Raw genomic sequence first — 60948 nt, 5'->3', positions numbered from 1 at the left:
ATGTTAACCCTGCTTCTGTCTCCGCAGATACTGCCAGACCTGCTGAGTATTTCCAGAATTTTTTGTTTTTGTTTCAGATTTCCAGCATCTGCATTATTTTGCTTTTATTTTGGTGTTTATCCTACTTGCTTTTTTAACATTTCAGTGAAAGTCTCCAGGCACTCTCTGGATATGATGTGACATGAGGAGGTGCTTCAAGGCACCTGCATCAAGAATCCAGAGAGTAAGACTGAACAAAATCCATCAGAGACAGAAAGGTTAATTACAACATTCTAGACAATGCAAATGGATAGAATTCCTAATTTAAATGCTGTACTAGATGAAGACTAATGGGATTAAATTAGACAACTCTTTCAAAGAGCTGGCACAACCTCCTTCTGTGCTGTAAGATTCTATGATTGTAAGAAAGTTAATTATTTTGAGTGTTTCAGAAAATATCAAACAGGTTGTTTTGCAATGGTTTTTAATATTTAATGCTGGACTAAATTGTTACAATCACAACAAATACAGTGACTCTACCACTTCAAGGCAATTCAATGCAATTAATCCATTCTTCTGAAGGGCACATGAAGTATCATTACATGTTTTTTGACTTTAGACAAGCTTGTAGGTACAAACAAAAGGTAGTAGCTCCATACAGTTTGTATCACTCCATCCACCTCCAACACCTGGGAAAAATGCTACAGTTTAGTTAAAATAATCTTTTACAAATTATATTGATCAGTGAATCATACTGCTGTGTGTGAAATGGTTTGATTTATTTTTCTCTTTCAATGTAAATATTTGTTTCATATTTTACACAAACATTAGTTTAGACTTTACATTTAAATTGAAGATTCCTATTTTCCTGCTTTTCCCAGAAGCATCTCCCCAACATAACTGAACGCTTTCCTTTATCACAGGACAAGCTTAATACTAATGAAGGCAAGTCGATGATTTAAAGGACAGTTTAGACCCAGAGAAAATTAGCACTCTCTGTAGAAAGGGAGGAAGGATGATTGGTCTGACAAAAAAGCATGGTCAGTGCAGAATCTTTTCAACATTTTGAAACAGCACTGCATGTCCTTTGTATAAACTGGAGTCTTTTCTACTGAAGGATTAACTCCAGTTGTGGACATGAGATGACTATTCAAAACAAAAAATTGGTGCAGTTATCGGATATTTGATTGCTACTGAGCCAAAGCAATGGAAATTCGGCTCAGGTCAATAATCTATTATAACTTGTCTAACTGCTAACAGGAAAACGGCTTTGTCTGGTTGCCGACAGATTAAAATAGAGAAAAACTACACAGAAAGTACAGGGTACTAAGGGCCGGTAGGGATAAAACACAAGACAACCAAAGTAATGCTGATTTAAGATTCTACTGTAATTCAGCTGTGTTTTAGTTTGGTGGTATTTTGAGCCTCTACCAGACATGTTTATTGCCTTCATCCATATTGGGTCAAAATTTGCAAATTAACCAAAACTTGGACATATTGTGAACTGAGAGGGGATAGTGATAGATTTCAAAAGGACATAGACAGATTGGTGGAATGGGGGGATATGTGGCTGATGAAATTTAGTGCAGGGAAGTGTGAAGTGATACATTTTGGTAAGAAGAATGAGGAGAGGCAATATAAAATAAAGGGTATAATTGAAAAGGTGGCACAGGAACAGATAGACCTGGGGGACATGTGTCAACCCATGCAACATAGCTACTTCTCAGTGTCACTCTATAGTCACACAAAGAAACTTGGCCTCATAGCTTTTCTATAGCAGTCAGTCCCTCATTGTATCTGGAATTTGTTTGCATCAAGGTCCATTTGAAATTCAGTCTAAAAGGCGAACATACCTCCAGAATTAATGTGCACACAGTTCTCATTTTCTTCCACACTGTCAGGTTGGCCCTTCTCCCATTTTGCAAAATCTGCTGGTGATCCATCACTCCATAGAAAAAGGCCCTCCTGTGTGAAAAGTTATCTCATTATTTTAATGTCTACATTTCTGTGAAAAAGCAAACAACCTGTAGTGATTATTTTAAATGGGTGAAAGCCTCTTTTAAAAAAGCAGATTGGTGTGAACTTTTTAAATTGTCCTATGATAGCATTGCTTACAGAAATGTTTCGGCTACAAGAAATAAGGCAACTTTACCTCATAACAATCACTAAGACCAATCCAAGTGTCAGGTTGTGATGAGTCCTCTGTCTTAATCAGATTCTGAATAAACTGATTGTGTTCATTCCAGTGTATGGAGGCAAGGTGACCATGTGGCACATATTGTCGGCATAGCAGCTTCAACAGAAAAGAAAATAGTTTCAGATCTTTGGTTTGTTTTTTTCTCAATTATCATGCTCAGTTCTGATGCTCTTGTTATATGATTAACCCTTGGAGTGAAGAAGGTTTCAGAGAATGCCAGTCTAACTGTGCTAGACATTTCAACAAAAAATTCATGGAATATGACACCAATGCAACACTAATAACACAGTAAAAATGCAACTCAAATTATTAACCATTAACAACAAAAATAAATATGAAAACACTAACACTTTACATCTGCTTACCTGTTCCCTCGCTCTCCATTCTCTATTCATTCTCTTCTTTTACTTTATTTTTACTTTTATTTGCAACATTTCTACTTTTTTAAGTATAATATCAGTCTAAGTATTTTATTACCTTCTTGCTGAGACAACTTTGTACCTTCTGCTGAGACTATAGCCTAACTTTCTATCTCGGAGACTGGACATATTTCAAACATTTTGGGCCTCTGATTAAAGAAATTATCTCCAAGGGCTGGTTATTTAGCCAGTTGGTTTCAAGGTCTTAAGACAAATACAAATGAGGAAGGCCTCTCTGCCCATTTAAAGAAACTTATATTTTCCCATCACAGCAACCAACCATCTCGTAAATGCTTCTAGAATTTTTGCCCATAGTGCCCTACCTGATATTCATTCCAAAATGTTGGCCACTCATTGTATAAGAATTTCCTATCTTCTGTCCTACTTAGACAAGTTTGATTCTTTGCACCCTTATCCTACTGTTTAAGTTTGCCTTGAGACAGTACCTTGAACTTATCTTTTTCATGCTAGTTTAATGTCTTTGATTCTCGCCATGGTCCCCATTCATAGTGGAGAAATGCCAGTTTCTCCAGTCTTTTCAAATATCTCAATCTACCAATGTGAGAGACCAACTGGTTGCTTGTTTCTGCACCATCTCCAGGGCTTAAATATTTTCTTTCAGTCTAAGTGGCCAGAACTGGATACAATTGATTTTCAGAATGATATCCTCCAGTCTACTGATCAGCACTGAAACTTCAAGGTTTCTACCGCACTGCAGTAAAGTAGCTGCTGCCCAACATTAGAAATTACAAGGAAATTCAGGACCATGCTTTCAGAGCTTATAACCATTGTCAACTTCAATGCTGAGTGTTCCCCATTCTCTAATTTATCTCCTTTGGTATGTTTTAGGTCATTCTCAGCTATAAATGCAGCATTGTGATTGTGAGAGTGATCACCCTTGGCATAAAGCAACATTTGACCAAGTGTGGCATCAAGGAACCCGAGCAAAATTGAAGTCAATGGGAATCAGGGGAAAGCTCTGCACTGGTTGAAGTCATACCTAGCACAAAGGAAGATGGTTGTGGTTGTTGGTGGCCAATCATCTCAGCCTCAGGACATCATTGCAGAGTTCCTCAGGATATTGTCCTAAGCCCAACCATCTTCAGCTGCTTCATCAATGCCATTCCCTCCAACATAAGAAGTAATGATTGCACAGTGTTTAATACCATTTGCAACTCCTCAGATACTGAAGCAGTCCGTGTCTGCTTGCAGCAAGACCTGGGCAATATTCAGGCTTGGGCTGATAAGTAGCAAGTAACATTCGCGTCACATAAGTGCCAGGCAATGACCATCTCCAAAAAGAGCAAATCTAACCAGCTCCCCTTGATATTCAATGGCACTACCATTGCTGAATCACCCACCAAGAATATCCTTGGGGCTACTATTGACCAGAAACTTAACTGGACCAGCCATATAAATACTGTGGCTACAAGAGCAGGTCAGAGGCTGGGAATTGTGCAGTGAATAACTCACCTTGTGACTCCCCAAAGCCTGTCCACCATCTACAAGGCACAAGTCAGGAGTGTGATGGAATACTCTCCACTTGCCTGGATGAGTACAGTTCCAACAACACTCAAGAGGCTCGACACCATCCAATACAAAGCAGCCCGCTTGATCGGCACCCCATCCACCACCTTAAGACATTCACTCCCTCCACCACCAATGCACTGTGGCAGCAGTGTGTACCAAGATGCACTGTAGCAACTCACCAATACCCCTTCAACAGCACCTTCCAAACCTGTGACCCCTACCACCTAGAAGAACAACTGGTGCAGACACAAGGGAACACCACCACCTGCAATTTCCCCTCCAAGTCGCATACCATCCTGACTTGGAACTATATCGCTGTTCCTTCACTGTCACTGGGTCAAAAACCTGAAACTTCCTTCCTAACAGCACTGTGGGTGTACCTAAACCACATGGACAGCAGTGATTCAAGAAGGCGACTCACCACTACCTTCTCAAAGGCAGTTAGGGATGGACAACAAATGCTAGCCTTGCTACTGATGCCCACATCCTAAGAACGAATAAAAAAAATTGTTCAGTGAGCAGACTGGCACTTCCACCTCTTCAACCATGATACTTGCCTCACTTGCACCATCTTAGTTCCTTACTTGAGAACCTGCTCAGATACGAAGGAAGATGTTCTTAGTGAGTTAGAGGGAATACCATAGGGTGATGCACACAACACCAGTGAGCAGGAGAGGGAATTGAAAAATAAAAGGACATGTGGAGTGGGGGATGGTGATGACAAACAATTGCCATCAGCTGAGTAGCTTAGGAACCTAGCTTTTTACACCTTGTAACTTCCTGAACTCAGGGAGCACCACATTGGTGCAAAAAGCTAGGATCACAAGTAAGCAAAGTTTAGGTACAAGAGGTAGACTCAGTAGTAAGAAGTAGAAGGGGTAGTTCTGAGACCTTAACGTAAATAAACTAGAAAATGATCTGAGTGCTAATGCATTTTGTATTGGAGTATCTGAACTCTTCTCTTTATGGTTATCATGTGAGGTATGTACCTTTCCCTAAAAGGGTCAAAGATTTCTTGATTTGAGGAATATTAGACAACCAGGAGGCATGAACAGGGGAAAATAAATTTAGCTGGATGTCTTGAGTCCAATTTACTGAAAGCAGTTATTGATTATCTTGAGCTGCTGGCAATAGGTTCTCCTAAAAAACCTCATCAACCACTGCATGATCAAATGATGGAGGGCCCTTTCCTTCCTCCCTGTCCACACCTAGAAGGACAAACCCATTCTGGATGGCATTGTTGCAAAACAAGCGCGATAATTTGTGAAACCCTAAGTGGAATTTACTGTAGGGCTCCCCAAGACCTATTGACGCATTTGAAAAGGGACCTTAAAATTCAGATTTTCTGCTCGATTTGAATGCAAATAGTTATAAGGTCTCCTTTGCCAATCTTGGAGAGGTGGTGTCAGTCAGGATTACAGGAGGCATCCTTCAATCAGCATTGCTCTGGCTCAACAACAAAGGTTTTGCTGATTACTGAAGTACAAATGAATCATGGTAGATTCCAGGGTAGCACACATTCACATGTAAAATTATGGAATCAGCATCACATACTAGCTGTACATTAATGGAATCATACCCCTTAATGTTGGTGAAATTGAAGGGGTTTCCATTCAGTGCATACAATGCCATATGGAGTTTTAAAATTTATTCTATCATGGGATGTGGGTACCGCTGGCTAGGCCAGCATTTATTACCCATCCGTAATTGCCCTTGAGAAGGTGGTACTGAGCTGCCTTCTTGAACCGCTACAGTCCTTGGGGTGTAGGTACACCAACAGTGCTGTGAGGAAGGGAGTTCCAGGGTTTTGACCCAACGACATTGAAGATTTTGACTCAACGACATGCTGGTGTTCCCATGCATCTGCTACCCTTGTCCTTCCAGGTGGTAGAGGTTGTGGGTTTGGAAGGTGCTGTAGAAGGAGCCTTGGTGAGTTGCTGAAGTGCATCTTGTAGATGGCACACACTGCTGCCACTGTGCGTTGGTGGTAGAGGGAGTGAACGTTGAAGGTGGTGGATGGGGTGCCAATCAAGCGGGCTGCTTTGTCCTGAATGGTGTCGAGCCTCTTGAGTGTTGTTGGAGCTGCACCCATCCAGGCAAATGGAAAGTATTCCATCAGACTCCTGACTTGTGCCTTGTAAATGGTGGACAGATATTGGGGAGACAGGAGGTGAGTTACTAGCCGCAGAATTCCCAGCCTCTGACTTGCTCTTGTAGCCACAGCATTTACGTGGCTGGTCCAGTTCTGTTTCTGGTCAATGGTAACCCCCCAGGATGTTGATAGTGGGTGGATTCAGTGATGGTAATGCTATTGAACAAGGGGAGCTGGTTAGATTCTCTCTCGTTTGAGATGGTCATTGCCTGGCACTTGTGTGGAGTGAATGATACCATCAATGACATCTGTACCTCGGTTAATTTTGCTAGTCTACAAAAGATGACTGATCACTCTCTCTACAGGGCTGGGCCTATTTAGAAGATTATACATTTGGATGCCTGATACAACAGGACATCTGCGGCCTTCTTTATACAATAGCATCCAATGGATTGCTTGATGTGGCTGAGATCACCTGAGGCTGGCTGAAAGGAATCAATGGTGTTAAAATTCAGAGTTTTATCAGCCACTGATAATTAGTGCCCTATGTTAATCTGAACAGCAAGTCTATAGTCAGTAGTTGGCATAACTCCACAAATGCTACTGGGGGAAGCAGAGCATTCTCATATTTTTTTTAATTTATTCATGGGATGTGGGCATCACTGGCTATGCCAGCATCAGAGTCAGGAGGTGAATTACTCACCGCATATACTCTCCTGGTTACTCGCCGCATATACAGCTTTGTGAAAACTCATTGTTTGATCTGGGCCTTTATATCCTGTGGAGTGGGTATCAATGGATGCCTCATTCTCCTTGCTACCATTCTTTCTCTTAATAACTTCATAATTCTGATCCTAAATACACAGGGATGAGGGAATTCCCAAAGGAAAACTATTACCTTCCCCAAACCGTTGATATATTTAAGTATATCTGCTCTGGATTGGATGGATTATTAGATGCCTACAGGTCAAACTTTCTCCAAAACTTTCAGTTCTGCTCAGAGCACTGAAGGGGCAGTAGGACTCAGTGTACGCATTTTTCAGCTTTCTCCACCATGATGACACCCAATCTCAGGCAGGATTGTGGATGGGAATCCTGATCTCGGAAACCAAGACATTGATATCAGTTAGAAAGGGTAAAGGCCCCACCAACAGTCCTTGGTGCACATCACTCAGCACTTCCCTGTGACCCAGATTTTCCTTGCCAACTAGTACCCATTGCTTTCTTTACTTCAGTCAATTTTTAAATCTATTCGGAGTTCCGAAGAAGGGTCACTGACCCGAAACGTTAACTCTGCTTCTCTTTCCACAGATGCTGCCAGACCTGCTGAGTGATTCCAGCATTTCTTGTTTTTGTTTTAAATCTATTTCCAGGCTTCACTTTAAATTCAAATTGTTTTCAGCTTATTTAGCAGTCATCTGTACATCATTTTATCAAAGGCTTTTCAGCTTTGTTAAAGGCTTGATAATATGAAGGCTGAAATGGTCACTGTCTAATGAATCCAGGGCAATGCTGACTAAGTGGAGTCAATTTAGACCTTTGGTTGACTGACATGTGTTGGTCGACTGCCCTCCTGTTCCTCCTGGCCCACAAGGACTGCCCTAAAAAGCACCTACCTGCTGGAGCCAGTTGCGTCCATCTCCATTTCACTGCCAGGTTTCTAAACCCTGGGAAATCCAGTCGGTAACAGCTATATTTACATTGGGCCCCCCAACTGCACGGGGGAGGCTGGTTTAAATATTATAGTGAGGTGTCCTGCCTTGCCAAAACAGGACACACGCATGCTGCACAGCTAGCCATCATAAGAATTGGCAGTAGACATGTACATGGCATGTTAGCGGTGCTATCCCTGATATTTTCTTTTTAACCCTCCCCCCCCACCCATCGTTTTAATCTATATTAGGTAGATGTTATCTAAGATTGTTCCATAGGATTTTAATTTAGTAGAATAGGGTTAACATTACAGGAATAACAATATTTAATAAATTCATTCCCATTGTTGGATAGAGACATACAGATCAGAAAGGTTTTAGAAGGAACCAGATGTTATAATGCATGAATCTTTGAAGTTCCACAGCTAATGTCACTAGGTACAGAGGAACATTCAAATTGGAATAAGCCATTCAGCTCCTTGAATATGTTCCACCATACAATTAGATCAAGTATCTTAATTCCATTTACCCACCTTGGTTCCATAAAGACTAATACCCTTACCAATAAAAAATCCATCAGTCTCAGTTTTGAAATTTTCATTTGGTCCCTAGACTCAACAGATTTTTGGGAGATTCAGTTCCAGATTTCCACTACTCTTTGTGTGAAGAAGTGCTTTCTGATATCACCCATGAATGGCCTAACTCTAATTTTAAAGTTATGCTGCCTAGTTCTGGACTTCCACCAGAAGAAATTGTTACCCTCCATTTACCCTTCTGATTAGATCGCCCTTGAAGTTTTCTATATTCAAGAGAATACAAGCCTAGTCTATGCAATCTAGTTTCATAATTTAACCCTTTTAGACTCAGGATCATTTGGACACGCAACTGCAAAAGCAAATAGAATGCTAGGGTAGATTGCTAAAACAAATACAAGACTATCTCTGTACAAAACCTTGGCCAGGCCTGATCTGGAATATTAGGGCTGATATTAACTCCCAGTTGGGTGCCAGTGGGAGGAGGCAGTAATATTACATTCTGTCTTTCTCAGAGGCCTGGCAGATTTTAACTGGGAGGGGGCTGTTGTGAGGGTCTTGCAATGGGGAGTGGGGAGAAAGGCGGAAATGTGTATAGCCCAGGCAGTAGAGTCCTGGTCGTTTATTTTGGCCCAAAGGTGAAAACAGCCGGTAACTAGGTGCTGTGCTAAACAACGCCTGTTTGAAAATCCTGATGTAGCACGCAGTTTTCAGGCTAATTGATAATTGCCAAGATTTGAATGTGCTTGCAGGCACTGACCAGAAACCTGCAAGTTTAGCACTCAAGTGCTGATCAGACACAATTTTTGTGGAGCAGTATATGTGGACTCCTTGCAAGCACTTGCACTGAAGGTGTGGAGTGCACTGGCTGCCACACAGCGGCATGTTGCAGGATGGCCTGGGCACTGAGCGAGAGCGTGTGCAAGTCCTCATAGGTCCTGGTGGAGGAGGTCCAGACAAGGAGTGATGTTCTTTATTTGTAGGAGGGGAAGGACACCACCTCAGTTTTTTTGCTCTCCTGTCCCTCTCTCACACAGCAACTGGTATCACTCTGTCTTACCTCATGTCCTCCTCCCATTTCTTATCCAGATCAAGAGGAGCATAGGAACAGCAGTAGGCCATTTAACCCCTTGAGCCTGTTCCACAATTCAATGAGATTATGGCTGATCTGTGACCTAACTCCATATACCTGCCTTTGCCCCATATCCCTTAATACCTTAAGATAACAAAACAAATCTATCAAACTCAACTTTAAAATTAACAATTTACATCAATTGCCAATTGTGGACGAGAGTTCCAACTGCTACCATCTTTTGCGCATTGACGCTTTTACTAATTTTACTCCTGAAAGGTCTGGCTCTAAATTTTAGACTATGCCCCCTTGGTCTGCTTTCCCCAACTAGGAGGACTAGTTTGTCTCTCCACCTACCCTTTCAGTTCCAATTAATACCTTCAAAACTTCGATCATATCACACCTTAACTTTCTAAATACCAGAGAATAAAACCCTAGTTTAGGTAATCTCACCTCATAGTTTAACCCTTGGAGTTCATGTATCATTCTGGTAAGTCTATGCTGCACTCCCGCCAAGGCCTATAGCATATTCTTCCCAAGATGTGGTGCCCAGTACAGTTCTCATGACTTCAGGTGTGGTCTATTCAGGGCTTTGCATAGCTGTAGCATAACCTCTACCCCCTTATATTCTTATCCTCTAGCTATAAAGGCCAGCATTTCAATAGCTTTTTTGATTATTTTCTGCCCTTGTTTATGACATTTTAATGATCTCTGTATCTGTACCCCAAGTTCCTTTGGACCTCCACTGTTTCTAGCTTTTCATAATTTCTATCCTTTTTTAGATCTAAAGGTAATGACCTCACATTTGCCATAGCTTTTCCTATTCACTTAATCTATCAATATCACTTTGTAATTTTATATTTCAATCTACCACTGCTTACAATGCTGCCCATCTTTGTGTCATCAGCAAATTTTGATATGTGGCTTTCTATCCCAACACCGCAAAAAATTCAACCAGGCTTATCAGGCATGACCTACCCTGTCTCTGATCAGCTGAAAATTTTCAGTCACCCCATCCTTAATCACAGACTAGTAATTTTGTGACAACAGATGTTAGGCTAACCAGTTTATAATTCCCTGGTTTCCCTCTTTTTTCTTTCTGAAATAGTGGAGTGACAGGCACAATTTTCCAATCTAAAGGAATGGTTCCCAAATTGAGGGAACTTTGGAAGATTATAGTTAGGGCATCCAACTTGGGCAAGATGCCCATTACTAAATGTTTCTCTTGATGACTCCTACAAGGTGTTCAATAAGGTGGAGTAGCACAGCGCTTACTCTTTTTAGGTGAATTCCTCACAGAATTTTCTGAATAATTGCTGTTCAAGTGCTGGTGAAGTCTTGACAAAGTCCCAGAAAGTTACCCTATGTATTTTAAAGGTCCTCTTCACAGCTCCAGCAGCAATGATTATGAAATGATAAGTATCCTTTTAAGTGGTAGGTATTCCTTTAAGCAGCACTTAAAATCAACATCAACACCATGGCTACTCCCAAACAGCTAGTCACTGTTCAGAGAGGGTGTTGTTTGAAGGCATCAAAATGCTGTGCAGCCTCTTTAATGAGGATGAGCAGAAATTTTAAGTGGCAATCAGCTGTTTAAGAAGGCTGTGGGCAGCTGTTCCGAGCACTGGCCTCAACTCCATTACCAAGATGGCATCTTGTCCTAAACACGGGTTAAACCAATGTTGCAGCTTAAGACCCACCTTGGCCACCTTTTTACCTCTTTAGCGCCTAAAATATTCAGCGAAAATGGCCCCCCGAGGACTTTCCTTTTTGGGCTTACAGGATCACACCTAATCCTCCTGGCCCCATAAGGAAAGCTCTTTTGATTTGCCTTAGAGGGTGTCACTGGCTTCCCGACAGTTTTATTTGATGGAGTGGCCAAAGTGGGCACCCACTCAGGATCTGGTTGAACTGCTATTGGGTTCCCGTCGGAGTCTGATGGGAGCCTCAGCTGCTGCCAAAACCAGGAGTATTAAAATGGGAAATCAATGGAATTAGAGCTGCTCCATTTTAACTACTCCACACCTCCTTTCCTGCCAATCAGGGAGAGTTAAAATTCCTTCGCTGTATCTAGTTTCATTCCCCTCACAAGGCAAGTGATTATAGAGACCCTGGAAAAGGTTCAAAGGAGGACCACTACATTGATATCTAGTTTAATGGCTTTTAGATACTATGATAGGCTTGGAGAGCTGAGTCTTATAACTGTAGAAAAGCATAGACTTTGTGGAGATTTGATTGAGGTTTATAAAATAAAGGATTATATATGGTCATTGTGGCTATTTGAGTTAGATAGGTTAGGGAGAACTAGGTGACATGAGTATAGAACTAGGTTAGATGTCAGGAGGTTCTTCTTTTTGCCCAGAGTCATTGATCTCTTGACAAAATCTTGCAGTGATTGTGGATTCACTGTAATCATTCAAAAAGGAGCTGAATTATTTTCTGAGTGTGGTCAACATAATTCCGTATAGAAGGTAGGTTGGTCTCCAGGAAGTTGTTTGATTGCTTTCAGGGGTCAAAACTTTTTTGAGTTTTATTCCAAAATTCGCCGAGGGTTTCTTTCACTAGTTTTCCTTTTGCTTTTACAAGGAAATTGTGTAGTTGGTGGGTGAAGAAGGGTCATTGTGTGTAGAATTTGCAACATGACAATATAGAACATACTCAATGGGCCAGCTGGTCTTGTCCTTTGTTTTTATACGTTCATAGGTAAGTTCACTTATATTATTACGACTAGGTTCAGCTGTAAAGGCCTCCATGGTTGAGTAGGCTAATAATGCATGAGGAACAGCATTTTCTCAAGGTGTTACAGAGTAGTCAATGCCCTTGAAATGATACCTTTTCATGACTCTGTACCTCAAGAAATGAGGAGAGAAGTTGGAGGGAGAAAATACAATAACAGGAAGATTTTAAATACTCAATAGTTTTTTTATCATCATATTAACGAACTGAAAATTAACCAAACTAACAGCAAACCAGCCACCCCAGGACTTTACATAATCCCATCGACATTCTAATGTTAAGTTCCCGGGTGGAAATTTTTTCTCTGCTAATAGTGAGGTTAACAATCTGTGAAGGATTGAAAAACTAAACAAAAAAAAAATCATTAATAATTAGACATTTCAAAGCATGGAAGCTCACCAATCTCTCATCACTAGTGCCACTTATTTTTAGACTAGGTGAGACACTCAACATAAGCTCAATTTTTTTCACCATAGTATTTGATGTATGAATCAATACAAATATTATGTAGAGGCAATGAAAGAAGAAACAATTTATGTTCCTTTCTTAGCTGTGCAAATTAATAAATTACAATCGTCCAGACTCTCACCATCAACATCCTTGGGGGTCACAATTGACCAGAAACTCAACTGGACTAGTCACATAAATTGTGCAGTTACCAGAGCAAGTTAGATCTATGTATTCTGTGTTGAGTGACTCACCTCTTGACTTCCTGAAGCCTCTCCACCACCAAGTCACAAGTCAGAGTGTGATGGAATACTGTTCACTTTCCTGGATGGAAACAACACTGAAAAGCTCAACACCATCCAGGACAAAGCAGTCTCCATGATCAACACCTCTAACCTGAAGATCCACCCCCTACATGATCAGCTTAACGCAACTGCTATCTACAGGATGCACTGCAATAACCTGAAGACTTCTTCAGCATTACCTCCCAAATCCTTGACCTCCACTATACTGGAAGAACGAGAGCAACTTGGGACAGGTGGGAATACCACCACCTCCAAGTTCCCATCAACATCGCATGCCATCCTGACTTGGACACATGTCGCCATTCCTTCATTGTCCCTGAGTCATAATCCTGGAACATTGTAGGGGTACTTCGCCACACAGATTGCAGTGGTTTTAGAAGGCCCACCATTACCATCACTAGAGCAACAACTGCTGGCCTTTCCAGCGATGCCCACATCCCAAGAATTAATATGTAAAGAAAAGAAAAAGAAAATTGAGATATTTTTGTCTTACCTCAGCTTCTATCCAGGTTTTTTTCAACTTGGGGAAGAATTGATAACAGGATGATAAGTACTTATAATAAGTCCATCCAGGTAGACAGGATCTTTTGTAGTTCTGATCTGGTACTTCAGGCTTTAGATCAGCCATTATGCCAAAATAAGAATAAGGTTTTTCCAATTTTTGTTTCTTATCGGTAAGATATGGGTAAGGCTTTTCATGATATGCTGGAACTGCCACTTCAGGTGAGGATACCACTTCTTGGAAAATTGGATTTAACTCTTCAGAGTAAGATGAAGGTACGATTTCAAGATGAGTTCCAAATTCAGGATAAGGTGGAGAGTCCATTCCAGGAAAAGGCAAAAGTTCTTTTCTAGGAGGAGGCAGAGGTTCCACTCGAGGATAAGCTGGAGGTTCCATTCTGGGATAAGGTGAAGGTTTCACATTCGGGTGAGGTGATGGCTCCATTCTAGGATAAGTTAGAGATTCCATTCTAGGATAAGCTGGAGGTTCCATTCTGGGATAAGGTGAAGGTTTCACATTCGGGCGAGGTGATGGTTCCATTCTAGGATAAGGCAGAGGTTCCATTCTAGGATAAGGTGAAGGTTTCACATTCGGGTGAGGTGATGGTTCCATTCTAGGATAAGGTGAGGGTTTCGCATAAGGATGAGGTGGTGCTACCCTTTTAGGGTAAAACAGAGGTACCACTTTAGAATAAAGCTGTGATCCCATTTCAGGATAAGGTGGAGATATTACTTCAGGATAAGGCAGAGGCTCCATTTCAGGATGAGACGGGAATTTCATTTCTCGGTAAGTAAGAGGTGCCACTTCAGGGTAAGGCAGAGACATCACTTTAGGATAAGGCAGAGACATCACTTTAGAATAAGATGGAGACATCACTTGAGGATAAGACGGAGAGATCACTTGAGGATAAGATGGAGACATCACTTTAGGATAAGATGGAGACATCACTTTAGGATAAGTCGGAGATATTACTTCAGGATTAGGCAGAGATGCCACTTCAGGATGAGATGGGGATTTCATTTCTCGATAAGTAATAGGTGCCACTTCAGGGTAAGGGAGAGACTTCATTTCAGGATAAGGTGGCGACATCACTTCAAGGTAAGGAAGGGATATCGCTTGAGGATAAGGTGGAGGAGCCACTTTAGGAAATGGCACAGATGCAACTTCAAGATAAAATGGAGACTTCACTTCAGGAGAAGGCAGAAGTAACCCTGCAGGATAAGGTGGAGATATCAATTCAGCATAAGGCTGAGCAGCCACTTCAGGTGATGGCAGAGCCATCTCGGATAAGGGCAGAGGTGCCACTTCAGGTGACGGTAGAGGATCCAGGTCAGTTGAGAACAGAGGTGCCACTTCAGATGGCGGAGGTGCCACTTCTGGTGAAAGTGGAGATGCTATGCCTGGGGATGGCAGAGACGCGACTTTAGGTGATGGCAGAGGTGCCACTTCAGGTGAAGATGGAGGAGGTGCCACTTCAGGTGAAGGAAGAGGTGCCATTTCAGGTGATGGAGAAGGTGCCACTTCAGGTGAAGACAGAGGTGCCATTTCTGGTAAAAATGGAGGTGCAACTTCAGGTGATGGCGGAGGTGCCACTTCAGGTGATGAAGGAGGTGCCATTTCAGGTGAAGATGGAGGTGCCACCTCAGGTGAAAATGGAGGTGCCATTTCAGGTGATGATGGAGGTGCCATTTCAGGTATTAGAAGAGGTGTTACTTCAGGTGAAAACGGAGGTGCCACTTTAGGTGTTGACAGAGGTCCCATTTCAGGTGATGGCAGAAGTGCCACTTCAGATGAAGATGGAGGTGCCACTTTAGGTGAAGGAAGTGGTGTCACTTCAGGTGATGGTGAAGGTGACACTTCAGGCGATAGGTGAGATGCCACAACAAGTGATGGAGGTGGTGCTACTTCAGGAGAAGACAGAGGTGCCACTTCAGGTGACGATGGATGTGCCACCTCAGGTGAAGGAGGTAGTGCCACTTCAGGTGATGATGAAGATGCCATTTCAGGTGATGGCAGAAGTGCCACTTCAGGTGACGATGGATGTGCCACCTCAGGTGAAGGAGGTAGTGCCACTTCAGGTGATGGTGAAGGTGCCACTTCAGGTGATGGTGGAGGTGCCACTTCAGGTGATGGCTGAAGTGCCACTTCAGGTGAAGATGGTGGTGCCATTTCAGGTGAAGGAGGTGGTGCTACTTCAGGTGATGGTGAAGGTGCCACTTCAGGTGATAGGGGAGATGCCAAATCACGTGATGGAGGTGGTGCCACTTCAGGAGAAGACGGAGATGCCACTTTAGGTGTTGGTGGAGGTCCCATTTCAGGTGATGGCAGAAGTGCCACTTCAGGTGACGATGGAGGTGCCACCTCAGGTGAAGGAGGTGGTGCCAGTTCAGGTAAAGGAGGTGCTGCCACATCAAGTGATGGTGAAGGTGCCACTTCAGGTGATGGTGAAGGTGCTACTTCAGGTGAAGGAGGAGGTGCCATTTCAGATGATGGTGAAGGTGCCACTTCAGGTGAAGGAGGTGTTGCCACTTCAGGATAAGACAGAGGTGCCACTTTAGGTGTTGGTGGAGGTCCCATTTCAGGTGATAACAGAAGTGCCACTTCAGGTGAAGATGGAGGTGCCACTTCAGGTGATGGAGGAGATGCCACTTCAGGTGATGGAGGAGATGCCATCTCAGGTGAAGGAAGTAGTGCCACTTCAGGTGATGGTGAAGGTGCCACTTCAGGTGATGGCAGAGGTGCCACTTCAGGTGAAGATGGGGGTGCCATCTCAGGTGAAGGAAGTGGTGCCACTTCAGGTGATGGTGAAGGTGCCACTTCAGGTGACGATGGAGGTGCCACATCAGGTGATGGAGGTTGTGCCACTTCAGGAAAAGATGGAGGTGCCACTTTAGGTGTTGGTGGAGGTCCCATTTCAGGTGATGGCGGAAATGCCACTTCAGGTGAAGATGGAGGTGCCACCTCAGGTGAAGGAGGTGGTGCCACTTCAGGTGATGGTGAAGGTGCCACTTCAGGTGATGGCAGAGGTGCTACTTCAGGTGATGGAGGAGGTGCCACTTCAAGTGAAGATGGAAGTGCCACTTTAGGTGAAGGAGGAAGTGCCACTTCAGGTGAAGATGGAGGTGCCACTTCAGGTGATGGAGGAGATGCCACTTCAGGTGAAGATGGAGGTGCCGCTTCAGGTGATGGTGAAGGTGCCACTTCAGGTGATGGAGGAGGTGCCACTGCAGGTGATGGTGAAGGTGCCACTTTAGGTGACGGTGGAGGTGCCACTTCAACTGAAGATGGAGGTGTCACTTTAGGTGAAGGAGGTGGTGACACTTCAGGTGATGGTGAAGGTGCCACTGCAGGTGATGGAGGAGGTGCCACTGCAGGTGATGGAGGAGGTGCCACTTCAGGTGATGGTGGAGGTGCCACTTCAAGTGAAGATGGAGGTGCCACTTTAGGTGAAGGAGGTGGTGACACTTCAGGTGATGGAGGAGGTGCCACTTCAGGTGATGGAGGAGAAGCCATCTCAGGTGAAGATGGAGGTGCCACTTCAGGCGATGGTGAAGGTGCCACTTCAGGTGATGGAGGAGGTGCCACTGCAGGTGTTGGAGGAGGTGGCAGTTCAGGTGAAGATGGAGTTATCACTTCAGGTGAAGGTGATGGTGCCACTTTAGGGAATGGCTGAGGTGAATCTTTAGAATAAGGTGGAGATACCACTTTGAGTGAAGTGTGTAGTAACACTTCAGTATTATGCGCTGGTTCCACTTCAGGAGAAGTCTGTAATACCGATGCAGGCGAAGGTGGAGGTGTCACTTCGGGAGATTGCAAATGTGCCATTTCGGGATACAATGATGGTACCACTTCAGCGTCAGATAGAGATACCTCATCGGGATAAAGTGGATACATCATTTCAGAAGAAGGCTGAGCTAGAACTTCAGAATAATACTGTTTCTCTAGTTCATCATTACGGACAGGGACCAATGCAGGATCAGTGATGGTGCTGATTTTAGGATCAGGAAGTGGTTCCACCATGCGATTAAGAGGATATGTCACCTCAGGAAAAGGATTGTATTCCTTTCGTTTATTATTCTCAGGAAAAGAATAAGATGCTCCTTCAGGATAAGGGTAAGGGGAACTTTGTTGGTTGTCTGCATACTCATGATAAAGTACTACATCAGGATAAGGATTTGCTGATTCTTCATGATATGGATATTGTGTCTTTTCAAGATTATGATAAGGATTCACAACTTTCTTGTTTTCCGAATAAGGTTGTTGTAATGTTTGTCGCTTCTTCAACACACCCAATAAGTTCTGAATATCGGAAGCTGGGGTTAAATTAGATAAACAAGCTGAAAAATCACAAACAGAATTCCCCTCAAATACTACCACTTTTGTCCTGAGGTAAATTTTAGGTTAATGTGACTTAATGCCATTTTGAAACACCTGCAGTGTGTCACTGTCAGAGCGGCACAGTGGTTAGCACTGCAGCCTCACAGCTGGGTACTGCCTGTGCAGAGTTTGCAAGTTCTCCCTGTGACTGTGCGGGTTTTCTCCGGGTGCTCCAGTTTCCTCCCACATGCCAAAGACTTGCAGGTTGATAGATAAATTGCCCCTAGTGTAGGTAGGTGGTATGAGAATTGAGGGTTGACGGGGTTGTGAGAGGGAAATGGGATTAATGCAGGATTAGTATAAATGGGTGGTTGAAGGTCAGTATGGACTTGTTGGACCAAAGGGCCTGTTTCAGTGCTGTATCTGTCTATGACAACAGAAACAGCCTATTATCAGGGGAATCAAAATGTTAGCTGCAAGTGAGATAATAGATGCAATTTTTAAATTAAGTTCATGATTGAACATCTACCAATAGCATAATTATTTAAAATTAAAGTCAGAAGCATGTTTCATATTACAGAAAGTACAGTATCATTCAGCCAATTCAAGGAACACATAAATACAAATATGTCTATTGGCACACTTCTGCTTATTTAGCATTAGTAGTTAGAGTTTAATTGAATTGATCAACTCCTTCAACTCAATGATTTGAAAACAGGCTGTTATTTTCTTATTGGGGTGTTTTATATTTAATATTTCATTGTGCAGTCAAACCTGGAACAAGGATGTGGTAGCAAATTATATGGCTTAATGTTTTCATTTCAATGCAAAGTGTATTTAAAATGAAACTCTGAATTTAGAGATGCATGCACCTTGTCCAAAAATAGATAGTGTTAGTTATCAGAGAAGAGGTGAGAATCTTAAAAGGGCTTAAAATAGGAATGAACATAAACCAAAAGCAATACACTATGGATGCAGGAAATCTGAAATATAAAAAGAAAATGCTGTTAGTACTCAGCAGGTCTGGTAGCATCCGTGGAGAGAGAAACAGAGTTAATGGGCTGGATTTTCATTACAGAGGCAGGAAACAGGAACAGGGTCTGGTTTTGGGTCAGAAAACCATCTCCTGTGGGAAACCAATTCAGATTGCAATTTTCAAATGGGTAAGCCCTTAATTAGTATGAAGATGGGTTTCCTGTCCACTCAGAGCCATTGGAATTGAAAATGGAGGATGGTCAGATCAAGTGTGCGGCTCATGTAGACACTGCACAGCAGCCATCACTGAGGTTGCTGCCTGGCGTAAGGGAGAGATCATAAGCACCAAAGGGAAACGAGATGTCACAGGGGAGCTGGAGGCCTGGCACTAGGGGTTGAGCAGACCCGGATTTCATCGATGCCGACCTGGATCTAATGCTGCAGGCCATGAGGGAGAGGAGGGAGATCCTCTTCCCAGAGGATGGCAGGAGGAGGCCACCTCGTTGTGCAGCAGGGGCACCTCTCTGTTCAGTGTTATCCCCCTCCACCCCCTCTTCCCCCTCCTGTCCCACCTCCTGCTGCTCCCCTCATGAGCTGTCACCTTCCAGGGCCTCATTGTCCTCAAGGTCCACACCTCACTGGAGGGCCATGTTATGGAGAGCACAACAGACCACCATAATTACCAAGACCCTTGTAGCAGGGTATTGGAGGGTGCTACCAGAAACCTGAGGGCCTGCTCAATGGTTGGTGTGCTGGACAGGTGGCATTGGTTGTTTTGCCTCTGTGCCTCTGTCTGGGGCTCTGGTAGAGGAGTCAGTAGCCAGCTCTTCAAGGGATTTCCCTTATCGCCGTGGATCCATCCATGCACTTTGGGGGAATGGAGTGAAGTACTGAGGCAGCCTGGACTGGTGGAGGATGAACAAGTCATGGCAGCTGCCAGGAAAGTGAGTGCACACAGAGAGGAAGGTCTTTCTGTGGTCGTGGACAGCTGGATGTTGAGGGAGTGGAAGCCCTTCCTGTTGATGGATCTCACTGGCCGGTCACTGGGTGGCTTGAAGGCGACATGGGCGCAAACGATGATGCCCTGCACCTGGGGGAATCCAACAATGGAGGCTGAACACAAAGCCCTCTGTGCCTACAGAGGCCCATCTGTGTCAAAGTGGGTGTAGTCCCCTGCCCTCCTGAAAATGGCATCCATGACCTGCCTGATGAGCTGCCGACTGCGAGATGTCATCTAGGTCCACAGCTGATCCCTGGAACAACTTGGTTGCAAAGAAATTCAGGGCAACAGTGACCTTGATAGCTGCAGGTAAGGGACTACCCTGAGGGCCGTGATGTCTCAGGTCATTGTGGCTCAGAACACAGAGGACTGAAACCATCTGCCTGGATAGGCACAGGCTCTTACAGCGCTCTGTCATTTTTGGGAAGCTGACTTTTGGGTTGTGCACCTGATGTCTTGGGTAGTGCCTTCATCCTCTTGCAGCCCCTGCTATATTCCTCTGGTCACCTGCTGTCCAGAGAGTTGCATCTGCCGCAGTTCATGCTGGCTGCTCTGTCCAATGTCGGGGTAGCCTGTTCCAATCTGAACTCCCTCAGTTGAACTTTGTGCATTCACCAGGCCAACCCCAGCTGCCCAAGTGATGCCAGCGGCCTCATGTCCCTCTCTGGTTTCCTGCTACTCACCTTGAGAAAAGCAAGTCTTACAGCCGCAGCAATGGCCACTCAGTTGCACTGCTAAAGCAGCTGCGCTTCACTTTGTGCCTTTGCACAATTTTAATCAGCCCTTTCCATAGCCCTCATGGCATCCCATTGTGTTCACGTCTTGAACGCCTGTTCTGTTCCCCCACCCCACCCCCCTGCAACCAGCTTCCTCCACGTTCCCAGCCTTTAAAAATTAAAAACTGCTGCTGACAAGTCTGTTAATGAACTCTTCAATGAGCTCAACAGCCTATTAATTGGAGGCATGCATCCAACCTGTTCCCTCCTTTCTGGTGTCCCTTTAAAAATGGTGTCACATTCTGGAGGTGGAGGGTCCCATTGCCGACCTCCAAGAATGTGATCTTCAATTTGCGCTCACCATACCCACATTCAGCGGCTTTAAAAATCCAGCCACCGTTTCAAGTCTGTAACCCTTCATCAGTTCCAGTAAAAGGTCACAGACCTGAAACACTGGCCAGGATTTTCCTGTGGGCTTCAGGACCATGCTGTCAGGCTCAAGTGGGGGTCAGAAGCCCGCACCGTGTGGGAAACAGTCGCCACCTATGATTTTCCCCGATTTGACCAATTAGTGACCAGAGGGTGGGCTTGCTGGCCAATGAAGGATGGTGGGCGACTCTTGAAGTTGGAAGGCTAATAGGAGGCCCTCCAGCTTGAAAGTAGCAGCAGGATGCCATAGCAGCTAACAGAGGGAGAGGGTGCCCCAAAATGTAGGCGTCCTCTCTCCAACCTTTTCAAATGTGAAATTTGCAGCCAGGCCACCACAGTTGGGGCGGGGGTGGGGGATTCCCCTCCGCTGGGCATCCTGTGGCTGCTGCTGAGCCCAGGCAGGCAGGGAGGGCCTCTAACCCTTCCAGAAACGCTGCCCCCCCCACCACCCCACCCCCACCCCAGATCTGCCATCAGGAGGCTGCCTCCGGGCAGCTAAACTGCCTCCTGCCGCACGTGGGAACCTGGAGGCCAACTGAAAATCCAGTTGGACTGCAACAATTGGCCTTTAGTTGCCATTAACTAGTTCAACTGGCTATCTGACCTGCTGCCCCTCCCCCCACCCCATTGCACCTCTGGAAAAATGGCCCGGGAACATGGTGGAGGTGAGGAACTGGCATGCTGGCTGGCTGCACTACTTTTAGCACCTGCCCATCTCCATTCCTGGCCCTAGCGGGGGCTAAAAATCCTGCATGTTAACTCTGTTTCTTTTTCCACAGACGCTGCCAACCTGCTTAAGGAAAGAACATAAAATGGTTGATAAGCTAAATGATTATTTCTTTTAAATATTTAAATGAAAAATCCTGTGTCACCTGACTTCCAAAACTAGTGCCAATGCAAATGGCATTAATGGACTGGATTTTTCTGTGAAGATGATGGGGAGGCTAGCAACTTTCACCATTACTCATGCACAAATCGGACAGCAATTTCCAACAAGCGCACATGCACAGTTAAACGCAAAAGTCCAGAAGTTACTGTCTGAGATGCGCTGCTCCTCTGTAAGCTGCAAGAAAATGGCATCTTGTCATTCAGCTCCCTATTCAAATGTATTGAACGGCACAAAGTTCCTGTACTGACATCATAGATTTATTGTACTTAGATTTACAGAAGGCATTTGATAAGCTGCCACATCAAAGGCATAAATGGGTCATTTTCTGGTTGGCAAGATGTAACGAGTCATGTGCCACAAGGATCTGTGCTGGGGCCTCAGTTTTTTACAATGTATATAAATAACTTAGATGTAGGGACCAAAGATATGGTTGCTAGATTTTCTGATGACACAAAGATAGGTAGGAAAGTAAGTTGTGAAGAGGACATAGGGAGGCTACAAAGGGATATAGATAGGTTAAGTGAGTGGGCAAAGATCTGGCAAATGGACTATAATGTGGGAAAATGTGAAATTGTCCATTTTGGCAGGAAAAATAAAAATGAAGCATATTGTCTAAATGGTGAGAGATTGCAGAGCTCTGAGATGCAGAGGGATCTGGGTATCCTAGTGCATGAATCGCAAAAGGTTAGAATGCAGGTACAGCAAATAATTAGGAAAGCTAACAGAATGTTATCATTTATTGCGAGGGGAATTGAAAACAAAAGTTATGCTTCAGTTGTACAGGGCATTGGTGAGAGCACATCTAGATTATTGTGTACAATATTGGTCTCCTTATTTAAGGAAGGATGTACATACATTGGAAGTAGTTCAGAGAAGATTTACTGGACTAATACCTGGAATGGGCGGGTTGTCTTATGAGGAAAGGTTGGACAGGCTAGGCTGGTATCTGCTGGAGTTTAAAGAGTAAGAGGCGACTTGATTGAAGATCCGGAGGGGTCTTGACGAGGTAGATGTGGAAAGGATGTTTCTCCTTCTGAGAGAATCTAGAACTACGGGTCACTATTTAAAAGTAAGGGGTTGCCCATTTAAGACAGAGATGAGGAGAAATTTTTTCTCTCAGGGATGTGAGTCTTTGAAACTCTCTTCCCCAAGAGGCAGTGAAAGCAGACTCTTTTCATATTTTTAAGGCAGAGGTAGATAGATTCTTGATAAGCAAGGGGGTGAAAGGTTATTGGGGGTAGGCAGGAATGTGGAGAGGTTACAGTCAGATCAGCCATGATCTTATTGAATGGCGGAGCAGGCTGAAGGGGCCAAGTGGCCTACTCCTGCTCCTAATTCGTATGTTCGTATGTATGTTCATATGTAGATATGGACTAAACTCACTGTTAAAAGTTAGGTCAAGTCATTTGTCCTTTTAAGTGTCCTTTTAATGGCATGGTCAGTCTTAATTACTGCCAAACAACATCTCTGGTATTGAAAATTAACTGTAGTAAGTGTGGCATCTAATATCTTCAGATTTTATTTATTGTTGGAGAATCTTTTTTTAAATAAATAAATTTATTTGTGGGTCCCAGTTGCCCTTAATAGGGTTCTGCACCAATCAGCTACCCTGCTGCAAACAACTTGATGTTCAAAACCCCTTGGAAAATCTATGGTCAAATGCAAGTCTAATGAACTGCTGGTGTCTTTGTTCGCCACACACAGTAAAATCAAGCCCATTGACTTTAACATAAATAAGGTTTCAGACAAGTTACAAATACTTTGAACAAATAAATCCTCAGGGAGGTATGGTATTTATCCTCAGCTGGCAAAAGACATAAAGACAATGACAGAGTGGTGTTGGTTATAATGAGTGAGATGGTGAATGCTGGGAAGCTCCTGCTAGACTGGAAATAGGGAAACATGCGGCTGAATTTTATGATGGACATTGCGACCCCAATGTTAGGCCCATATGCGAATTCCCTAGCCCACTTATGTTGTCAGCACACCTGCTGTCACAACATTCTGGGAGGCGGCCTCCTAATTGGCCATACCTGTGCTTGCCATCCTATTAAGGATGGTGGGCAGGATACACAAGGCTGGGCGCCCAGTCAGAGGGTTTGCAGCAATGTCAGGCCGGCAGCCCCACCGGGAGGGGTTGGTGCTGCTGAGGCTGGCAGGCAATTACGAGGGCGCCTCAACATGGAGGCACCCTCATTTGCCTGCATTGAAGTCAGCAAATAAAGAGGCCTGAAGCCGGTAGGGACTCAGGGTTGAGGAAAAACCCCCTCTCAGAAGTAGTGATGACGTGGTTGCAGCCTTTCATTCCTGTTACCCTGTCATTGGGGCATGGAGCCTCTAATCCCATTTCTATGGGGCTTGAAAAATCCAGCTCATGGTGTCACTTTTTGAGAAAGGATGACAAAACAGACACAGGTAACTACATAATGATCTGCCTCACATCAATAGGTACATAGGAACAGTCAGGACCGGAAAAGACCATTGCAGTCCATTTGGCTAGTCCCGGCGAAATACCAGAATTAATTATCAGCAATAAGTTTGGAATTACATCTGTGATAATAATTCACTAAATAGCAGGGAACATGGATTCAGAGGGGAAGATCCAGCCTGGTCGACTTACTTGATCTGAGATCGCAAATAGACTGGAAAAGAAATTCACATAATGTTCCCAGTCTAACCCAAAGCATGTTCTTTAATGTCCTAACTTATGGAGCAAACAACACACCACCATAATATGAAACACCCTGGAGGACTGTACTGAAGGGTTCCCCTTGATCTGTCTCTCATTTAATCTGGTGGCAATAGGAAGCATGTTACATTGGTACTCACCTGGGTTACGAGGGAGCCAGATTGGGTGATCAGAAATTGCTGCAAAGATAGCCTCGATTTCTAAGAACCATCCCGATACCTGCCTTTCAGCAGTTGAGAGTGGTGGTCTGGTCGATTGGCTCAGTATGAAGGAATCATAGTGCTACCTGGGTTTGGACCATTCACATGTTACATGACATGTGGATCATTAACCATAAATATTGCGCAAGTGAATCCCTTTACTATTCAGAAAATTGATGGTATTTTGGAAAGGGGCACACATGACGAACAGTATGTGGTCAATAACCTACACATGTGTAAAATTAGACAGCCTTCTCTGAAGAGCAATGCCCATAGGGAAAGTGATGAATTCCTCAATCCAAGAAAACAGTGCATCAGTGACTTGCTTGAGTTAGTGATGGCCACCTGAAATGACAAATGTCCCATTGTGCAGCCTGAAAGGATATTGAGGCATAAAAGTTGAAAAATGTCATCTTTTCCAGAACTCCAGGCTGGATTTTACAGATCCCTGATGTCGGGGTTCCTGGAGGGGGGGGCCCAGAAGATGCCTCTGGGAGAGGGCCACCATGCACCCTCGTGGCACCCTCACCCCCATGTCACTCGGCTCCGGGACCCTCATTTACATATTTAAAATAAATGGAAATGAATGCATTAATCATACTTACACCACCTCTTTCCATCCCGCTGCTATCTTCCTGCCGCTGGCCGGCACTCCCGTGCCTTCGGATCCCCGTCCAGGGAAACGAGGTGGAACACTTGTGGGGAGGGGGGAGGAGGTAAGTTTCTCAGTGCAGGTGGGGCGGGGGAAAGGGGTCAAAGTAACATCATTGATTTCGGGGATGGTGGGAAGGGTTTTAGGTTAAAGTTTATGTACTTGGGGGAGAAGGTCAGGTGGACAAGTTAAGTGTCTTGGGGGGAGAGGGCAAATAATCAATTTAATTGTTTTTGGGGGGTGGGAGAGGGGCAAAATAAATGTTTATATTCACTTTAGCTTTAAATATTTAAATTGAATGGTCGGGCTCAAAGCCCTTTAAAAATGGCGTCAGCACCTCCTCACAGGCAGCTGACGCCATTGCCAGGGATGGACAGCACCCCCCTCCCCTTGATTTGGGGAGCGCAGCCCACCCTGGCTATTTGAATGAGCCGCCGTTCTTAGGATCGTGACAAAGGTAAACTTGCCCTCCACGTTCTTCGCGACCTTTTCGGCAACCTTTGACACGGTTAATCCCACCATCCTCCTCCAACACCTCTCCACTGTTGTCCACCTGGGTGGGACTGCACTCACCTGATTCCATTCTTATTCCTCTAATTGTAGCCAGAGAAACACCTGCAATGGCTTCTCTTCCTACTCCCATACCATTATCTCTGCTGTTCTCCAAGGATCTATCCTTGGCCCCCTCCTATTTCTCATCTACATGCTACCCCTTGGCGACATCATCCAAAAGCACAGCATTAGTTGTCACATGGTTCCTCTGGTGAGTGCATCCAGGGCAAAGTTCACAGTACCATTGGTGGTTCAGCTCTACAGGAGGGCAGGAGGAAGATTGCAAAAGCAATAGGGATAAGGGGATTCTATAGTTAGGGTAACAGACAGACATTTCTGTGGCCGCAGATGTGACTCCTGGATGGTATGTTGTCTCACTGGATCACGAGTCAAGGATGTCACTGAATGGCTGGGGAGCATTCTGAGGGGGGAGGGTGAACAGCCAGACGTCATGGTCCATATCAGTAGGTAGGTAGAAAGAGGGATCAGTCCCTGCAACAGATTTTAAGGAGCTAGGAATGAGACTATCAAGCAGGATCTCCAAGATAGTAATCTTGTGATTACTCTCAGTGCCACACACTAGTGAGTATAGAAATAGGAGGAAAGAGCAGATTAATGTGGCTGGAGAGATGCTGCAGGAGGCAGGGCTTTCAATTCCTGCAGTGTTGGGACTGGTTTTGAGATGATGGGACCTATACAAGTGGACAGTTTGCACCTAAACAGAACCGGAACCAATGTCCTCGTGGGGTGGTTTGCTAGTGCTGTTTGGGAGGGTTTAAACTACCTTGGCAGGAGGATAAGCACCAAGATGTAGCATTAGAAAGAAGAAACAAGGTGCATGAAGGATTGGGAGAGACAAGTAGCACTAGAGTGAGAAATAGTAAGGCATTAGCTGGGGTCAGAATAAAAGGGAGTGAAATAAGGTCTAAATTAGGTTTACAATGCACGTACGTAAATACACAAAGTTTGTTAAATAAGGTTGGTGAGCTGCAGGCACAGATAGCCACATGGGAATATGATGTTGTGGCAATAACAGAGACCTAACTCAAAAAGGAACAAGACTGGCTACTAAATATTCCCTGGATACAAGGTTTTCAGGAAAGATAGGGAAGGAAAGAAAGGAAGAGGGGTGGTTGCAATGATTAAGGAGAATATTACAGTGCTGAAGAGCAAGGATGTCCTGGAGGGATGAAGAACAGAATCGATTTGGTTAGAGTTAAGAAACATTTGAGATGCAATTACACTACTGGATGTATTCTATAGGGCACCAAATAGTGGGAAAGATATATGGAGGAGCAAATTTTCAAGCTATGTTACAGAGAGGTGAATAACTATAGAGTAGTGATAATAGTAGACTTTAATTATCCGAATATAGACTGGGATAGGAAGATATAAGGGGCAGAGAGGGGGAAGAGTTTCTAAAAAGCATTCAAGAGAATTTAATAGATCAGTATGTTTCCAGCCCAAGAGAAAGGATGCATTGCTGGATCTGATTCTGGGAAATGAGGTCGGTCAAGTGGATCAGATCAGTGGGGGAACATTTAGGGAACTGTGCTCATAGTATAAGGTTTAGGTTATTTATGGAAAAGGACAAGGAACAATCCAGAGTAAAAATACTTAACTGGAGGAGGGCCAATTTCAGTGGGATGTGTATGGATATGTCCCAGGTAAATTGGAATCAAAAAATTTGCAGACAAAATGATAAAGGAAAAATGGGTTGCCTTTAAAGAAGAGATGGTTCAGGTACAGTTGAGGTACATTCCTATGAGGGGGAAAGATAGGGAAACCAAAGACAGAGCTCCCTGGATGATGAAAGACATTGAGAATAAAATGAAGCAGAAAAAGGAAACATTCGATAGATGTCAGGTTGCGGAAAACAGAAACATTTTGTCGAAGCTTTTTGTCTTGCACTCATCAGGACAATATCACAAGAATACCAATGTAAGGGAAAGCAACAAATTTATACTATATGAGAAGAGAGTGCTGAATAGTTGGCAAATGGACTCTGATTGATAGAGGCGTGCCATGGTGAATGTACCAGTTTATGGTGACTGACAGTTAACTGCCAAGCTTTGTTTGAAATTTAAACCAGGCAGCTTGACGCTGATTGGTCAAGGTTTTGCCATGTGGAATGAACCAGCGAATGGCTGTCACTTATTTTGTTTAGCTGAACAGGTGCAATGTGTGTACATGTTCTTTCTGTCTGCAAAGAACAGTGCCCTGTGTATTAATATATGTAGCCTCCAGTATGCACAAATGCGCCACACTGCGAGTCCGACTGACAATCTTAAATTGGTTGTCAGCGTAATTCTTAGCACATTGAGGATTATTTAGTAAATGTTGTCCAATCATGGAATCACACCTAATGTTGGACACTGTGTGTTGTGTTTTGCAAGCACGGGCTGGTTGGGTACGGTCTGTACCTTGCCAGTTGCGAACAGCGAAAGGCGTATGTTGTTTGATACAATCCGCCATTCTTTGGGACTTAGGGCCTATATACCTAGCATCACACTGGTATTGAAATTCATCTATCACATTACTCATCTGTGTGATAGGCAGAAAGACTTTTTGGCTTGACGGCAGCATCCTGTCAGTGTTGTTACTGCATAATAGCAACGTGAAACAGCTAGCTTCACCTGTTGCTCAAATATTTGGGAACGTTACCCTTCCAGAGTAATCTGAGGTAGACTGGGCACTGTGAAGTCATCGTGAAAGGGAATGTAGTTGAGATACTGGATGGGCTAACAATTGATAAAGAGAAGATATTAGAAAGGCTACCAATAAAGTTGATAAGTCACCAGGACCAGATGGGATGCATCTGAAGATGCTGAGGGAAGCAGGGGTGGAAATTGTGGAGGCACTGGCCATAATCTTCCAATACTCCTTAGATACAGGGGTGGTGCCAGAGGACTGGAGAATTATAAATGTTACACACTTGTTCAAAAAAGGGTGTGAGGATAAACTCAGCAACCAAAGGCTAGTCAGTTTAACCTTGGTGGTGGGAAAGCTTTTTAGAAAAGATCATCTGGGACAAAATTAACATTCATTTGGACAAGTGTGAACTAATTAAGGAAAATCAGCACAGATTTGTTAAAGGCGAATTGTGTAGAACTAACTTGATCTTTTTGATGAGTTAAAGGGAGCGTTGATGAGAGTAATGCTGTTGATGTGGTGTATATGGACTTCCAAAAGGTATTGGATAAAGTGACACGTGCCAGCAAAGTCGAAGCCTGTGGAATAAAAGGGACAGTAGTGGCATGGATACAAAGTTGGCTGAAAAACAGGAAACCGAGTAGAGAAGAACAGTTGTTTTTCAGATTGGAGGAGGGTATACAGTTGGGTTCCCCCAGGATCGGTACTAGGACCATTGCATTCCTTCATATATATTAATGACTCAGACTTGGGAGTGCAAGGCACAATTTCAAAATTTGCAGATGACACAATATTTAAAAGTATTGTGAGGAGGATAGTGATAGACTTCAAGAGGACATAAACTGACTGGTGGAATGGATAGACATGTGGTAGATGAAATTTAATGCAAAGAAGTATGAAATGATACATTCTCATAGGAAAGATGAGGAGGGGCAATATAAAATAAAAGGTACAATGCTAAAGGGTGTGCAGGAACAGAGATACCTGGAGCTATATGTGCACAAATCTTTGAAGGTAGGAAGGCCAGTTGAGAAAGTGGTTGTTAAAGTATATGGGGTCCTGGGCTTTACAGAGGCACAAAAACAAGGAAGTTATGATGAACCTTTATAAAACACTGGTTTGGCCTCAGCTAGAGTATTGTGTCCCATTCTGGGCATTGCACTTTAGGAAGGATGTGAAGGCTTTAGAGAGGGTGCAATAAAAGTTCACGAAAATGGATCCAGGGATGAGAGACTTCAGTTACAAGGATAGATTGGAGAAGCTGTGGTTGTTCTGCTCAAAGAGAAGGGTTGAGAAGTAGAGGACATCGATTTAAGGTGATTGGCAAAAGAGCCAACAGCAACATGAGGAAAAACATTTTTGCGCAGCGAGTGGTTAATGTCTGAAATTCACTGCCTGAGAGTGTGGTGGAGGTAGATTCAATTGTGGCTTTCAAAATAGAACTGGATAATTATCTGTAGAGAAAATACTTGCAGAGCTATGGAGAAAAGGCAGGGGATTGACACTAGCTGATTTGCTGTTGCAGAGAGCCAGCACAGACAGAATGGGCTGAATGGCCTTCTGTTCTATGACCATTCTATGATTCTTTCTATGATTCTATGCATGCTGATGATACCCAGCTCCACCTCATCACCTGCTTTCTTGACACCTCCACTGTGTCTATGTCTAGACATCCAGAACTGGATCAACATAAATCTCCGCCAATTAAATATTGGGAAGATTGAAACTGTTGTTTTAAGTCTCCGCTCCAAACTCCGTTCCCTAGCTACTGACTCCATCCCCTTCCCTGGCAACTGTCTGAAACTAACGCAGACTGTTTGCAACCTTGGTGTTATATTTGCCCCCGAGATGACCTTCTGACCACATATCCGCGCAATCACTAAGACCACCTATTTCCAGCTCCATAACATCACCTGACTCTGTCCACGTCTCAGTTCATCTGCTGTTGAAACCCACATTCATGCCCTTGTTAGCTCTGGACTTGATTATTCCAACATACTCCTGACTGGCCTCCCACATTCTATCCCTTAAACTTGAGGTCATTCAAAACTCCTTACTTGCACCAAGTCCCATTCATTTATCTCCCCTGTGTTCACTGACCTACATTGGCATCTGATCAAGCAATGTCTCGATTTGAAATTTTCACCCTTGTTTTCAAATCACTTCATGGCCTTACCCCTCCCTATCATTAATTTCTGTGTTAACCAAGAATTCTGCATCTAACAGGCTTAAAACTCTCCATTTAATGACATTTTCTTCAGACTATTTTGAAGTGACACTCAAACTATTTCTAAAACATTATTGGACTGCAAACCTCACTTCTTGTGGAGGCTGGGCCTTTATGTTGTATTTCACAATATATCTATTTCCCAAGCTGTCAGCAGCTCGCTAATGTCACTCAGGTAAGTACACAGTGGGGAATGCTTCTGCAGTGAAATTGACAGGCTGGGAAACCTTTGATCGGTGAAACCGAAGAGCTCTAGCCATGGCCAGGTGAAAGACTGCTGCTAACAGCACACTTTCTCAGGGAATGCTTTCAGTGCTTGACAGGTGATTGCCAACTTCTTGGAAGGCACTTCACCTGTCTTGCACTTCACTCACCTTCATTTGCACTTCCCTGCTGCCAGCCTTCACCATGGCATGGGAGCAACATAAGCACTTCTTGCTTCTACCTCGCACTTCTGATAGAGAACAGGAGCAGCAGCAACACCAACATAAACAGCAGGAGCAGCAGCAGCACCAACTGCCTTCTTCTCAGCCATATGCTGCTCCACAGGGTGGGGGATGGGAGGTGGTGGTGGACACAAAGATCCAGCTCCAAGAAGGTGAGGCCCCCAACACAGGATCTATAGGGAGAGGCTCAGTTCTCTCAACATGTCTAAGAACCAGTGTCTCAGGAGGCTCAGGCTGTCATGGCAAGCTGCTGCTTAAATCTGCAGCATCCTGAAAGAAGACCTCCTCCCGGTTGAACAGGCGATGATGCATTACCAGTGTCTATCAAGGTGCCTCTCACTGGAGGGCCTCCCACCACTCACTCCTCTCAAACAACCCCCCCCCACCACCACCCCCTCACCACCGGATCTCTCCTATTCCCTGAAGTTGTGTGCTCTCTCCTCCTGCAAGAAGGGAAAGGAGAGCATTAAGAACATTAGAAATGGCTTGTGTGGATAGCAGGGAAGGACATTTGTGGAGGGTGACTCTAAGGGATGGGTGCAAGAGGACAATTGGATGAGAGTGAGTGGGAGTGTTGACTGTTCAGATGGGGATGTGAGGTGCCTGCAGAGAGAGAAATGAGTGCAGCTGCAAAGTGTGCTGTTCTGAGGAGTGCTGTGCAGGAAAATGATGGGCAAGTCAGAGCATGGGGCTTGATACCTGAAATTGGTATGCCAGTCACCTATCCTGCCCTCCTGAGGTCCTGGATCCTCATGGTGCACTGTCTCCAAGTTGGAGGGAGCACACTTCTGCTGCTGACTTGCTCAGCCACTTCCATCCACACTTCTTGGTTGGAGAGGTTGTACTGTTCTTCCTGTCCTTGCAATAGATCAGCTCACTGCAGCCCCTCAATCCCACAACAGAACCTCCAGGTAGGAGTGATAGACCCAGCCTTCCCATGTCTCCTCTCTATTCCTGTGGTTGCTGCAGCCTGAAAAATCCAAGTGCTGGTGAGCTTTTCTGACAGATGCTGTGGTCCCTTTAAATAGAAATCCCTCCCTTGACAGAATGGACACATCTGCCTGCCTGTACCTCTCTAATTGGTCAGGGACCCCGAAGGTGGGATGTTAGTTGCTTTGCTGTGGTAAAGAGCAGTGCTAGGTGCACTGAGCAGAGTCGGGTTCCAAATCTGAAAATGGTCTCGGCGTTCCAACAGGGACTAAGGTGGTAAGATTCCAGCCTCTGATCTTGAAGGACTCTCCCCAATTCCACACATTCTGGTGGGCCCAAAGACAGCTTAACTGCTGGAGTCGCACTGCCAAGGTTTTTCTGGGCTATTCAGAATGACATTTATCTGCAAAAGGCTTTTGAAACGTGAGCATTGGCTTTTCGTTAAATAATTCTGAGAAACAAGTAAAGAGATATTGTAAAAGGCCGGAGTGTGTGAGTTGGGTGGACAAAATGGTACCGGTGCTTACTGGGAAATTATATACAGCACACTTGCTTAGGCTACAAGTTTCGGCTTCAGGCTATAGAGTCTCAGATCTGAGCAAACTTATCATTACCATGTCCAAGCTTTCAGGAGAAATCTTCCAATAAAAATATTAATGTCATGAAAGTCAACTTAATAGTTATGTTCAATCACATTACTGTGAAATTTTATTTTTAATGTCTTTTTATCTATAGCCCCTATCTTGAACATGGGGCAATTCTCCTCTGTAGATAAGGTCCTTCAGGAACTTTCCTAGGATTGGGGCTCATTAACTATGTATGGCAGACTCCCAGTGGGATTCCTGCCATCAAAAGATCATCCACTAGTGCAGTGTAGCCCAGATGTCATAGGAAAATCCAGCAAGGGTCCTTAAAGGGACAGAAGAGCCCCAAAGACCTGAAACCAAGACCCACGATTGGCTTTTGCAAGGACTATAACCATCAATAGGGAAGTCACTGAAGGCAGAATAGATGGAATGGAGCTTCTACAAGGTCCTCTACCGCTATAGGAGGACCTCAGTTACAACTGATTTCAGAGCCCATCCCCTCCCTCCCCTGGCTGGCTCTAGGCAATGATGGTAACAGAGGCAGGAAGGAGATGAATCTGTTGGAACTCGCGGACCCACTCATCCGCCCATCACAATTTGCTTTCGATGAACAGAGAAGGAGTGGGGGGTGGGGGGTGGGGGGGGAGGGAAATCCTGGTGAGAGTGGTGGGGTGGCTATAAGCCTCAGTACCCCATTTCCCACCATTTCTGCTACAATCCAAACCCTAACCTGGGCAAGATCATAGTGGAAAATATCCCTCCCCTACAAATATGAATTACTGAGAAAGCAAATAAGCAAAGGAAGTGTTTTTGAAAATTGTTTTGTGCAGTTTGCTTGATTCACTTTCTCCAAGATATTAGTAGGTCTTCATGATTCATTATTCAGGATTTCATATTTAGCACTTTTTCACTGTTAGTCCTTGTTACCACTTGTCTTACATGTCCTTGTTACCACTTGTCTTACATGTCCTTCCATTTACCCTGCCCTATTTGCTGCTCTCTTACTTTCAGGCAATCAACAAAATGTGATGGGAAAAGTGTAATGATAGAAATCTGGTGTTACAGGAAATAAATGTCATACAACAGGAGGAGAGTGCAGATGCAAGGTGTTTAATATATAACTAGTTGCCATGGTGTTGAACACAGCATGTCAGAATGAACGGATGTGTTTAATTGAAGCAGGGTTAGAGGATGGAGGTGGGGGGTGGGGAGGTGGTGACTGGGGGTGGTATTTGGATCCAGACGTGGAAGGGAGGAGAGCATATGGGAAGAGGAGAATGGGGAAGAAAGGAGGGAGACAGGAAGAGGAGAGGGGTGTAGAGGAGAGGAGAGGAAGCAGAAAGCTGAGGGACAGGACTGAAGGAGGGGTGGAGAGCAGGAGAAGAGATTTAGATGGCAAGGGAAAGAGGTGAGGGAAGAAAGAAAGATGCAGTAGGGGAGAGGGTGAAGGTATGGTGAGAGGAGGAGGAGGAGGGAGAGGGGTGGGGAGTAGCTGTAATGTTAGTGCTAAGTGCGAATACTAGACATTCCTGGCCAAACTTTTCTGGTGGTGAATCTGATGGATAAATGTTAGTCCCAACATTGGAAGAGCCACCAGCTCATATTCAAGTAGTTTCATGGGATCTTTAACATCTACCTGAGCAGGTAAAAGGAGCCACCCTTTATCATCTCATCTTAAGAACGGCACCTCCAACAGTGCAGTACCCTTTCAGTACTGCACCAAAGTGTAAGCCTTGATTTGATGCTAACTAAAGAAAATTCTGAGTTTGTACTGCTTTAAGTCTTGTTATTGTAATTGAAATTTGCTAACAAAAGCCATCCACTAACCATGATCTTCACCTTACAGAAGTAAACCACTCTGAAATACTAGTGGCCCTATTTCATTATTTTTCCACAATAAACAATAAATACCTTTTCCATATATTTTTATGACTACAAACTAAATGGTCATTTCTAGCAATGCAATTTCATCAATAGAATTGCCAGAAGGCTAGCCAATCATAACACATCCATAATATTTCTCACAGCTAAATAGCTATTTAATCAATATAAATGACAAAAAAATGTAGTAATCCAGTTGTGGAAGATGTAATTATTGTGTTTAATGGGTCCATGTAAAATGTAAAAGACCCTGAATATAGTAAAATATCAATTTGATCTGAAATTAAGTAAGTTACTGAGAAAGAAAATAATATTCTTTAAATGGCCCAGCAACTCCGGGGCATCTGTTCTGCTAGTTCAAGGTTATTGGAGCAGAACCCCCGTCTGTTCTAGTCCAAAACACTTGCCCTGGGGTATTAGAAGACAGAGGGGCCCACAGGCGCTGTGTACTAGGTGCTGTCAGGCGCTCCTGAGTCTAAATAAATCCCCAAAAATGTCTGCAGATCCCAGTCGGTTTCTGACAATAGGCATCAATAGGCCTTTTAGTAGTTCAATTGGCTACCTCCCCCCACCAACAACCGCCTGCCCCCCCCCCCACCCACCCCCGTCTCTGGAAAAATGACCTGGGGGTGGGATGGAACTAGGAACCTTCATACTGACCAGCGCTATTTTTAGCACCTGCCTGATTCTGTTCCCAGCCCTGGCAGGGGCTAAAAATCCTGTCGTGAAAGTTAGTGATAATTTGAAATCTTTTGTTTTGTTAAGATGAATAATGCCATATTTTACCTAAATTTCTCAGGCCTCCTACCAGAACATTGGAGCCCCTGGAAAACAGTGGAGACCTAGTTGCATTGGGTCTTCACCATTTCGAGGAGTGTTTGACTTGCTTTGTAAGGTTCAGGGCCAATGTTCCCTCTAACCTCTGCTAGCTGTGCACTACTGACTTGTTGCACTGTGTGGTCCCTTTAAGATTTATACACAGTTGCACATGTGCGCACCTTAAAGGAAACATTGCTTGTGCGCAGCCTGTTGGTTCCCTGCATGGCACATTCCTGATTGTTGCGCAGCCGCACACCCTCACATCTTGGAGGGAACATTGTTCAGGACCTCTGTCCATCACTTGCATGGTAAATGCTGTCAGGGGATGGAGACTCCGTACACCAGGGGTTCCTAGTGTGGTGGCTCAGTCAGAGCCCAGTGTAGCTGTTGAGACTGCTACATCAAGTGAATTGAAGTGTATTGGCTTCCACATTGGTGAATGTGGGGCCCACTGGAAGCAGCTGGAGATCTGGAAAAAGCACCCAATTTTTGTTTACAATGATTGCGCCCTCACCACCCCCTCAACCATAACACTGGGGATGAGCAGTAAATGGTCATGGTTAGGGGAGGATCTGGTAACGCCACCTCAAATAGTGTACATGCACGGTAATGTGGTGGCACTTGTGCCTGCCTGTTCCTTACAAATTAGATGCTTTCCCAGTGATGGTGAAAATGCTGGGATCACATCCAATCGAAACGTAGGGCCCTGCAGTTCAATACTAGTTTTTATTTAGATCCATTTCATCATACTCCCTCCCATGCTTGCACAAGTTTCTCATAATTGACCATTTTTGCTTTGTCAACCCATTTTAGGATGGGAGAAGACAACTTAGTGTAATTGTTCAAAGAATCAAAATAATCCATTATAATTTTCTACTACTTACTCCATCTATAGATCTATTTTTTCATTAAAAATTAACACAGAGGAAAATATCATCCCGGATGCCTCGCTGAAATTACCTGCAGCATCAATGAAGAACCTTGCGCTGATCAGGAAAATGATCTCCAATATCATGTTTGTATCATGAAGCTCTTTTCTCGTAGCCTGAAAGAAAAATGCTCCACATTAATATGACTTTAAATATAATTAATGCAAAGAGAGAGAACTTTCAATCCCATTCCTATGTCTTCCTTCAGTTGCACAGTGTGACAGTTTACATTGGGAATTATATATACATCAGCTTCTGCACCACATTTGGAACCACAGAAATCAGATACAATTGGTAGACCAACACTGATGTCAAAATAATTGCAAGCCAGGATTTGCTTCTTATTGGAACTGAGAGAAAGAGGGGGTGGGGCTGGTGGAGATTCCACAGACAGCACTATAACTGTAGGGCACAGTCAGTAATGCAAACACTCACAATGTTTCCCAAGCTTTTTAATCAGATCGTTAATCAGTGCATTTTTCAAGATAGATTAAGTTGAAAGCTTTGACTCTCGTAACATGAAGCTAGGAACAAGACCTCAAACAAAAGGGCAGCATAGTTTAACAAGTGCTTTTAAATTTATTCTGACTGTGATGTCTCTCCTTATTTTAGGCATCAGTAGCTAGTTAACTATTTAATAGCCTGACATACTGTGTAAACAGAATCTGAGAACAAACTGTTTCTATTCAGCACAGAAGCCATTGAAAAGCACATCATGAAATGAAGGAAAGTAATAATTAACCATGATGTCAGTGCATTTTTTATTTCATGGTTACTGTCAGTGATCATCTTATTTTCACTTGAGTGTGTTTAAATTTTCGCTGAAATGTGGACAATTGACTTAAACCTGGAAAGTAACGAGGAGATGCATTTAGAAGAATAAAGCCATTTGCAGAAGTTATAACATTTGTGCTGTAGTAGGCTTGACCTCCAATGGATAGTAGTGGGGAAAAGGGGAGAGTTGATACAGAAGCCAGTGACCAATGAGCAATAAAATGAGACCATAAATCAGTTAGTCTGGATCAGTGTTTGGACATAAAGGGATTATATGAAAACGCATGAATTTTTAGAAAGAGATAAAAACCAAGAAGCACATTCCTTTTTAAAAGGCAAATTCCACCTGCCTACCTTCTTATAATATTACACAATCCCTTTCCTCTTCCAAAATTCACCTAATTGCCTGCTGACCCCTTTTATACTGTCTGTTTGAATGGCCTTCCCAAAATAACTTCCCACTTAACAATGAGCAATTTATCCCATTTTGTCAAAGTTATAATTTCACTAGAAAATAACTAGCTCCATTTAGGTAATTAATTCATTAATTAACATATTTAAATCCAGCTCCCGTTGCCGGGAGGTGGGGGGGGGGGTTGCCACCACGAGGCCCTGCCGCCACCGGTAATATGGGGTGGGGCCTTCCAAACATCGAAGCCCATGGCAGGCCTCTCCTGCAAATATTTTCCAGGTTCCCCCGCCATGACCCCCGATGTTGGCAGTCCGGTAAAATTCAGCCCATTGTGTCAGTCCTTCAGCTAGGATGTTACATTGCTATATTTTGGAAACAATCTCAAGATACCAAACTCTTGCTGGAATTGCCATCCTGCTTCTCCTTCTCCCAGAAGTAACATTGAATCAGCCCAAGTGAGAAGAGGGACTAGGTAGAGAAATTAGAGGGAAACTAAACACTTTTGTGTTCTTCTACTCAGGGGTTCAGAATTATATTGGCAGAAGCCTAGGAATAGGTCAATCATTCATTTTCCCAGCTGCAGAATGGTGTACAATGCAGGAGTGCAAGAGAATTAATAACAAAGGAGGAGTTCATACATTAAACAAACTGTAGTGATGCTATCAAATGTATTCCTTAAAATGTATAGAATAATTTTTTGGATGCTGTACAACACAGTGGCATAAATATTCTGGTGTTGGCAGTGAGGCAATAGGACTGGAAAGCAGTGAGCATGATGCTAATCAATTTACCACTAGGCTGACCTTCTCAGATTAGTCCTAATGAATTATTTACAGTAACCTCTCAGCCCCGATCGCAAACGTTAAAGGGCTTTTATCCTTTAGACTGACTATACGTGTGTAAGCATTGAATCTTCAGCCATTACAAATCCTGTACAGGACAAAAAAAGGCATCCGACCATGACTGGTTGAAATGTGGAGGCAGTAAACTGAGACTGTGGACAAGCAATGCCGTGGTGCAACAGCTGAACAGCCTGTCGATGGCTGACAAAAGTGGAGATGCTGTGGTATGTGTAGTATAAGGGCCTGAAGGGGTTAATGTTTGAGACACTGAAAATAACCCCCCCCCCCACTGTAGTGATGATGGATAATAGTCACTTGGAAGAAGCTTGACGCAGCATGAGATGTGCTGGCTAGATAGGCTTGTGGAGAGTGTAAATAATTATATGCATATAATAGAAGAGTTATTCTGTAGCCCTACATAGACTCTGAGACTTCTGTAGACAACACTCAATCTACGCTACCACAACACAGTATGAGATGGATGTGAGTATTTGGTATTTATTATCTATGTCCAAGCATGATTGACCCTAATACCCTTGGTCTGTGAGTAGCCATCTGTCCAATCTTCCCAGTCCTTTAAAAGAGGGGGATCCCATCGCCAAGATCTTCTAGCCAATCAGAGGCCTGGCAGCTCAGCGGTCTCAGCAGCGCGACCGGGAGCGGTGGCCACTGCTGGGACTGCACCCAGCTAGAAGAGGCAACATGGACACCCGCCTCAGAAGCAGGTAAGCGGGGGCAGGTTTGTCAAGGCCAGTCAGGCAGGCCTTTGCGAGGGGTTGGTGGGCAGGGTGTTGGTGAGGGCAGGGTGGGGTGTTGGCACGGGGGGAAGCCTTTGTGGCCAGGGAGTCCTCTTTGGGCCACAGATTGCCCAAGCAGGAGGGCAACCCCAGCCAGCAGGGAGGCTGCTTGTTTCTGCTGGGCGATCTCCCCACATGGTGAGGGTCCCACCAGCTGCTGCTGGTAAAATGCCACCAATGGTGGCAAGAGGCCCCGAAGCTGTTATTATTTGGCTGCATCAAGGACCTCAGTTGACTTGTGGGTGGGATGGCTGTTCTCGACCTTCCCCAGCCCTGACAAAATTCAATGGCATCTGCAAGGCAACAGGCACTCCGTTCCCTGCCTTCTCTCACCATTTTATGGGCCCCGTGCCTTCCTGCCCATCCTGAGAGGGCTGATAATATTCAGCCCATAGATTCTACCTGACCGAAAACAAGAAGAGGTGCCAAACCTGACAATCATCAGATGTATGCCAGTAGAAAATTAAGTGACCCTTATTAGGCCAACAGGTGGAGCAAATGTTCTTCTTTCCTTACCCTGAATGGATATTATGACAGGTCTTTAAAGTTAATGAATCACACCAGATTACTTATGTGGAAAAATATTTTGGATCATTGGAAGGACCATAGAGGAACTTATGTCAGCTCTCAGCTGACAGAGAATGTAATAGGTGGAGTTTGGGGTAGCCCGGGAATGCCCTTGACACACTGCCAAATCTGCGTTTTGTCATAGTTTTGTGTCCTCCTACTCTGGAACTTGGCTTGTACCTCATATAGGACAGAGCCCCAAGGGTTCCATCTCAAATTTCACTTCACCCAGCACCACTCTATGCTCTCTGTGGCCCCTAGAATTTTGGCTCCTTAGAGATCAAGTAATTTGGAGGGCTGCAAGTGAAAACACACTCTACTTCAGATTGTGGCACCAATGCCATGGCTTATTAGTTGCCACTCATGTTATGTTGACTGGTTCGGTGTTGCTGAGAGATTTTGATTTTAAAAAATGAAGCTGGTTGAAAATTTACTGCAAAATCTTTTTAAAGCATTAAGAACTGACGTTTTCCCGGAAAGTAAATGATGCTTTCTAGTTTTGAAATTCCATCCCTTGATTGGCAGCATACAATGGGAGGCAACACAAAGAAGGGAAAGGATTTTGCAGTTTAATGAGGCAAGCATGGAAGAATTGCCATGATGCTACACCCACATTGGCTAACAGATGTTGAAAAACAGCTGGATGCATTGGGTGGCAGTAAATAGCAGAGAAACTGAATTCCATACATGGATAGAGTGTTGGAAAAAGTCCACAGAACTCCTCAGAAGGAGCATGGTAAGGCATTGGATAATGATGCTTTTCTCCAAGGAGAAGGTGATTGTTATGTGCACTTCAACACATTCTGTCCCTCACGATTTCTCCCTTCTTTGCTTGTAAAAGTCTCCTGTCTTCATTTTTCTAAATCTTCTATTAGCTCAAGTCATTCTCACAGCACAAGTATGTCCGCTGCAAAAGCTTTAGTGCCTCCTCATCCACATAAAACATGCATACATGTCACACATGGTCACATGCATACAATCAATAATACATTCCACTTTGGGAGGCCTGTCACATGGCAGAATTGCAGTGCTGTCTTGTACCGTTGACTGTTTTCTATTGGGAAAGGGATGAAGATTTTAAAATGGCATCTGTTCCTGGCTTATGCATCACAAGTTAGCATCTTGCTTGATAGAATCAGTAGCACAAAAATTCAAGATGGTGGTCACCTTGACAGTGACTAGCAGAACGATCTCTGTTGTGAAATTTATTTGACATTCTGGCTGAAGCAGACAACATAATTCTATGACCATCTCAATGGTGAAGTGTAAGAACATAAGATATAGGAACAGCAGTAGGTCATATGTTCCCTCAAACCTGCTCTGCCGTTCAACAAGATCATGGTTGAACTTCTATGTCAACTTCACTTTCTCTCGATTGCCTTAGTGCTCAAAAATCTATTGATCTCAGTCTTGAATGTGCTCATCGACGGGACATCCATAACCTTCTGGGGTAAAGAATTCCAAAGGTTCACAACCCTCTGAGTGAAGAAATTTCTCATCTCAGTCCGAAATGATTGACCCCTTATCCTGAGATTATAACCCCTAGTTCTTGGTGCTCTAGCCAGGGGAAACAACCTCTCAGTCAGGCCCTCTGAGAATTCTATACATTTCAATGCGATCACCTCTCATTTATGGGTGGCACAGTGGCACAGTGGTTAGCACTGCAGCCTCACAGCTCCAGGGACCTGGGTTCGATTCTGGGGTACTGCCTGTGTGGAGTTTGCAAGTTCTCCCTGTGACCGCGTGGGTTTTCACTGGGTGCTCCGGTTTCCTCCCACAGCCAAAAGACTTGCAGGTGATAGGTAAATTGGCCATTGTAAATTGCCCCTAGTGTAGGAATATGGGATTACTGTAGGGTTAGGATAAATGGGTGGTTGTTGGTCAGCACAGACTCGGTGGGCCGAAGGGCCTGTTTCAGTGCTGTATCTCTAAATAAAATAAATTTTTTTTAAAAATTCCCTAAACTCCAGAGAATATAGACCCATCCTACTCAATCTCCCCTGGTAGGACAGCTGTCTCAGCCCAGGATGAGGTGTTAAAGGAGAATCTTGTCATATATTCAGAAAGATGCATTTTGTTGTTATGAGATAAAAAATAATTGGATGCACCTATCAGCAATGGCTCAGGCATCATATCTGAACAAGGCTCAGTCAATCTCCAAAGTCCTCCTCATAAACATTTGAGGACAGATGCCAAAGTTGAGAGAGCAGTCCCACAGACTAGTCAAACTACATCCCGACATAATCATACTTACAGAATTATATTTATAAGCCAACATCCAAGCCTCCTCCTTGGATATACCCTGTCCCACTAATGGATAGACACTTGGTATATGGTCTGGTAGAGGTAGCCCTGAGAGTCCTTAACATTGACTCATGGCTTGTTATCAAACTGATTACCACCTACATTCCTACATTACAACAGTGACTATACTTCAAAAAGTACTTAACTGGCAGTTAAGGGATGTCTTTGGGATGTCTGGGGATCATTTAAGGTGCCGTATAAATGCAAATCTTTCTTTCACCACAACTCAGTGCTGTATATGACTCTGACTCTATGACTCCTCAACTGATGAGTCAACTCTCCTTCATTTGGAGGAACAATTGAAGGAAGCAAGGGCATTGAATGTCCTTTAGGTGGGGATTTCAATGTCCACCACCAAGGATGGCTCAGTATTAAGAACACTGACCAAGTTGGCTAGTCCTGAAATACATAGATACCAGACTAGGCCAGCTTCATTTGGTGAGATCTCTGTGGCCTGTGGATATTGTATTTTCGCAGGGTGGAAGCTCAACATTCATGGCACATTTCTCTCTCATAATTTCTGAATGGGAGCTAGAATTCTCTGTCCCATTCTATCCAGTTGCCATTGTATACTCTGGATATTGCAGTTGCGTTGAACCAGTTCCCATAATGTGATATTAGCTTACACGCACAAAATTTGTCCTCATCATTTGAATGTTCCAGCAACCAAGCACATATAAAATGCCCAATTCAAGCTCTAGGCTCCAAACATAATAGCAGACTTATCTAAGGGAAACTTCTTGCAGGCATTTCTAGAATTAATTAGCCAACTATATTAGCAAATTTAGCAGTGAATGTTTTCTTTTTCATCCATTACATTTTGTATTATATTAAGATTAAGGGAGAGTTAATACATGTTTTTACCTGTACCTGGAAAGTTCTTGAATTGGTATAGTCACAAAATGAAAAGTCCTATTACTGAGCCTTGGATTATTGAATCGCCTGGGCACAGCATGTAGACGAAAATTGGATGGCTGTTGTTTGGGGATGGGGTGAGTGGTTGGATGGTGATGTGGAGGGGAGGTGGAAATATCTGGATTTTCCACCCTTTAATCAAAGTACATTAAGAGGGATATAATGATCAGGACTGAACTACCTGGGGTATTGGTGCTGCATTACCACTGACATCCTTAAAGATTCAGATGCCTTGACACAGTCATATAATGTTACAGTACAGGCAGGCATCTATAATGGTTGTCTGCTGTGCCATACACAATATTGCCTTGCAATGAACTTGAAGGTCTCAATCATTACGATACTAGATCAATGATAGAGCAGCTCCTGCACCTAAAATCTCTTGACTAATGTAATGAAGAATTGTGCCTCTGAGTTCCAGTACCAGACCTCAGACACTGGGTGGTATCAGTGTGCTTTCTAAATTATGATCCATGTTTTCAGGACTCATTGGTAGAATCAGTATTGATGCTAATAAAAACAGAAAATGCTGGAAATACTCGGCAGGTCAGGCAGCATCTGTGGAGAGAGAATCAGAATTAACCTGTCAGGTCAATAATCTTTCATCTGAATCCGGTCTTCGACCTGAAACGTTAACTCTGTTTTTCTCTCCACAGATGCTGCCCTGCCCTGCTGAGTATTTCCAGCACTTTCTGTTTTTATGTCAAATTTCCAGCATCTGCAGTATTTTGCTTTTGTATCAGTATTGATGGACCCTGGCTACATCATGACCACTCCGCCTATGTGGAATCTGAAAACAAAAATTGCACTACCTTTTTTCTGTTTTCTGTATTTGCACATTGGGCTCATAAAATTGCTGCTATTCCAGCTCATTTTCAAATCTGCACTTGGAAACTTTCTATCCTTTTAGGCTTTTTTAGATTTAATTTCCTCCTACAATGCATTGCATATTAGTGTTACCTAATCATTACTTCTTCATATGTCTTTTCCTTTATTTTATTCTGTTCATGACCTTCGCCACAGTTTACACAATCTCCTGCTCTCTGCGTCAAGCATTGTGCAATGTATTATTTTGTAACAAACTCTGTCCCTAGCAATTACTACCCTATAACTTATCAGGTTTAAGTGCTTCAGTTCCTACTTGTTCAGGAACTGAACTATCATTATTGTGACTTGTGCTGATTGAGTGCCTTCATGCAGAGGTGAGATAAAGGGAACTTCTTTTACACAGCAAGTTGCTATGATTGGGAATGCACTGCCTGAAAGGGTGGTGGAAGTGGATTCAATTGTGACTTTCAAAAGGAAATTGGATACATATTTGAAAAGGAAACATTTGTAAAGCTATAAGGAAAGAGCAGAGGAGTGGAATTAATTGGATAACTCTTTCAAAGAGCCAGCACAGGCATGATGGGCTGAATTGACATTCTGTGATATATAATTTTATAATTCTATGACTCATCACAGTAGTAAATTCAAATGGGACATATCAAAATTGGTAGCTTTCTTCCCTGGGCTGTAAATGAAAATATCTGAAATTCAAAACATTAGTCCTCTTATCTTAACAGAACGTCTATTAATATATGTGCCAACATGTTGCTAAATTCTGTCTGAGCTTTCATTATAGCATTATTTATGAAGGTCACCTCATTTAAAATAATTACCTTCTTTAGCAGCAATAAAACACAATAAAATGTTGCAGTGACAACTAATTTATGCCTCATAGCATTGTATTAGAAGCAATTACTGTGTATGAATCAATCACTTTTACTAATTGAGCAGGCATTAAATTAACCTCATCATCAGTCAGAAAGTCAGTTACCAAATTTTACAATACAGTTTGGGGCACACAGCCTTAGAGCACCAAATGTGCTACGGACTGCTAAAATATGGGAAATCCTCGTTCCTGGTCCCTGCTGCCTGGTATTGGGGTGTCAGATGGAGAATAAATGCTTTTTCTCAACACCTCATTTTGTCTTATTTTCAGCATTATTGGTGAAACATGTGTTATGGACAGGTGGGTGATGGCATGGCTGGTTTCCACTGTTTACCTCCCAGCTGACCACAGTGTTTTTGTGTTGTTAGTGCTTCAGCCCTTGTGTTTTACTTGCCAAATAAACAGACAGTGGCAGGTTTTCTTGTAGGTTTAAAACAGAAGATTAACTATTTATTAAACAATATTCATTCCTCGAAATGTTCGCAACACTACTCACACACGCATTCACTCTCACATGCACTCATAAGAAAAGATAGATAGAAAGTAAAGGGTAAGAGTCCCAGGTGTAAAAGTCCGGTGTTTCAGGGAAAACTTGTGGGATCCTCTTGGAAGGTGAATTCTATAGTTGCAGGCCTAGTTTCTGGTTGTCTTGTAATTGCTGGGCTGTTGCAGCTTTCTGGCAGTTCACTTTGGGTTGAAAATGGTGCTGATGGCTTAGTTCAATTCTCACAGGTAGAAGAGTAGTTTTTACAAAGACACTTTCTAGTTTCTGCTGTAGCTGGCTTCCAACTTGTCTCAGCAGGGTTCAATTGTGTTGGCTGGAACTGATCTCTCTCTCTTTCTCTCTCAGTCTTGCTAGAATTCAAGATGGCTTTAGATGTTTACCATGTAGCTGAGGAGAGACCGGACTGATCTTGATGTCTGAAGTTCTGTACTGGCAAGACCCCTTTTGTTCCTCAAAATGATTACCTGTTAAGGCAAACATACAGGTGTTAGTTTTGTCCATGTAACTGTAGGTGTCAGTTCTTGCTGAGCTCACAATGGCCTTTTGATGGCCCCATTTTGAGGATATGTGGGTTGGTCACACTCCATTGTAGTTGGAGATGAAAATTCAGGGGAAGGCCTTTCCCTTAGTTTGTTTGAGTATAGCTCACATCCATGTGTGATTATCTGTCTTATTTCCATTCACACGGGGTTGATTGGTTTTCAATCTTAGTAGACACTGGGTGTGGATAACAATGCAGGAGGTGGTATGAGTCATATGACTTGTCCTCCATTTTGTTGACAGTCAATGTAACAATCTTTTAAAATTATTCTAATTTTTATAACTTTTCAGTTTGTTTCTGTATTTTCATCGCTCACTTCTCATGAGTGTGACACATGCCAGCCTGTCATCCACACTCCGTGTGTTGAATGAGGACAGAAGAAAAAGGTGATAAATATCATACAGTATATGATATATATAGATTTTGGAATTTCAAATTTTTTTTTTTCATATTTCTGTGTCTTGCTTTGGCAGAATACTACAGCCTAAATCAACTTTTGGAATTAAAAAGGTCATTGTTAACCTTCAAGGAGTAGCAAAAGCAAAGTTTTGCATCCAAATTCCTGAATGCTATAGAAATATTCCTATTCCTTTGGAAAATATAATAGAGATGATTTTCAACTTGCCACCTGGGTGTAAAGCTGGCATTGTGGATTGGCTGCCAATTGTAGAATTGCCCGATTTTCACTTCCATTGATTTCTATGATGGGAAATTGATCTGCAATGGCAGTTTTATACATGGACAGCAAGTTGAGAAAGGAAACATTCATCTCAAATCTCTCAAGAAAGTTACCCTTACATATTTACTTTTAAAATCTATTGCTATAACTGTTATGTTCATTGTCAGCTTTGGTATAATGCCAGTGTTCTTGCCTCTGACTCAGGTCATTTGTTCAAGCCAAACTCCAAAGACTTGAGCACATGACATCAATACATAACTGAGGTAGTGCTGCACTTTCAGAGGAGCCTTTTTCCAAAGGAGGTGTTAAACCAAGACTCTGCATCCTCAAGTTCCAATGGCACTATTTGAAGAAGAGGCGGGGAGATCTTCTGGTGTCCTGGCCAACAATTATCTCACACCCAACACCAGCAAAACAGATTATCTTGTCATTTATTGCCTTGCTGTATTCAGATTGGCTACTGTATTTCTCTACTTTATAACAGTAAAAGTATTACATCTGTTGTGAAGCACAGTGGCATGAGATCATGAAATGGGTTACACATGTACAAGCTCTTTCTTTTCCTCTTGATGGTCATTTTGAGGGCGCCAATAAACATTGGGAAAATGCTGACAGGCTGCATATTAAAAAAAGATGAAAAAGCCATATTGGCTATTATAGACATTCTTAGTGATGGCACACTCTTAGTAATTGAAAAACTAATAGAATCTAAAGCACAATAGAGGAACATCTATACCTAACAAATGACAGCCAGCATGGTTTCAGAAAGGTGGATCTTATCTGCTCAATTTTTTTTGAGGAGAGATAGCATCCCAACAGGAGGTGGTGGGTTTGGGGGATGGGGGGTGCATTTGACAGGACAATGCTGATTTTCTTTTGCTGGTCTATGTCAGTTGCAAATGGTTAAGAGCTAGTGCCAATCTCAATAACACTTAAGTTATATGGATCATCAATTTCTATAATGATTCACAGATCCAGGTGCAGAGTGGGCAGGTGCAGGAAGCATTATAGTAGTGGGGGAGAGGTGGGGAAGTGGGGGAGGGAGAAAAAAACAAATGTAACTTTACCAAACAGGATTGAACTACAGCACAATGTTACAATATTACAAAAGTTACTGCATTAGAAAAATGAAGTGATATGGGGCCCAAATTTGCTGGGCCAGCATGTTTGGTAACATAAATAAAAGCAAAATACTGCAGATACCGGAAATCAGAAATAAAAACAAAAAATGCTGGAAATACTCAGCAGGTCTGGCAGCATCTGTGGAGAGAAAAGCAAAGTCAGCGTTTCAGGTCCGTGACCTTTCATCATGTTTGGTAACACACAGTTATTTGTTCTTTTCAGCTCCACGCTCTAAACATGGTAATTTGCTGAAACATCAGTTCATCTACAGTGTGGCAAGGCCAGTGACAAATCAGAGACCTCGTGGATGGCGCAGCCAATTGCTTACCCTGTAGACCAACCTAAGGTAGCTGAGAACAGTCGGTTTAAGTCATGTTGAGGTGTGGCACTGGGAGGTAAGTGAGCTGCAACTTCTGAAATCAACCTAATTCAACTTTTAAAAGTTAACTACAGTTAAAATGTTCTTTTTAAGGGTGCAAACAGTAATCTCTAGTGCTCGCACATCCTTGTCGTGAGCGTTTCCCTGATGTGTTTACATACAAACTCCTCAGTTGGGCATCGTAGACAATTATCGCGACTGAACCAGCTCTCCTACTGAGCATTTCACTGAGTGCCATTGCCCTGCCATTTCCCCCTAACCCTTTTCATATAACTGTCTAATTCTCTTTTGAATGCCTCAATTGAACCTGCCTCCACCATGCTCTCAGGCAGAGCATTCCAGACCTTAAACACTCGCTGCGTGAAAATGCTTTTCCTCATGTTGCTTTTGCTTCTTTTACCAATTACTTTAAATCTGTGCCCTCTCATTCTCGATCCTTCCGTGAGTGGGAACAGTTTCTCTCTATCTACTCTGTCCAGACCCCTCATGATTTTGAATACCACTATCAAATCACCTCTCATCCTTCTCTTCTCCAAGGAAAACAGTTCCAACTTCTCCAATCTATCTTCATAACTGAAGCTCCTCATCCCTGAACCATTCTCGTGAATCTTTTCTGCACTCTCTCTAATGCCTTCACATTCTTCCTAAAGTGCGGTGCCTAGAACTGGACGCAATACTCCAGCTGAGGCTGAACTAGTGTCTTATACAAATTCAACATAACCTCCTTGCTCTTGTACTCTATGCCTCTATTAATTAAGCCCAGGATACTGTATGCTTTACTAACTGCTCTCTCAACCCATCCTGCCACCTTCAATGTCTTATGCACATATACAACCAGGTCCCGCTGGTCTTGCACCCACTGAAGGAAATTGCCGTCAGACACTAACAGCACTTTAGATGGCAAAGCTGGAAAGAATAAACTGCCAAAAATTAGAGATTTAGGGGGGAAAAAAGCTCAGGACAATTTCCAGACTGCTGAGGTGGGACTCCACAGCTCTAATGGTCCCTTTCTGGGCCTCTCAGGCTGATAGTCATCTGTTGGCCATAAGTCACGTCATTACCAGGTCACCTATTTTTCAGTCTAACAGGCTGTGACGTGAATATTGATGTAAATTGATGATCGACATTAACTACAATGGGGTGTTGAGCAGCAAGAGTGGCTTTTTATCAGCTTTGGTGAGGCTAAACTACTCACAGTGTTAGCTATGACTCGCTTACACCAGGATTTCCTGGAACTTTTACGCATTAACAATGGAGCACACCATTAATACATCATTAATGCTGCCCAAGTTTGCAGCAATTTCAGGCTCATTATTGCAACTATATAACATGTCTAAAGGCACTGAACAGGGTTGTGGGATTCACCACAAGAAAGATGGAAAATCTTATTTTTATATGGAAAGTCATCTTGTGCACCTCTTCACAGCCAGCAGGGAATTGTCTCATGGTGTTATTGCTGCCATTTTCCAAACCTGATGTAGCATATTCTTGAGACTATTTGGATGACAGGACGAAGGTTAGGCTCCCCACCTTCGAGTACCTCAGCAGGAATTATACACCAATACATGCACACAGCCTTTGCCTCTTTCTATCTGCCTGAATGATCTAACAGCTCCAAATTTATTACTCTTTCGATTTCTATTGACAGTTCTCCAGTTATGCCTATCTTTTTTGTTACCTTTTCAGTCAGAACAACATTGGAAACAGGTTCGGATAGTAACAGTAAATGCAATGGGGGCAGGGAGAACTGTATATTCTCTAGAGTCATTAGCAGGTTATGTATCTGGGAAGGACTTTGCTGGAGTTCTACTGAATTTGATATATAGATGCAAGAATAAGGGGAAATCTGTGTGACTTCAAAAGAATATATGGATTGCCTGGGCGTATTTTTGCAGATGATTAAAGAGTGCTGGGAATATAGGAGAAACAATCTGTGGCCCTGTTGTATAGAACAGCTTTAAGCATCTGTATAATTCCATGTGAAGAAGAATATCTAAGAGAACTGGAAAGTTCTGTTAAGACTGATAAGAGCTGGAGGAAGAACAAACACTTGTGTGAGTGTGGACAGTAAAACATCAAAATAATTTAAAATAAAAATGTAATATACAAGGACCTGTAATGCACAGATGGAATGTGCAGGTGATGTTGCCATTCTTGCTGGATCCATAGTCACTTCCTTCAACAGCACCTTCCAAACCCGTGACCTCTACCACCCAGAATAACAAGGGCAGCAGATGCATGGGAACACCACCACCTGCAAGCTCCCCTCCATGTCACACACCATCCTGACTTGGAACTATATCGCCATTCCTACACTGTCACCGGGTCAAAAACCTGGAACCCCCTTCCTGCACGACTGAGTGTACCTACACCACATGGACTGCAGTTGTTCAAGAAGGCAGGCCACCACCACCCTCTCAAGTGAAATTAGGGATGGCGAATAAATATTGGTCTTGCCAGCAATTCTCACATCCCATGAAAGAATAAAAAAACCTGCCATCATGACTAAAGACATGCTGAGGGGAAAGAAGTGGAATTCCACATCAGCTTCCCAAAGGCCAAGCTTAAACCTGGGGAAGAACACAAAAAGAGAAAGAAAAACAGAAGATGCTGGAAGTACTCACCACATCAGGCAGCATCTGTAGAGAGAGAAATGGAGTTAACTTTTCAGGTCGATGGCCTTTCACAACACAATAAGACAAAGGGAGACTGAAGAAGGGGATGGTGAGCAGGATGAACTAGTAGATGAATGTATGGCCTAGAAATTCAGCTGCACAGCAGCCACTTTACTGCAGCTGCCTGGATAGCATACATTGGCAGCATGAATAGGTGGTTGGCATCATTGAATGAAAGTCTTTCATGTTCAAAAATTTGATTGTGCGCTCAACTGGGGCATGGATGGGTGCAGCTGACTGCTCCTTGCACCTGTGAAATCCTGGTAAAGGTTTACTGCTATCTCATGTTAATGTGCCAAGTACATTGGGAAGGTTATGAACTGTGTAGTTCGTGTGAAGAACACATCCGTCACCTGCTGGATATATCAGTGGGCTACCAATTAGCTCATGTTGCTATGTCACCTGCCATTGCCCGAGAGGTGTTGTAAGCACAAAAATTGAGAACTGTGGTGACTTCTGCTGATATTGGCCATCGAATTCTTCTAGTGATTTGGGGTCCAGAACTAGGCAAGTACGTTGCACACCTCCCCTGTGGCATCAGGAACGAAGAGCAGCTTTTCCCTGGAATTTGATATTAGGTTTGAGAGGAAGAAGAGAGAGTCACAAAGCAAGGCTTTAAATTTAAGTAAGACAAATGTAGAAGGAATGAGAGATGAATTTACTGTAGCAAACTCGGATCCACTATTAATGGGTAAACCGACAAAGAGATAGTGGAAAATATTCAGTGAAGTATTTGGCACAATACAAAGCCAGTGCATACCCCTAAAAAGGAAAGGCTCCACTTGTGCAGTGAGGTAACTATAATCAACAAGTCAAGTAAGTGACAGTATCAAGTTAAAAGAAAAGGCTTACACAAATGTAAGGAAAGTAGAAATCCAGCCGACTGGGGGAGCTGTAAAAAGCAAAAAAGGGCAACAAAGAAAGTAATAAGCGATGCAAAAAAGGAATATGAAAAAATAATTTGTAAATCAAATCTAACAGCAAAAGTTTTATAAATACATTAAGAGAAAAACAGTGGTAAAGGGGAAGATAGGCCCAGCAAAGACAGATGAAGGCATAACTGTAATGGACAACAAGAAAATGGTTGATTTGGTAAACAAATACTTTGTATCAGGTTTCACAGTGAAGAAGAGGACAAAATACCAGTGATGCAAGGGAACCCAAAAATAAGTTAAAGGGAGGAAGTTATTGAATTTAATACAAGTTTAAAAAAAGGTTAAGGAGACAATAATAAGACGTAAGATGGACAAATCTCTTTGAATTTGAGAAGAACAAATTACTAGAGACTAGGAGTTATGGAGAAGCAAAGGGATTTGTGTGTCCATGTACACAAATCATTAAAAGCCAGTGCACGAGTACAAAACAAAATCAAAAAGGCTGGTGAAATGTGGGCCTTTACCTCAAGGCAGTTTGAATATGTAAAAAAGGAAGTGGTGCTTCAGTTGTACAGAACCTTGGTCAGACCCCAGCTGGAGTATGGTGTTCAGTTCTGAACATCTCAGGAAGGATACAACATAATGGCTTGCTTGGTGATTTCAAAGTGTTGACCATGTAGGTGTGGGACTGGAATCACATATAATCCAGACCAGGTAAGGACAGCAGGTCTTCTTCCCTTAAGGACATTAGTGAACTAGTTGGCTTTTTACAACAATCTGACAGATTCATGATCACTTTTACTGACATCAGCTTTGTATTTCCAGATATTTTCAACTAAATTAAAATTCTCAAACTGCCAAGATAGAATTTGAACGTGCATTCTCTGATTATTAGTCCGGGCCTTCAGAATTACTCATCCTGTAACATTACCACTGTGTTACAGTACCTACAGTATAGTGGCCTTGGAAGGGGTACAGCACAGATCAACAGAATGATACAGGGATTTAAAGGGTTAAATAATGAGGACAGATTGCATAAACCTGGTTTGTATTCCCTTTCATTTAAATGGATGAATGTGTTGATCTAATTGAGGTCTAAATTAGAGATTGACTTGATAGGGAAGATACAGAGGAAGTATTTTCTCTGGTGGGGGAGTCAGAGTAAGGGGGTGTGATGTTATAATTAGAGCATGATCACATTTTGAAAGCACGTGGCCTTTTCCCACTGTGTAAGAAGTAGATTTAAAGGGCTAAAAAAAAACTCCTTTACATCTAAAGTCATTCTTTCCAAACAATTACAGATTTGTTCATACAATTTGATTTATTAATACTTCTAATGGAACCATGAGTTCCGAATTGAATCTGAGAATGTTTACCCTACCTGCCCTGGTCAGGTTGTTGTAATTCTTCCTGTGCTGCTTGTCTGACTATAGCATGACTCACGTGGCTCTGAGTGCTTTGGTCATCTTCCTGCATGCCCCCTCGCTGATCTTTCGGGGAGCTCTCATCCTTAACCTCCCCAGCATGTTCTCATCCCCAAAATTGAATGAGTGCTTCTTTTGATCATTCATCAACATTCCTGTGGAAAAGGGGATGTGCAGACAGTAGAGATTACATTTTCTAACCTTTTATTAAGCTTTTTAGCTGCAATTAACCTTTTCAAGTTGATTTTTAGAAGCTGCAGCTCACTCCCTTCCCAGAACCACACCTCAGCCTGACTGATGGCATCTAATCTCAGCTATTTATACAGCCGTGTGGTTGGTTTGTGGGGTCAGTCATCGGCTGCACCATCCACGAGGTTCCTGATTTGCCACTGACCTCGCCACGACATAGATGGATCGACGTTCCAATAAATTACAGCTAAATATAGATCAATATGAACGGGGAGCTGAAAAGTCTGAATAACAGCATGCATCACCAAACATGCCAGACCAGTGAATTCAAGCCCCATGTCAGGTGTAATCTAATAGTTCATACAAAAGCAAAATACTGCGGATGCTAGAAATCTGAAGTAAAAGCAGAAAATGCTGGAAACAGTCAGCACATCTGGCATCATCTGCGGAGAAAGAGAGTTAACATTTCAGGTTGATGACCTCCCATCAGAATGAAAGGTCATCGCCCTGAGACGTTAGCCTGAATTTTACTGGCCCCTGAGTGGCGGTAACGGAGGTGGGTGGGGCCGGTAAAATAGCAGAGAGCCACATCGGGACAGAGCTGCCAGCCCTCTGGATGTTAAGGACAGCGGGCCTGAAACCTGGAGGCATCCAATTAAGGCACCATTTCTGGTAAAATCGGCAACCCGCTGCTGCTGCTGGCAAGTGCAGCTCAGGACCCCTATTTGGTCCCAAAGCCCTTAGTAAAATTCAGCTAACTGCTAACACTGTTTATCTCTCCATTGATGCTGCCTGATTTGCTGAGTATTTCCAGCATTTTCTGTAATCTAGTAGCGATTTGTTTTAGATAGCTTTTTATCAATGATATTTTCTGACCTGATCTTCTCCTGTGAAGTTTACAATTGGTCATCTTCCTTCAGATAACTTAACTCAATGAAAAAATTCAGCCACTTAAATATCCTTTCACTTGCAGTTGTGACTTGTTTGAATTTTCCATAGTTGATGGTCAGATTCAAAATTATTATCTGTCGTGCATTTAACTAATCAAATCATATAAAATATGTGTTTATTCAAAGTTAGCGTATTGCTTCCCCTCAAGCCTACAATTTGAAGCAACCTTGTAACAAATAAACAATCGAAAAAACAAAGAAGAAGCTTGGTGCAGGGATCGGAACTGAAGTCTTTTTTAAATTACTGATAATGATTGGATTTAATTAAAATCAGCCAAAAATATAATCTTTGTCACACCAGTATTCACAGTGGTGTGTACAAAGCTAAAGGGGTATTGATATAACACTGGGGAGTTTTCAGACAGGTCCAACAACAACTTACATTTATACATTATTTCTCATGCGCAGGAAGATGTCTTTATAATGAGTAGCAAAGGGATAAAGTAGACACCAAGCATGAGGTGACAAAAGTGGCGAGGGGTAAAAATAGGTAGATAACTAATGGCATGTGAGAAGGTTTCTGAAAATAGAGTGAGAGGTGCTGGGGACTGAGTAAGGAATTCTGGAGGACAGAAGCATAATGGCTGAATGAGGAACCATGAACATAGAGACGGGGAGGAGAAATGAACAAAGGAACATAAAATGGGAGAGATCAATAAGTAGGGTGGTGGAGACCATGGGGAGCTTTTAAATTAATAAGCCTGAACACAGGGAGCCAGTGGTGCTTAGAAAGATCAAGATAATGTGAGTACAGCGATGAAAATGCACATTGCAGCATTTTGGATGAATTGAAGTCTGTAGAGGGCTGAGACAGGAAGGACTGCTAGGTTAGTTTAGAGAAGTCAACCGTGAGATCATGAAGACACGGATTTAGGGACTTAGAGACTTAGCATTATCGTGGAAAGAAGGGGTTTTGCTAATGGGGTGGATGTAAGGGAAGAATCTGAGCTCAGATATGAATACATACTGATCCTAAATAAACCCACTTTAAAAAACATCAGCTGCAGCTACATGTAGTTGCTTGGGAACACATTCTTGCATTGGATGTATATCCATCCAGTGTTAGCATTAAGCACTCCCAGATCAGTACAGCATGGAGCAGATGCTGCATAAAACTCTGTTTATGGCATCCTGACACTATGCCTTAGCCTCAATATCAGAAACCCATCCACCACATAATAGAGTCTCACAAAGCACACTGAAGAGCATAATTGCCTTATTTGTATTTTGCAAGGAGAATGCCACATAATTCTTCTGTTTTTTCACCCTTAATAAACTAAAAATTTCACAAAATAGCTTTTCATGGGAACTTTAAAATCCTGATATCCATTAATTTGCCTTAAATGCACCTTGCCAAGTTCAGGAACCTTCTTCCCTCTGAATTATCAGCTTAAGCTTGGCTCAGTGATATCACTTATGCCTCTGAGTTGGAAGATGATAGGTTGACACTCAAGCTGACTAAAGGAACTGAACACATAATCCAGAATGACCTTTCAATGCAGTACTGAGGGAATGCTGCTCTGTCAGAAGTGCTATCTCAAATAGGGCTACATCTACCTCCTCAAGTGGACACAAAAGATCTCATGGCACTATTCAAAGAAGAGGACAGATACCAACACTGAGTTTGTACTAAGATAGAACCTGAACTAGCCAATGTGAAAAAGTGCGTATAATTAATAATGTAAAAATAATAGGCTACTTTTCTGCCAGTCCCAAATATTTAACACTGGGTTGTTCCAATATGAAGCATACTTTCATTAGACAATGGAAGATAATCAATACTCTTGACTGTAAGAAAATCTGACACAAAAATATATGATACAAAAAGCTTTGGGGAGAGGAGCAAAAGAGACAAAGCAGCTGACATTGAGCAATGAGCATAAGAAACAAAGGGAAAGAAATTGGTCCCCATTGCGCCTGATTCTAGGAGAACAATAGAAGCTGGGTGGACCAATGTTCCCGCTCTCAATCTCCCCAGAAGGGCACCGACTGCCAAATTGGCAGAAACCTCCAAGTGCCCAGTTGCCTGCCACCTGTGCTCCACTCAGCTATTCAGGCTCTACAGGCAATCCTTAAAAATATCTTGCCTTAATGTGGAGGCCGGAAAGGCAGAAGTGCAGAAGCAGAAAGAAATATTTCTGAGTCGTACCTAAGAATGGTTCTTCTGTCTGTTGCTACACAGTCTTTGTTCAGGCAAGAAGTGAACAAGTCTCAACTTTTCCTCATGGCAATTGGAGAACAAAAACAGCAGGATTCTACAGAAGAAAATAACGAAGAATTTTAAGAAAGAAAAGAAAGACTTGCATTTGTATGGCACCTTTCATGACCTCAGGATGTCCCAAAGCATTTTACAGCCAATTAAGTACTTTTGAAGTGTAATCACTATTGTAATGTAGGAAATGTGGAAGCCAATTTGCACATAGTAAGGTCCCACAAACAGCAATGAAATAAATGGCCAGATCTTCCGTTTTATGTGTTGTTTGAGGGATAAATTTTGGCCAGGCCACAGTTTAAAAATATTTCACATGATAATTAGATTTATTAGATTAGTCTGCTTCATACCAATCTTTGACTCTTCTAAACGACATTTGAATTGATGTAATAAATCATTGAATGGATTGATTATTACAATCAGAAGAGGTCAGAAACTTAATTTAATGGTTTTTGTTCTTCCTTTAATCTATCAATAGATTGAAGAGGTTGTGCATCAGCTTTCAAATACCACTTAATTTATAGTTAATAATTGCATGAGTTGTTAATATACTATCTTCACCACAGAAATTGAATTCTATCATATTATGCTCATGTTAATTATGTTGATGTCTTCCCTGGCCAAATGTGTCTCATTTTCACCTTGTAAAGGATTCTGAGACGTTCAGCTATATGAGGAATGGTACATTGTTAAATTGCTGTTGATCACATCTCAAGCTGTAACGTGTTAATTCTGAAAGCTGCGACAATTAAGACCAATTTTCTAGAATATTGCTTTAAATGTTAACTAAGTTTGCTTTGTCTCATTGTACATTGTGTGCTTTTTGGTATCTCTGAGCTGAGTGAAATATTAACCTATAACTTTTGTCACTGCTCTTCCGTTCTGTTTAACAAGCACTTGTTTTATTTACTTCATGTAAGAGTAATTCACAGCCAAAATGACAATTTCACCCGAGAACAATTAACTCTGGAAATATATACAAAATCAGTAGTATGTGGTTTAACATGACACACAGGAAGAAAGTTAGTCCAAAAGAGGAAAAAAGAAATTCTAGTTACAAGTGAGGTAACCACAGAGAGAGGATAGTCAGGTTAGAACAGGGTGTCCAACCTTTTCACGTGGAGGGCCACATTACAATTTTTGTCTTATAATAGGGGCCCAATGAGACAATTTTGGAAAGAAAAAGGCATTAAAAAGTTATCTTACTAATAATCAAAACAACAACAAGTGTGCATTTTTGTGAAGAAGCTTTAAATGAGAAAACTAATTTATTGATTTACTTTCTCATCACCATGTTGGCCACTGATTTATTGAGATACCTGGCATTTTTTTTGCTTGCACAAGTAGTCAATATTTGCCCACACACGTGTAGCAGTGCAGAGTATTATGGATAAATGCCATTCTGTCAGGAGTGATCTTGATCACTATCTCTCTCTCCCTCTCTCTTTCTCTCTGTCTCTCTCTCTTTCCTTGTGCTCCCCCTTCTCTGTGTTGTTACCCCCCTCTGTGTCATCCTTACTCTCTGTGTCCCCCGCCTCGTTTGTTGTTGTTTTGATTATCCCCCTTCTCTCTCTCTCTGTTCCACCCTTTGTCTGTCCCTCTTTCTCTCTCTCAATGTCCCCCCCTCTCTCTGTCCCTTTTTCTCCCTCTCTGTTCCATCCCCCACCTCTGACAGTTGCAGAGAATGGGAACGCTCAGCAGATGGTTGGTCAGTTTTTTTTTTAAAAGTCATGCTGTCAGTTTCACAACTGACAAGTGCTGGAGCGGGAACAGTGCTTTCCCAACTTCGGACAGATTCAGGATTTTTTGGTGGGCTTTTTAAAAAAAGTCGGAACCTGCTAGAAAACCCCAAATCTGTCCAAAATTGGGAAACCGCTGTTCCCGCCCCCAGCACCGGTCAGCTGTGAAACTGAATTGCATTTTTTTTTAAAGCCGGTCTGCAAGAAGAAGCCAGTGGGAAATTTCTCATCTGCAGTCACGAACCCCTGGCCAGGGTGAGGAACGGCCTGGTACAATTTATATTCACAGGCTGGATGGAAACATTTAATGGGCTGGATCCTGGCCCATGGGCCATACGTTGGACAACCCTGGGTTAGAAGAAAGGAATCACAAATGGAAGAAGATACTTAGATTAAAATTAGGCTTCTCACCTGCTAATGACCTAAATAAGTATTTTTTTTTAGATTGATTAATGCACTATTTGGTGCACATGGGCCCCAAAAACCATTGGGGCATTTACTCAGGTGTTACACCCCAGGGGTAGCACTTCTATCCGCCAATCTTCCCAAACTCTGGCCTCAGTTTATTTGAAAATGCACTGGCATTGGCTGAATGCAAACATGCAACATGGAAGTTCTGTGCTGGGGTGAATGGACATTGCAGGTGCAGGTCTTTGCAGAGCCTCGAATGGCTGAGGATAGCAATGGGTAAACACTGAACATTTTGCCAGACTGAAGTTACTGTCAAGTGTACATAGTAGATGACTTATGCAGTTTTAAACATGTCACCAAGTGGAAGATCTACCAGAGGCAACCAAAGAAAGGAGCAGGGCATTGGAAGTAAGCAGAACAATGCATGTATTTATTGAGGATGACCAACAAACACTCCTGAATGAGATGAGAAGAGAGCATGTTCCCATTGGAGGAAATCACATAAATGAGTCTTGTATGATGTATGGAGGGAAGTGACAATGACAGAGGACTGCAGAACTACAGATTAATGTCAGTAAAGGTTCAAAGGCCTGATGAAAGCAGGCAAGGTAATAGACTGGTCACTCTGCCATTTCATCCATGGGCACCAACACATGATTCACCCTATAAAAGTTACCCTCTACAATGTCCTATAGTTAAAGAGGTTCTTTCCATCTCCCCTAACTTCTCTTGCATGCAAAACCTTGAAATCCTTTCTTCCACTTCAAGCAGTTGCTATCCCAGCAGATGTGTTACATTAACTGAGAGACATCCTTCAAATGCTAGCAATTGTTTATTAAATCAACCTTGTTAAAGGAGTAACTTGTGCATTCCTAGACAGTCACCATGTCAACTCTATGAAACAACACACAGGCAGAAACTTTCACACCCTTCCCTCGAGTTGAATTTCCACAGGACATCTCCAATCCGTCAGGGGCGGAAGATCTGTGGAAATTCCAGAGAAACAGTGTAAAGTTAGTGGACAATCATAAGAACCTCACTGGAAATTGAACACCTCTGTCTCTTTAATCCCACTGTTGGTATGCTCACCCATTGTGAGCGTATGCACACCTTTCCTGCAGATCCGTCACAGCAGCTGGGAGGAGGGGAAGGGCAGAGAATGATGGAGAGGAGAAAGATAATGATGCTCAGTAGGAGGAACAGGAGGACCAAACTTCATCCTTGTTGACTATGGAGAAGACAATAATAATGTGGATAGTGAGGAGCAGGATGGTGAGAAAAAGGCCACATGCATTACCTTTGCCCATGTGGAATGTGTCTAATGGAAGCTGCATGAATGCTGGATATGTACTGTGGGAAAAGCTTTATATTCCTTTCATATTTCTCAGTTTCGCAAATGTTTTTAGTCATGGCATTTTAAAAGATCTTGTTGGCAACTTAAGGATTGTTTTCAATTTTTATAGTTTTTTTTGAAGATTTTCTTTTCTTGCTCCTAATGATGGTTATGTGGAATTGAAAATAATCTATTTTTCCTAATTCACCAGATTTAACTGAAAATTAAGCATTTACAAGACTTCAGCAGAGCTGTGATAGCTGAAAAATGAGGAGATATGAAGAACCTTTCCTAAATTAACTTTTATTGACTATCAAAGATGAATAAGGCATCCAAGGAAAGAGTCGCATGGTGGTCAGTAAGTCAAATGAAAATTAATGATGGGGTCAGTTTTGAAGCACCACAAATATACATCTAGTTAAATAATTAAAGTGGTACAAGATGAAAGATGATGCACAGGGAGATCAACAGGTGCTGGAACCAGACTGCTCACACTTGCCAGAACCAGATCTGCAGCTACCTGGCAATAACTATGGAGAAATAGCTCTGTAAACTCTAGGTCAGCATAGAGGCAATGTTAATCTGTGCTGTCTGTTGCAAGAACATTTATAGGAAACCTGCACCAGAATGAGCACACTGCCAGTGAGAGTGAAGGCTATTGTCCTTTAAGTCTGCCTCCTTCCAAACAAGGGATGATCTACCGTATCAGCTGCCCACAGTAATAATTAATGCATAAAGCAGGATGATCAGCACTTCCATTTAATTTCCCATTGGTTAGTGCCAACAACATTCCACTGCTGTGGTTTTAAAAGCCATGTTACCATCCTGCAAATCAATGGGTGACCATGCAGGTATCGTGGGGTCATGTTACAATGATTTTAAATGTACAGTCCATGGAAGTGCAAAGGATTGATTTACAAGGTGTACCCTCCTGGAATATGGGGATGCATGATAAACAAAGAAAGAGTTTTAGGGCTTTGTGAGGGCAAGCACTAAGTAGGGTATAGTTTGACAAAACAATTAGCAGCATTCAAACTTGAACCATATTAGATAATTGCACTTAGCCACTCTCTTAAGGCATGTCCTCTACTCCCAATTATTTTCCCAGGTCCTCAAGATACTTTCAGATTGTTGAGCTGACCACTTTCTACTGTTGGACATACTGCACGGCTGCCCTCTGGGGTGGGTGCTAGGAGTGCCAAACAGGGCAACCTGGATTAGAGAGGAGGCCTATT

General features: G+C 42.9%; 1 protein-coding gene across 2 annotated transcripts; it reads right to left on the bottom strand.

The window, feature by feature from the left end:
• Positions 1-497: 497 nt before the first annotated feature.
• Positions 498-36856, bottom strand: LOC137379607 (nascent polypeptide-associated complex subunit alpha, muscle-specific form-like). Of its 2 annotated transcripts, XM_068050673.1 has the most exons (6): positions 36790-36856; positions 36386-36470; positions 13456-17777; positions 2132-2272; positions 1833-1944; positions 498-668 (listed from the first exon to the last, which is right to left on the bottom strand). In XM_068050673.1, exons 2-6 carry the CDS (start codon positions 36438-36440, stop codon positions 595-597), a joined length of 4704 nt encoding a protein of 1567 aa, XP_067906774.1. In that variant the 5' UTR covers positions 36441-36470; positions 36790-36856; the 3' UTR covers positions 498-594. The 2 variants fall into 2 exon arrangements, with proteins under 2 accessions (XP_067906774.1, XP_067906775.1); XM_068050674.1 differs by lacking the exon at positions 36790-36856 and having other exon boundaries at positions 36386-36647.
• Positions 36857-60948: the final 24092 nt, after the last annotated feature.

The sequence above is a fragment of the Heterodontus francisci genome, chromosome 18 (assembly GCF_036365525.1).
Source record: "Heterodontus francisci isolate sHetFra1 chromosome 18, sHetFra1.hap1, whole genome shotgun sequence".
Lineage (NCBI taxonomy): Eukaryota > Metazoa > Chordata > Chondrichthyes > Heterodontiformes > Heterodontidae > Heterodontus > Heterodontus francisci.
Note: the sequence above shows the minus strand (reverse complement) of the source record. Positions and strands in the feature narration are given on the sequence as shown.

Coding starts and splice junctions, on each gene's coding strand:
- LOC137379607 (XM_068050673.1), bottom strand. CDS start 36,440: ATGATATTGGAGATCATTTTCCTGATCAGCGCAAGGTTCTTCATTGAT. Junction 2,273..13,455: donor AAACCTGGATAGAAGCTGAG/GTAAGACAAAAA, acceptor TTTCTGTTGAAG/CTGCTATGCCGACAATATGT. Junction 669..1,832: donor TGTGCACATTAATTCTGGAG/GTATGTTCGCCT, acceptor CATTTTTCCCAG/GTGTTGGAGGTGGATGGAGT.